We start from the raw sequence: 72,089 nt of genomic DNA, 5'->3' as shown, positions 1-72,089 counted from the left end.
CGCATAAACAGTACCGCGGTACCAGCCAGAGTGACTGTCACTTTAGTGCATTTTGACAATATTCCCGAGTTAAGGAATATGACTTTAATACCCCCAAAACAAAGGACGGTAATTGAATTTATTCACTGTTTTCTGTTTGGATGGTGGAAAATTAGGCATTATATACCGAATATTGGAGGCAAATCTGAATGTGATTGGCTTAACTGCAGCACGGCCTTGGAATACATCATAGAAGACAAGTGAGTCATTTCACATACAAAAGCAGGGTATTACATCTTGAATGAATAATCTATAAACTCAAAAAACAGCAGCTGCTTTTGCTGCACTGTCCACCATTGGTTCGTCGTAATTAGCGGGACATCCTGGGATGGGTTCACAGGAACAAGGTGAACATTTGAACGAGGTTGGTTGTTTTGCAAAACTCAGCGTGTTATGGGAAACATTAGACAAGCTCTGCAGTCCCCAACACTATGCCTCTGTAAGAGTTGCCCAATGTCGCCGTTGGTCCGAAGTCACTGAAAAAAAAAAAACAATAAAACCGCATGATTAATGATGAAAAGGCTCATGATATCAAATAAGACCATTAAGACTACGCACACATAACTTTGATAAGCTCGAGCTTATGGCAAATTTAGGTTTTATTTTTTTCCCCCTTGATCAGACTACTAGGGTGCAAATCTGCACTTCATACTGATTTTTCAGTAAGGTCTCTTCAATTCAGCATGCATGATTACTGAACAAATGCCCAGAGGGTTTAATCAGGGCAATATGTGTGTTGTCCACTGCTGTACCAAATATATACCTGATCACATATTTTTGTCTGCATACGTAAAAAAAAACATAATAATAATAAAACAATAAACAAATAAACTTTAATAAATTGAATAGGCAAAATAAATAAATAAAAGAACAAATACGGTTTGATTTCTGCTGCCTGTATGGACCCAAGCCTTAAAGAATACTCATTGACTTTTTAATATGGGTCCTTCTTCAAAGTCCTCTAGCTCACGTGATATCCAGATTTTTAATTGAAGTATGGTTGGTGTATATTTTTGCTAAAGGAAGGTGGTCTGGACCAGCACTATTGTAACCTTGGATACATTTTGCAGTTGCAATTAAATGCAAAAGTGAACAAAACTAGGATATAATTTTCATTCTTTGCCACCTACCTATTCATGACTTGATTATTCTTATGATCAATGCATTCCAAAAACAAACATACAGACCAATACAACAATAAAAAAGTTAAGGGAACCATATTTTCCTCCTGTCTGCCATGTTTTGAGTCCACATAATTTCAACCACAATCGAATGCCATTAGATGAGCACAAATATTGCTATGTTGGATTTCTTAAACCGAGCCATGAAAAATGTCCACAAAGTCATTTTTCTGGGGACTCACAGATGACTCGTTTTATGTGTTCCAGTTGACCAGTATTTTAGATACATTGTAAGCAGTTGTTATAATTTTTCCGGGGGGAGATTTGCCTAAAAAAAGAAAACAGCAAATGTTGATGACCCTTCACTGCCCTTCAGAAGCAGGTGAGATGTTTCTGCTGAGGCCCAATAGAGATCGTGAGCTAACATCAGCAGCCGCAGGGGGAAGTAGTTGAAGCTAAAGGAATGCAAGGCCAGGCTATCTGACAGCTGAACGTTACGAGATCAAACATCCATGCCCAAGCCCCCACTTCAGTATCCTCTTCTGACAGCACTTGCAGAGAATTTTATGGATACAACTGAATGGGTTTTTAGTCCACTTCATGCATGTCGTACATTCTGATTGAAGTTGTAATAGTCTTATAGATGCATTTACTTCCTCTGAAACACCCAATTCCAAGGGGGCCATAGTGAGAACTGCGTTCTGACAGACTGCTGTCAGCTGACAGAAATGGGAACCAGGACACTTGAAATACAGCACTGCGTAATGAGAACTCTAGTGTGGAGACAAGTAACAGAATGGCAGTGGGATGGCAAGGCCTAACAAGCTGTGCAAAGTTCCCCACAATGTAAAAACCCTCAGAAGAAGTAGTAATGGGAAAAATCTCAATCATCAAACAAGCAGGTTGCAGAGGACAAGATAAAGCAGGGAGAGAACTAAATAGAGTGGCATCTGCTCACATACCCACAGTGCCTGACATGACTTTTACAGCTGTCAAACCCAATATGTTCGAACTGTTTTATTCCGGCATATGCTGGGGGGACCCAAACCCTGTGACTCTGTTTGAGCTGATGATCTGAACGAGTGGTAAAAAACACAAACAAAAAACACATAGGACAAACACTGCCAACTTAAATCAAATACTGCCACCTGTTGAGCTTTGCTGGAGAGAAGCCTGGACATGTGAATGGTCTTCAGTGGTTGGGCAGAGTATCATTAATGTTTGCTTATGAAAGAGGTAGAATGGTGGTCCTATACTTATTTTATGTATGAGTTGGTAGTACAGAACAAGCTGGATGGAAAATTACAATGAACCCTTAGCTAAAACCTGCTCCCAAATGTTACTAAGTCTGACAAGGCCCTAAGGCTCAGAATGGACTTGCTCTTCATCTTTCGGATACAGCACAGTAAAATCAAAAACCCTACTGCTACAGTGGCAATAAATTAGTATGCTAATCGAGTATTACGTTTTGCATAAAGTAATAATTGCAACCGCTAAAAAATTTTTTTTTTTTTTTTTTTTTCTTTGTTTTTTTTTTTATTTTTTTTTTTATGTTCTGAATAGCAGGGGAGAGTGGTAGGTAAGTTGACACCATTGGTAAGTTGATCCACCCCCCTTGTGTTCTCGTGCAAACGGCACTTTTTTATACTGTCGATGTGCACTATATATTTGAAAATTCACGCACTCATTTCTGCCAGATGTTAAAAGGAGAAGGAAACACAACTGGGGAGGAAATAGTGGCTGGTGACCCAGTTACTGTTAAAAACTGTTTTTGGCTTGGCCAAGTGTGATAAATTTGTAGCAAAACAATGATGAAGTATAATGGCGTTACATCAAAGCAAAATGCATCTTTTTTTATTTATATTATGATTGGGTGGCATATAGGGTGATTTAGACAAATAATATAAAACCATGCGAATCATTTAGCTAATGGGGTAAGCTACTGTAGTTATTTTTAATTTTTTTATTTTTCAAAATGCCCATGGGGCCAAAGTGAGCAAATGCTGTGATGTGGGGTAAGTGTGGAGCAGCAACTTTTTAACTTGCCCCACCAGAAGACACTGAAGTTAAGTTTAAATCTTTGAAACTACAAACTGTTGATATTACACAAACTGGTTTAGTGATCATATGACTTAGGCCGTCAACATTGCAGAAAAGCTACCATGCAAAGTATCTTTTGACTAAAACTTTATTCGTTTCAGGACAGTTATTCTCATTCGAATTCAGTTTTTTTTAATTTAACGAACTCCTGATCTAGTCTGTTTTTGGGCAGGTTAAAACAAATGTGGTGTTCAACATCATTGTTTCAGAATGCAACCAATAAAGATTGAAAAATGTCACTTAATTTGATGATTTATTGGTTTAAGTTAGTTTCAAGAAAAGAAATTTGCTGTTCGTAAATTAAATTTGATTGGACGTTATTTTTGGAACGAGGTCCTTATCTTTGACATGGGCTTAATCAGATTCAGTCGGATGGTCAGTTTCACCAGATTGTATGCATCTTGTACCCCACTGACTCGGCGTCAGCCTTACCCCTAACCTGGGGCAAAGTGAGCACCAGGAAACACTTTTTTTTTAAGAAGAAGCCATATTTTTCTAGAACCCTTTGCCAGGAACATTATGATCATTTAACAAGGATAGCAAACCTCAAATTACTTATACCATTGTAACTTCTGCCTCATATGTTAGACAAGAATGATCCTACGCGATTGAGGTGTTCTTTGTGGATGTAAAAGGAACATAGCCGTGTCATTTAATCTGACCTCGGAGTCGGAAGAGCCGTGGATTACAATGTTTCTGATCTTCTGAATGTGCCCCGATCTACCTAAAGGTCTCTGTTTGTGCAAATCATTTGTGATCGAGCTTCATCAACCCCACAGAAGAGAGGTGAGTGTAAAGGTTTTTTAATCAATCTTTGCAAATCGCCTTTCCCAATAATGTGCTATATTAGCAAGTTTCCACAATGAATTTGCGGCATAAAGTAAACAGTCCCTCAGCAGAGTTGCTTTTTTGCAGAGAAGGGGCGGGTGGTCAGTCCGAGCTCGTTAAACATTTAAAGGAAGGAAATGCTACAAAAAAACAGTCTTGCTCTGAAAACACCTGTTTTCGACAGGGTTAAAAAGGGTGTGGTTTTAACACTACCATTGAGAAATTTTTACCAAACTAATGTTACAGAACTTTTCATTAGAAACCATTAAGAATTCATATCAAATTTTTTTTAGCAATCACCTAAATTGGAAAACAGCCTTTTTTCATAGAACCACTAATATAAATATTTATCTTGTTAATGATAAACATGGTTTTGACCAGAAGCACTGTTTTCCCTTGCTTCAGGGGTTCATTTAAAATAGTTGAATTTAGTAGCCCTACTTAGGAAAAAGGGTTTTTGTCACAGAAAAAGTTTTTTATTTGACAACCTGAGTTGAAAATCTCTTTGGCAGCTCCAAACATTCCAGAGCATATGGATCTCCTTCACAGCTGACAAAGGCATTTCCCTCAGAAGAACCAGCTTGTTTTATTATTTAAAGCCCCTTCACAATATTCCCGTCTGTGTTAACACTACACACTTACAAAAAAGATCAAGAATCTAGTTTTGAAATGTTACAGCTATTATGAAACAGTGCTTGCTAGTCTAAGGGCAATGCTGACCACAACAAGTCCTGCGTTAAGGTTGACATTCCCACTGAAATAGGAAGTTGTGAAGAATAATATTGTGTAAACATGTTAAAGTCATTCCCAAACTCTGCTAATAACCTAACAGACTAGTGTTCACATAGTACACTAAAGCAGGGTATCAAAACATATCCTTAAAGATATACAGGGGATGTGGCGGGTGGGGGTAAGCTCTGCCACTGTTTAAAGCTGTCCTCTATATTGCAAAGAAAATTTTTTCAAAACAAACAGCTTGACAATTAGAAGGAAGTGCTAATAACAACAGGGCACTTACGAAACATTACTGATCCAGTGACCACGACTCTTACCCACATTAGGGGTAAAATTTTTTAATGTTTTTCTTGAAATAAATATTATATTATATACTTTGCATTAAAAATACAACAAAAGGCAGCAATATTGTGAAATAGTATTACAGTTTCAAGGAACTGTTTTTCTATTTTTACTAAAATTGTAAAATGTAATTTTATTCCTGGGATGGCTTTGAATTTTTCAGCAGCCAGTTATTCCCGTCGTTCAGTGGGTCCCGATGAATCCTTCAGAAATCATTGTAATATGTGATGTTACTAAAAAAAATTATCACATTTAATGGTGCTCAATTATTATAATGGTTCTATTTACAGTTTTACTTATTCAAAGTTGAACGTTAATATTATAATATACTTTCCCCAAACTTTTAAATGCAGCTAGGTAAGAAATGTTTCTTGAGCACAAAAAGCATGCTATTTATGAGGATCATGTGGCAGAAATGTACTGAGTGCAGCCTGCGTAATAAAATTCACGAATCAATTACATTTTAGAATATATGAATAGGAAAAACTTGTTTTTTTAACTGTAATAATATTTCACAATATTACTGTTTTTACATCATTTTTTGCTTTGAATAAACACAGCCTTGTTGGGCATATGAGACTATAATAAACATAAAAAATACACATTATTCACATTATTCCCCATTTGACTAGTAGTGTATTTTTTTCACCCAAACTACATTTGATCTGACAAAAATTTACCTGTGTGTAAAAAAAAAAAAGGAAAAAGAACAAAAACAAGAGTAACCAAACCTACACTTAAATCCTCAGTGGAAGCACAACACATCTAGAGGAAAAAGTAAAAACAATCAGTGAAAGGGAACTCTGGGTTTTTGTTTGGAAGCTGAGCGGTGAACGAATGGTGTGTGGACACGTGTCACTCTGAGTGTGGTTCACCAAGCAGGAAGGCCAGACCGCAACACTTTGGGAAAAACATGCCCTGTGTAAAGGGTGTGTTTGTATGTTTAGCCCCTAAATCAATGCAAAAGAGAGAGAGAGAGGCTGAGAGATGGAGAGAGAGAGGGGAGAGAGAGAAAGAGAGAGAGTTGGAGAGTGGTAGTGCTGATTATTTTTTTGGAGGCGAGGCAGTACATATAACTTCAACGGGGGTTCTAACTGACCTATAAAAGGCGTCTGCTAAATAGACTGTGTTGGAAATTAGACACTAGTAAGACCTGAAGCACATACTGTAAGCCTGCCATGAGTCCTCCTTCTTATCGGGGTATACTTATATAGCGAGAGACGTGTCTAGCTTAAAACTAAAATTAAGTACAGAAAAGTAAAACGCGAACTATATTGGTCGACTCAGAGGTTAATTTCATTCAGTCTCCATTTAACTTTGATGTAGAAAAAATACACTAAAATAAAACTGAGAATAAAACATTTATAGAAGTAGATATGAATTTACAGTTTTTTTAATCAAAAACGAAAGCAAAAAAAATTACTTTAAAATATTATCTAAAAAAAACTAAAGTGAAAAACAATAATTTTTGTGCCCGTTTGTGTTAATGGTCATCTAAAGTGGTTTGATGTAAAGTATGCTACAGAAACGTAATGATATAAACCAGATTTGCCTGTCGACATTTAACAGAGACATTTAATCATGAAGTGCTCTCAGAACAGAAAGAACACACAATACAAGTGGTGTAATTCCAACCATTTATACCAATATTCAGTCGAAATGTATTGATTTGCAGCAACACCCCCATCTGTGATAATATTGAAAACGTGAAAAATGTACCTAAATAATGACACTTGATAAGGTCACTGAAATTTACTGAGGAACAGAAGGCCTCATATTACAAACCCTATATATATATAATATATATATATATATATATATATATATTTATGATTTGGCATGAACGCAGAGACCTAGTTTGTTACCATTGAGATTTTTCTTTTTGTGCATTGTGACATTACAATAATTCAGGAGAACGTTACTTAGTAAATTTACAATAATTACATAAATACTTCTCAACCCTCTCTGTCAGGATGCAATGACTGATTTAATTACCAATTGTTGTTTCACATTACGGTAAATGAGAACTGAATTCCATTTCCTTTTTTTTTTTTTTTTGTGAGGATAAAATACGATTTCTGGGACCATTACTCGACAGTTTTGGCAGGATTCAACCATTAAAGATTCTGTAAAATATACAGTAAATTCTAACATCAATAAAAGCACTGAACAAAATGGACACAGTCAAAAATATAGAATCTACAAATCAATAATAAACGCGCAGACTAGCTAAAGAATTTAAATACACTAATGAGTTATGTCCCTGCTGTTTCCAATGATTTTAACAACACAATCCTATAGATTGTTTTGTTGTTTGATTGTAACAGGCCTTAAAAAAATAAATAAAAATATGGATTTTTAAAATGCACAACGAAAATGTGACTTTCAAATTCAAAGAATGAAATTCTTCCAGGGACATCGGCCTAAACTTTAAAAAACGTGTAGGTATCGATACAGTATCGTAAACATCCTGTAATTTACAGGGTTGTTATGAGCATTACACAAGGAACTCTGGGACTCCAGCAGCAGGAGTGATTTGAGCTAAAAGGCTATTTCTAACAATTGAAGTTCCTCTGAACATTAATTGTGTGTCGCTTCTGTTAGAAAACTCATACATCCTTTCCCAGGCCGACCTGAAGTTCACGCAGAGCCTATAATTGGAAACAGGCCCATCCCAACAATGGTATGGATATGTAAAACATGAGGCACACACAGACGTTGATAGAGTCCTGGAGGATTCTGGGTGTTTTGAAGCCGGTAACTAGGTTGACGGTGGCGTGTGTCGCGACCGCCGGGGCAGGCATTAGGTCACCAGGACGAAGGATGCAGGCTGAGGATGTTGTTGTAGTTGAGCTAGTAGCTCTTCCGTCGCTCTGGAACAGACTTATGCATCAGGCTCTCTGTAAGAGAGAAGCCAGCTCGGCAAAAGAAACAGAAAATATAAAAACAAAACTAGATATTTAAACAACCCAAACGGATTACCATTCTTCTCCATATCTCGTAAACGGTTACAGTTACACCAAAATGAACTTCTGTCATCATTTTATCACTTTCCACTTGTTCAAAATCTGTAAGGGTTTATTTCTTTGTGATATTTTGTAGGAATGTTGGAAACCAATCAGTTGACAGACAGAAGTATTGATTTCCATAGGGATGCTTTTTGTTTTTTTACTATGGGAGGTCAACTGGCTACCGTCAACTGTTGTAGTTGCCAAACATTCTTCTTCGGGCTTGTTTAGAGGTAAAAGCACTTGCATTTAATCAGAAATAAAGTTCCCCTGGGTACCCCGTCAACATGAAGGAAAGACTAATAACATTATTTAATACATCAGGACAAAAGATTTTTACTAGTTAACGCTGTAAATATTTGATTGGCTTTTATTTAACCACGTCTATTATCAAATCAGCAAATATCCCCAATCTGTAACCCATATTTTTTAAATGTATTTACAAATTGGTTTTTCCTAAATCAATTTCTTTAAGAAATAATTATTTATAAAAACATGTATTTTCATATTAAAAAAAACAGGGTAACTGCAAGGGGTCTACGTCATTGGAATCGGTACCACAAAAACCCATTTAATTGAGTACAATATTCTGATTATTATAGATTTGTATATTGATTATTCTGTGCAGGTTGTAATACAAAAGTCTTTAATGTGACTTTTAAAAATTCGGCAGATTACCCTGGTTATGATATATATATATATAACGTCATATATATATATAATATACTCTATATATAATATATATCTATAATATAATCATATATATATATCCTATTTATTTACTTTCTTATTATTATTTTTTTTGCCATATCCCTCACCCCTAGTTTTTGCCACATGATTGCTACAGGGAAATCATTCCAAGACCAACAAAGGCTGTTGCTTCCAGGCCAAATGACAGAAATAAACTACATAGCAGAAAAAATACAAATTAGAAATGAAAACTTTGTACTCGATCTAAGGACGTGATCAACCGCAGGACAAAACCACACCGCATTCCACTAAATTCCACTCCTGACCCTTCCCTTCCGTAATCAGAGAGGAATGTGAAGGGAAAGCTGTGCGGAAAGGAGCAGAACGCTGCCTGAAATACTGGGAAGAGGAGCCTCGGGCAAATTCATGGCAAGTATAAGAGCTCAGGTGTACTTGCTTATGTGCAAAAAAAAAAACAAAAAAATACATCCACATTATATAAAGACTATAATCATGACAGGGCTATAGGGAACTGCAAAAAAATACAATTATAAGATAAAGTTTTTGTATTAACTTGGTTAAACATGTCCATGACATGGTCCTTCACCATTTCATGCATGCTTCCTGTTCTCTACAAAAAACTATTTTTTTCTTGTCACATCACTTTAATCCGGCTCAACCCCGTGAGATTCACAAATAAATGTGTACTGACTCTGGACCAAAACGCGCATTACACTCAATGAGTTACTGAATTCTGAATTAAAGGTTAAATTTTTGTATAGGATGTAGTTCTCCACTATTAAACTAGTTTGGTTATTAGCATTGCCTATTATTAAACATATTGACTGTAGAATACTTAGAAAGTACTATCTGCTGCACTTTAATCCTACCCCCCAAAACCTAACACTTAACAACGACCTACTAACTTTTAGATAATACTGAGGCAAAAGTGATAGTTAATGGTTTCTTATTAGCGAGCATTGGACCTTAAAATAAAGTGTGACTATTAACAAACTCATTGTCAAACCTCCGTTAAGGGTTTAATTTATTTCAGCACCCATTTCACTGAATTATCACCCACTGTCAGGACTAACATTCGGATGTAACTTGATGTTCAACAAAATAATTAATCTGTTATTTTTCTTGAAACAGCTGTATTGATCATAATCTATTGATTTTGTCTCACGGTTTCACTTTTTAAAGTGGAAAAAATTTAGCTATTTTTACGAACTAATGGTTGTTTTCTGTTTTCTTTCCCATGTCTATGGAATCATTATGAAGACCTTTGAAGGCTTTTCATACCTAAAAATAAGCCCTGTACAGTGGAGATTTGATAGGCAATTCTCTCCACATCCTTCAACAGAAGCGCATACTGCGAGTCCCACTTATAGGTTGAAATCTAAACAAAGGGGGGAAAAAAAAGGTTAACCAGCATGGCTAGACAGAACAAATGTATTGCCCTGCACAAGAAAAGGCAGAATGTATGATTCAGATACAATACAGGTAATGCTAAACTCAACAGATGTGATATGGTTATTAGTATCTAAGGTTAGGGGTTAGTATGGTTTCAGTGTTGTAAGGCAAAACACTGTCACGAAGGACCAATGAAATCTTACAATCAGCTTCGGGACAGGGTGTGTGTTTAAACTGTTTGGGAAAAAAGTCATGCTATTGATCATTGTTCGTAGTATCAGATTCAGTATAACAAATAGACTAAAAAAAAAAAAAAAGAATGTTAATATATATAATATATATATATGATACTACTATATTATATATATATATTAGGGGCTACGTGTCAAAAAGATACGTAATCACGATTAATCACATTACAGCAAACAATCTACATACCTCCAAAATGAGGGCCACAAACAGGTTGACCCACATGACTGAAGATGTCAACCACCAGGCCACAAAGTACACCAAGGACCACCTGACATGGAAGAATTATGGGTACACATTTACAAAACCCTGTTCAGTAAAAGCACACATGTTAAAGGGTGTGTGTGTGTGTGTGTGTGTGTGTGTGTGTGTGTGTGTGTGTGTAGAGCGTCTAGCTTACTCTGTAGTGTATCTGGTGTATGCATCTGTGAAAACATGCCAGTTATTCACCACCATGATGTTATAGAGAAGAACCAGAGAGGACTGGAAAAATATGACAGGAAAAATACAGTTACATTTATTTTTTATTTAATAGTTCAATCATCTACATTCACTTGCGAGACTTTTCCTTAATTTTATGTAAACTTAAACCTAAAATATAGGTTTCACTTTTGAAAGTAAAATAGTATTAAAATAAAAACAATTTTAAAAACACAATTTAATACTATAAACCTAGCAAATCTGGTGAAATCCTCTGACTACTTACTCCTCATACGTGCTTATTACGGCATTCTGGGAACTTGTTAAAAACCAAGTTCCCAGAGGCCTCCGTGCAACTTACAGCAAAATCATCAAAGTTGTTTGGCCAGTACTCCAGCTGTTCAAAAGTGCCACAGTCCATGCTGAAGGGACCATCCGTTTTGTTCTCAACATTGGCATTGAAGATTAGACTGACAGGAGAGCACATAGAGAGAGAAGAGGCTCTGATGTATAATCGATCAAAATAATAAGACATTTTTCTTGAGCATAATTAGTATATTACAATGATTTCTGATGGATCATGTGACACTGAAGACTATAGTAATGGCTGCTGAAAATTTAGCCATCACAGTAATAAATTACAACTTCAAATACAATAAAAAACATTTTTTTTAATTGAAATATTTTGCAATATTAAATTTTTTACTGTATTTTTATGTTTCCTGTTAAATGTGCAGTTGATGAACAATACCTTGTGTTTGATGGAGGGGTTATAGCTCCCTGGAAAAGCCAGATACCAAGGACGGCAAACATATAGTACACTACCTGCATCAGAGAAATGCACAAGTGAAGAGACCATCAGTACGATCAATCACCATCAATTAAAATACTGCCAGTAAAAAGAGTCTGTTCACTCACCAATAGAATGCCAGCAAATGCCCGTAAGTTTTTCACCAGGTCCACAAGAGTGCTGGCCACCACGGCCATCAACTAAAGTAAGCACAAACAAATCTTTACACATTCATTAAGCATTTATTACATTTTAAAGGTGCTGTACGTATGTAAGATTGGCACCGAGTGGTTGAACTAGGTATTGCAGTCCAAATTCAAAATATTGGAGGGTTTTTTTTTTTTTCATGGGGCCCATCCTCCTCAGACTTGATGCACACGCAGGTTGCCAGATTGATGACACAAACAGGAAAGAACACACTTGACGATGAATGAAATGAAATACGCTGTGTTTTCCACCAACTGGCAACCCGGGGTGCCGAAATACAATTGGGTAAACTGGCAGTGGGCGGGTTTCACAAACCAAAACAAAGATCGACATTCAGGCCCGGAACGCTCATTTTCAAAGGAGAATAACTGACTGTAGCATTGTTTTTCAAATAAACAAGTATGTTAACTTACCGTGTTTATTAAATATCTGCAAACATATTATGGTATTTGTATGCTTTAGTAGAGTCAAAATCTTACATACAGCACCTTCAAGCATTTATTAATGCTCTTTTAATGTCAGATGGATGGTATGACCCATTGTGCCAATTATATGAAAAATACTGGCTCCTGTGAACTGTCTTCAAATATGTAAGGAATAATGTACAGTCTATCTATCTAGTATTTTTTAAGCTTTTCATTTTGGTGCACTGAAAACCTCTTAACTTTACTGGTGACCGGCAAAAAACTATTTGAAAAAAGAAATGCAGTGATGCCGGTATGTTTTGCACAGTTGTAGTATAATTTCTCCTTGTGTCCATTTAGAACCAATGTGATTCATGTTAGAAGCCAGCCACCAACCTTGATTTCTGGAATTATTCGGAGGAAACGGAAGACAATCAACATGTTGACCAGTCGCACCATCTCCCACAAAGCCATCACATGTCCTGGAACCGGATCTCTGTTAACATACGAGTAAAACATCACATTAAAGCATTTGGAGAAGAGATCAGGAGATTTGTTCTTTAAATTGAGCACACTTACACTTTTTCATAGGGAATCCTGTATGTGATGAATATGGCAATCTGAATTGCCTGTTGAGAATAAAAGTAAAACACAATGTGTCTCCAGTGATTGCCTTCACCATGTAAACAGCTGTATTTCGCAGAATTCCTAATGATAATTTTAAATCACAAAAAAATGACACAGGAAATGTGTTACCAGAAGAAGAACAGTGAGGAATCCATCAAAGATGTTATTCCTGTAAGACAGGTAACCTCTCCAACCAAAAGCCACTATTTTCAGCAGCATCTCTATTAAATAGTACAGGATGAAAATACAGTTGAGGATCTAAAAGACAGAAAATATATTTACATTAATGTTTATAGGACCACACTTAAAAATTCAGAAAAACATATATCTTAGCTTTTATTGAAAAAATATTGCTGGGCATTTTTTTTTTTTTTTAAATCTAGCCAAAGGACTTTGACAAAACAACCCAACTACCATTATTTCTATATGAAATTATATTATTACAGCTATAAAGACATAAATTGTTTTTGATGCATGAAACAGTCACCTACATATGAGACCGCATATTTTTCTCTGAGGCAGATTTTCTCCATGAATCGATGTCAGAACCAAGACAGTCTGCAGAAAAACAGTAACAGATATCAAGGATGAACTCTCCAAGAGTCAAAGATTCAAAACGTAATGTGTTTTTTTTTGTTTTTTGGGGGGGGGGGGGGGGGGGGGTGTTGTTGTTGTTTTGTTTTTTTTTGCATATGCTTTCCCACAAGATGGGCACCTTACGTTTGGCAATAAAACTAGAAAAATGCTTTCTCTATGACTTGCAAATCTATTTTTGTTGCTAGCTAACAAAAAAACAAAATTATTCAAATAATTTCGGGATTTGATTTCCTCAGCCAATGCTCTTCTGCTTTTTATATATATAAAAAATAATATAGAAACAATTATATAAAACTTGTAAAAATCTGTACAGAAGTTTCTTAATGGTATGAGCTCCCTTTTTAGGGCATCCTTCCAGGATTTCACTGCCTTGTACAAAGATAATCCGTGGTCAGCAAGTTTCAAATCTAAATTTACATTTAATGACTTGTTTGCATTACAGCAGCTTGATTACATACATCACTCACACATATTTCAAACTCGAATTCCTATTTAATTCTGGTACTTCTCTCTCTCAAGAGCCCTCGGTGCATAGCTGCCATCATGGAACTACTTCAGGTGGAAAGAACGGGGCAACGCCACCTTAGGAAAAACCCTGTTTTAATCTTAGCGTCCGACACTTCTGGCGAAATGTATGAGCGGAGGTGTAAGGGTGTCTTGTCAAGTGCAGGGTGATGTATGTGATAATCAAACGCAAGTTCAAAGGAAAAGGCTGTTTCTGTAACACACAAATACAGATGACATTTCCAAAGAAGGCGGATTCAACGCTCCCGTCAAAGTAGTAACAACATAAAAAAAGTGACTGCATGGGGTGCATATACTGGATGTGCTGCAGGGACACAGATAACTGTACTCAGCTCTTAAGTGGATGCGTGGGCAGGTGGAAGGACGAGGTAACAAGAAATGTGTCAATATGTGTGCTGTTTCTCAGCACCTGCTCAACCCCTTCAATTTGAAATCAAAAAAAATGCAAAATTTTAGTCTCCAAAGAAAGTGCTGTCTGCTGAAGGAGGTGGTCTGTTTAGATATTAAAACTTCCATTTGTCTTAAGATGAACTACATATTAAATGTACTTTCTTTCTATTTTATTGTCACTAAAACATGGGCTATTCGGCGCTCTCAAAAACATACTAGAGTATGTAAAAGTATCTCAATGTTTATTCATCACAGCAAGAATTTTGCTTACACAATTTTATATTATTTAACACTATACGTGTATTTATATCTCAACATAACTGTAAAATAAAATGCAAACAAAATATTCTATCAATTCATTGCATTAGCGTATGCACATTATACATTACTTCTTTTATTTGTGTTAAATACACCCAACTAATCGAAATGGGACCCATAAAGTGCTGGAAGAAGCACATTAAATTTAGGAAAAAGTTTTTATTTTTCACACAAAACCTTCAATGCCTCTATTACCTGTTGCATATTGATTTAAAAAAGGAGCTTAAACACAAAAATGGGGCAGCAAACTTCCAAGATGTCAAAACTTTAAACCGTTACCTTGATTCCCTGCATTGCCTGTTTTGTTGTTGTAATCAAGTCCTATTTTGTCGCGGCTGTGTTAAGAGTTTGACTGTGACACTGGTTGGCCATACAGGCTAATCCTCTCTGCTGGCATTCTGATTCAAATCTATACTTCAATAAAATATGAAAATGGAACCAAAGACTCAAATCTCTAGCTCCCAACCCCAACTATGTGCACCATATTCTAATAATATCCAAACTAATATCTATTTTTAATGCATTCCGACTTCTACAAAGTGCTCAAAAAAAGAGTGACTTCCTGAATTGAGACTGTAATATAAACTGAGCCACAAAGGCAGATGATCAAACCGCTCATAAACAAATCCTTATCCAGCCTCTGCCAATAAAAAGCCTCCGGGAAGGCCTCACCATGAAATGCTTAGCCTCGGGAACGGCTGGAAGCATCCGTGGAGAAACAAAGACAGGAACCAATCAACATGCACCCACTAGTTGCCGAAGAGAACATCGGGCAATCTGACTGACCTGAATGATAGCCTGTCTGCAGTGAGACTTCAATTGAGCAAGTAACGCCAGAAACCTGAAGACACATGTTGACGTATTTTCACGCCAATAGTTTTGCGCTTTCTTTGCCTGGGCATTACCCGGGAAGCGTCATTCAACCGTAACGCACCGTCACTGAACGATATGGAGTACAGCTGTGCCGAACCGATACAAAGGAAAGACAAGGCAGCTTCAAGGTTCGGTAGCGAAGAGCTGTCAACAGCTTCCCAAGCCGTGTGTGCCTCCACTGGGTTGGGCAGGTGGTTCTCCCGTCGGGACAGCACAGGACCTCGAGGCAGCCCGGAATACCCAGACGCCGCCTGATTAAATAGACGGCGGAAACCGACAGCGAAAACACACACATGAAAACATCCATGGAAGGAACAGGTACCTAAAAAGCAAAATGGACGGACCCTTGGTTGGTCACGACATGTATGACGCACAACACAAGAGGAAGTGTGAAAGAATGGGCGGGGACTCTGTGCCAGCAAGAAAAAAGGGATGTCTGCCGGAAGACGTGAAAAACAGGCAGCATAGGAATCTACAAACAGTAGGGTTTTTTTGGTTTTTTTGTTCTTTTTGGAGCGTGATGGCCTGTTCAGGTTGTGGGGTAGAAACAGAGAAGCGGGGAAATAGAAAAGGCCAGTCGCGCGTGCGCCATGGAGGCAAAAAAACAGTGCATAGGATTGTGGCAATAGAACAGAATTAGCGCGAAATTAGTGCCTTTAGCAAACAAGCACCAAATGCCTAACAAGGCTAATGTAAGCACGTAACTGTCATTCGGCACCAGGACATATCCCGGACGGGGGAGAAAGTAGCTGTCATGAGAATTCCATGAACAAAATACGTTCCGGACAAAAAAAAATAAAACAACAAACTGTCGGGCATGTCAATGCAGGTGGAAAGTTTTGACTGCACAACTAATATTAACTGCAATGTTTGTAATTACACTAGATCAAACATTTTTGAAAAGAAAGGCTCTTATGCTCACCAAAGCTGGCACATAAAAAAATTCAGTAAATATTGTTAAATGGATTTCAAATTGAATGCAAATTTGATGAGCAATTTATTCCTGTAAGAGAAAAGTTGAGTTTTCAGTGTTCTAATGAGACATGCTCTGTTACCGATGCAAATATTGTATTCAAATTCTTTATTCTTTCAAAGTTTTGACCAGTAGTGTTGTATGTATGCATTCATGTTTATGTGTGTTGTGCGGTAACTGCAGTGATCTGCTCATCAAAACTTACCAAAACACACGTACAGAGTATAAAAAGAATATAGAATAGCCACGGTTCAAGAGGAGTATGCTGTAATCATGATCTGTTGAGAGCAGCACGGAACATGTTGTAATGAAACACCAGACTACAAGATACTGGTGGTGGCCATTGTAGGGCAGTTTGTTACATTTTGAAACAACTTCCAGATACCTTTGAAAAGTTTAACCATAAACGTTGTGCCAAAGCACAAGATCAACATGTTCATGTGGTTAATTACCCAGACTCATACCCTCGATTACAATTAGCCAGAAATGTACTGAGAATTGGACACAGCAGAGCCATCATTGTAATTTGGATCATTGACTTTACTGAAGTCATATCATAGATTTGTCACTCTCATGAGAGGACTTTAAACAAAATTTACGCAGTCTGCATAATGATCGACGTATCGTTGTCCAGGGTTATATTGGCTATGTTGTTAGCAGGCACTAAGCATAGACGTACAGGACAGTTGCTATGGTGTTTTGAAGTAGTTTCTCCCATCTTCTCATTCTTCTTAGGGTTCCTACAGAACCACATTCTATGTGCATTCAACTGTTCGCAATTTCATTTGGTGAATTAAAAGTGCCCCCTAAATGATTCAGTGTAAATGTGAAGGGTCGGATTAGATATTGTTTCCTTCCATCAGCCAGATGACTAGATTGTACAGTAAGGGCCAGAATTTACGTGAAACAGCTTTGCACCAGCGCTAAAACCCTCATTTTGGTGATTAAAATCAACTCGTCAGGAAATTCCTAATATTCGAGTGGCGCAGTGAAAATTTAGAAAAAAACAATAATGGGAGAAAGACAATATTCTTTAAATGAATGACTGCAAGTTATGATTTACTAATGGTTTTGCACAGTAGTCCAATTTACTGGTAATTATGTGTCATTATTTATCCACCCCACTATAAGCAAGTGTACCCCTGGTTCTGCAATGTTGAGTGTTTAGGCTTGGCAGGAGGAAAGCAGTACAAGCAGATAAACAGATAAGCACTCTGGTAGAAGAGTAGCTATTTTTTTCCACTTCATATTAATTAAGAATGTGAATGCCAGAGGAAGACACAATCAGATACATATTGCTGCCACGCCACATTAGTTTTAAATGTGCTACTGCGTGTTTGCAAACTTTAAACTTCTTTTCTATCCGCAATTATTTGCTGACCTTATATGCATTGGTCTTATATAAAAAGAGATGTATGATTCTGTGTTCTTTTAAATTACAATATGTCAGTAAATCACCCGCGGAACTTCCACTCCCATTCTTTATAGTGAAATTTTTTGGAATAACTGCATGCTCTCGCAACTAATTGTGCACATTGTGTTAGTAAATCTGGCCTTTACAGTACTAAGGGTTTCGGCAGGTTTTCTTGTATGGTACATTTTACGGACCGTTTTTACGACCAAGTACAAGAAAATGTTGGGACACAAACTAATAGATTTGAAGACAATATAGTCAATATGCTCTTTAATGTAAATGGCTATGAATGCTGCACACAAGGAGGTGTTATTAGATAAACACTTTACTCAAACAACCCACACACACCCACACACACACACACACAAACACACCACACACAACACACACCACAGCACACTTATGGCTTGAATAGCTCTACCTTCCAACCCTACTAGTTATGGAGAGAAATATAAAAAGAAGCAGTTGAACTGTATATGTCCTTTTTGTGATCACACTTCAAAAAAAAAGGTGATATTTTCTTCAACCGTATTTTGTGTAAAAAAGTCAAAAGACTCTTACAGTTCAAGATATCATTACTAAAGAGGAGCAACAACACATTCATTAAGATAACCCCTAAGTAAACCTGATCTAAAATGAAGTGATTGATTTGTATTTGTAATTAACACTCTACCGAACAATATCTGCCCAAAAGGGACTCAGGAAAAAATAATTCTACTTAATTCAAAGGGAAACAATGTTATTTCTCGTTACCCCACTGACAGATATTTGTTATTGTTTTATAGTATAAACTCACTCAATTTTGTATACATATTTCGACAATCTTGATTTTGAGGTGATGTTTAGATATTGTGCATATTGGAAAACAAATTAACTGAGGAAGATATTCACTTTTGCAATGCATGATAAACATTGTAATGCCCTAGGACTTTATCGATTGTTAGACTTTCATGTCTCTTCTTAAGAATTCAATTGTGGCAGAAATCAAGACTTTGGAAAATACCCATACCAACCCTGATTAATATATATGTATATAGTATAATGCTATATACATATTATATATATATAGTAGTATCTAATATATTTAATATATATATATATATATAATATATTATATATATGCTATATATATAATATATAGATATTTAAATCCTAAGTTTTGCTTGCCCATGCAAAACATCAGTGAGCAGCAATGCTAGAGAGCTGTAGGCATGGAATTGGATGCTGGTGGCCTGCTCGAGTGTATTAAGAAATAGTTAACTCTAGTGGTTGCAAAACTGTGGTTAATAACTAGGGTGATTTGCTATGGTTTGCTATGTGCCTCTTTATAACTGTCCCATGTCACAAGAGATCCACTACACCCAAGACTTCTATATGGTGGTCTGTAGGATATGACTCAGGTTTCCTCCTTAACACAAGGTCTTTAGGAGTCTATACCCCAAAATTTCCCCATGTGTCGGTACCAGTGAATATCTAAGTCTATATTGCGTAGAAAAATTATACAGCAAAACTGTAATGAGGTATTATTCATGTCCAAGAGCCCAAATTCTAGGGATGAGTTATGTGATCAAAATCGTAGTACTTGGGGAGTAAGGGGTTTTTTTTTTTTAACTCAAAAGTGGGGCCCATATAAAGCCACGTCGATGGAAATTATATATAGAGAGATTTGATCACTTCTTACATCTGATTGGAAAAAGATACAGCCTTCCAATCATGGTGAATAAGCAGAGGTTGTACCGCCAAACAAAAGCAGGAATACACTGAACACAGATAGAAAAAGGAGGAAATAATAGAGAACACGTCTGGTCAATGTTTATGGTACATATGTAAATTATAATTATTAGAATGGAGGCAAGCTGCACACAACATTTGTGGAAGTGAAAAAATAAGGAATGCAATTGCACCGACTGTTACGGGCGGAAACCCCCTTTGTCTACAGAGCTTACTGTTATTACCTTGACTTATTTCTGGAAGAGTCCTTTTGATACATTTTAGAGTTTTCTTCATAAGGGAGGGAGTTTTGCCCATGAGGCGAAATATATGGTTCGAATTAGTCTCTGACTCTAAAATTCACTGTGGGACAGAATGACGAGGCAACATTACAGTCAACGGACCTGACGGTGATATTGGATGTGCCTAGTGGCAAAAGAGATTGCGTGGCTAATGGAGGCCAAGATTTAAAAATACAACTTAACATTTTGGTATTTTCATATCAAAAGGAGGGAAGGTACAATTATGATGTTTCATACAATGGGTTAACTATGCCTTTGTAAGTATGTATGGAAGACTGTAAGAGTAAATTAAACATAAAAGACATGAAAATCAATTATTCAATGGATCGAGGCAAAGATAAAAAATGGAATTAAATCACACAACAAGGCTGATAATATATTTAATGGAAATGTGTGTGTGTGGTGATGTATTAATCATGTTTAAATGTGTAGTTAAAACAAAAAAAATTACAAATATTTAACTGCACTTTAATAAAGTTATATGTTACATTTTTATGTTGGGCAGATCACAATGTGGGGCTCGAATTTTTGAATTTTCACGAAACTATCAATAAATGAAAGGTATTATTCATAGAAGAAGGGTTGCCTTATTTATTACTTTAATTGTCACTATTTCAATCTTCAGTTTAAGTGATGGCATTACTTGCCATTTCTTTGTAATTGTGAAATTTACCGTAGCAACGTTCTCAGTTGGAAAAACTGGTCTCCACCATTTGGTATATGTGTTACATCTTTGTTAATAGTGTACAGTGTGCACAATAAAGAAGCAGATCATGTCATACAGTTTTCATAGAACTCACCTCATTTGCAACACACCATGCTCCCACTCAACATCCAATCAATAACTGAATGCTGCAATCAATACTATATAAACCACAATCTAGCCATTTGTTCATACGAAACTGCATCCCATTCCTATCAGAAACCTCTGCAACCAAAAACATGTTAATATCCAATTTATTTCTTAATAATATAATAGTTAAGCAACCTTTAAACATTACACAAAACAATACGGTAACTGTTAACGGTAAGAGGTTCAGTTTAAAATGTTAAAGGGATAGTTCACCAAAAATGGAACCAAAGAACAGCGGGCGACATTGTATTCCACACAAGAAAGGAAAGTACATACAGGTTCTGAATGACAAATAATGACAGATATGTCTTTTTTATGTGCGAAAGAGTAGATGGTTTAATTGCCATCCAAACAGTCAACTGTAACATAAAAACATAGTTTATATTCATACCTTCACAGTGAAATCTAGTGATTGATAAGATACAACAAGGCAGACTCATCTCAATCCCCTCCGTCCACAGCCACAGGGTGGCTACCATTGGGTTTGGGTTTGAAAACGACATGTTCCGAAGGTGTACAGGCAGAGAGAGGGTTGTAAGTCTCACCTGAAAGCCTAGTGCCAGTACAACCCGCCAATTAAGTGAACCCCAGAGACCCTTCAAGAAAAGAGAGTGTGGGAAAGCAGATCAAATAACCAATCTGTGTAGTAACTGATAGTGTACAGAGAGAAAACAAGCCACACAGAGCTAGCTAGAGGCTATACGCAAGTCAATATAATTACAGGAATTGTTGTCTGTCCAGGGTCCAGGTGTAATATCATATATGTATCATATGCTGTCAAGAAAATAACTGTCACAATACATGGACGTGGGTCTTGATCATGAAACAACAATAAAGTACAAGTAAACACAAGTTTAGATTCTGCATGCCTACATACAAACACACAGGGGGTGTAAATGAACTTTTTCACTCACTATGTTATTGGCCATTTAGAAGCATATATTGCACAGAAACTGGAGATATCAAAACTCTGTGTGACCAGGCATTTAATTTCCAAAATACAGCTTAACTCCAAACATTCAATGTTAAATGTTAACCACACTGAAGATTAGCGGACAGGATGTCATTTCAGAAAACTGATCAAGGTTATCTTTCTCACAGATAAGCTATCAAAGACCTTTCTTCCATTGATCTCCATAAAAAAAAAAATGGCAACCCATGTTTTCACTCCCAAGGCATCTGGAAATTATTTAACAACTGTCAAAATTAGTAGCAAGTATATTGATGACAAATGTTTTTAAATTAAACCATCTATGGCGCATTGAAAAAACACGCTTTGGCTTGTCACTTATTTATATACAGAACACACAAAAATCTGGCCATGTGGCAGTTATCGGACCCTAGGAAGTGATGGAGAGAGAAAGGGTTGAAACAAGTGGCCCTCATGTCTCCCCAAGGTGCTCCGTAAGGAAGTTAAAAACTGCTCACAACAAAGGGCTACATGGAAAAGAGGAACAGGGTTTCTCGGATATATATAATTATCAGATGAAAGACATTTTTCAAGAACAAAAAAAAATAAAAAAATGTAATGTAATTCAATGGGAATTCTACAGGTATGTGAGTGGCTCACTGTCACTGCAGGATGTCTGGTCTCATCAGTTCCGTGTGCAACCCTCTCTTTCACTTTGTTTTTGATAGTATTGGAGGCTGCTTTTTATGCTTTGAAGGGTCAGGTTTGATAATGATAGCATGTAAAATGTAAAATAGAAAGTTGATATGCGTTATAACCCAGCATGAGTGATTTTCAACCCACATTTGGCAGGTTTTTTTTGGTTTTTTTTTTTTACCCGGCAAGGATACCAGAAAAGGGACATGATTACCACTGTTACGTACTGTTTACATTTCAAACAACAGGAAACTATTCTGGTAATGCATAATTAACTGTAGCAGTTCTTCTGCCTAGAAAACAGTAATCACACCACACAAGGATGACATGGACAAATTCTTAACAGCTCCAAAAACAAACCTTTTTTTAATAAAAATGAATACAAACACAAGGAACTACTTCTGCGTTTAAACCCTCTAGAATGTAAATTTTTTTAGATTGACAAATTAAAGAGACACCAAGTCTAACCGTTCTGTATATATATAGATATATATGGTTGTCAGACCATCTGTCCACAACCTAAACAGATATAGTTTTTCACCAGTTAAAAACAACCATGAAATACAGTATAGATGTAGTACAGTATACACCCAGCAGCAGTAACAGGACAGATCATAATTTAAGGGCCTTGATTTTCAGTCATTACTCAATTACGCAATATTAAAAAGGAAAAAACAAAGTAACTACCTGTACACATTTTGTCAAAATTGCGTAATGACTGAAATCAAGGCTCTTAAACTATGATTTGTCCTGCTACTGTTGGGTTTGATCAACAATACTAAGATTTAGAAAAAAAAATATTGATATCAAACCACTGAAAATTCACATTACAAATATCTACACAAATCTATGAAGCATTTTTTGCATAATTCCAGTGGTGTGCCGTAGTTACTGTGTTTTGGCTTTTGTCAGAGCCGTTCGAAGTAACCAGAGTTGCGACACAATTTGGCACGTGATTCATGGAGCTCTCAATAGTTCCAAAACAACTCTGCGCTGTCAATATGTTTGAATGGGTTTAAGTATGATGGACAGCAGTTTCACTATATTTGCAGCAATTTTTAGCGATTATTAACACATCAAGTGCATTGATTGTGTATTGATAACTACGATGACTACGTTTTACAATAGCATTTTATTCTGGGGAGTGATGAAGAGACAGCATTAATATTTATTTCTAATATGCTTTTATTTATATTACAATATAGCGTAGTATTTAGGTTAAAATAGAGAAAATGTTTTTAAATTCCGAGTGCAAAGGAACAAATTAGCAAGGTGGCCAGAAAAAAATATATAATACCAATGTCATGGTATACAATGCCATGGTTTAAAAACCACTAGATGCCCGTATGGCTGTTTAATAAATATAGCCTACATATATTTAGCTCTACTCTAGTTGCTGTAAAGAGTTTTTACCAGTCATAATAGCTTATTTAGTTATTTTATGTTTTGCATTGTAATATTTAGACAATTATCAATCACTCAATGTTTATTAGTTTTGCTCTTTTTTTTTAATGTTGAATTTAAGAGTTTAATTACTCACATCCAAGTATTTATTTTATGACAAATAAGACAATATAAGTGAATGTTAAAAAAGACCAGCAAATACAGAGTTTTAACCAATAAAAAAAAAAATTAATAATGTATAAAATAAAAAACACAAGGCAACCAACTGCATTCAGGGAAACTCTTTCTTGCATTCCTTTAATGGGCAGTCTTCACTGAAACTCATTCAAACTTCCTACAGAGAGAGAAAGATTGCAGCCGGAGACTAAAAACTCTATTAAGGTGTTTCTCATGTTATCCAACTGCAAATATAGAATAACTCCCTATTATCTAAAACTAAACATTAACTATAATGAGTATTAATGCGTTTCATAAAATACTGTACAACCACTGGCCAGATTTCCGAAAGGTAAACTAATGTGTTAAAATGCCAAAAACTGCTGTAATTTCCTTAACTTTCTGGCGAGTGTGCTTGAGAAGCACTGAAATGAATGGGCTTCAATACTTAAACTATTGGTTATTTGGAACTATTGGTTGCTCCATGACATGCTTTACTTCAGCACTGATATCAAACCAACTGAAATTCAATTACAAGTATACTATACAAATCATCATGAAGCACATTGTTCCCGCCACAACTTCCAAGTATTGCCGTAGGTTACTGTGTATTGCTTTTGTTCAGAGCCATTGAGAACAGAGTTGCGACCACTGATCAGTGGTTGTGACACACATTTGGTCTTGCCGCCACAGACGGTCACGTGATTCACTCAATAGTTCCACAACAACTCTGTGCTTTGTCAATATATTTGAATGGATTTATAGTAGGGATAAACAGCAGTTTCACTATATTTGCAGTAGGCATGGGCCGGTATGAGATTGTGACGGTATGATAATCTTAAGCAAAAAATATTACAGTTTAGCACGGTTATCACGGGTATTGTTGTTACAGCTCTGAAATGTGTTATTTTAAATGACTGGGTTAAAACAAAATAATAAAAATCCAGCTGGACACATATATTTTGTTTTTGAGCAACATACAGAATATAAGAAACAGTTAGAATGTTTTTTTTTTCTTGATTTGTTCCTAAAATAAAAAAAAATAAAAACTGCGCATCTTTATTTAACCTAAATAGGTAATACAGCAGTTATTTAAATATTTAGTTATATGTTTCATATACAGATTATTAAATAACATTTACATATCATTAGTTATATAAATAATAATCCTACACATAATTTGATTTAATAATAAACCCAATTTGAAGCAAACAAAAACAGAATGTTCTGACAAGCTTTGTGAAATTCTACCATGTAAACTTTTCAGAAGACAGTCAACCTCCCCTCAGAAAAACATTCATATAAACCCCGCAAATCAATATTGAGGATTTTCTTCCAATAGTTCGTGCATCATGAACAGTGAGTGATCTGCCTGTTTACAGTATTTTTCTCTGTGTGTCCATGTCCATCTTCAGCGTCTCTGGCCTGTGATTAACGGCCGTTAACAGACTTCATATTTTCACAAAATTACATTTTGGATAATGATTGCATTGCAGCGCAGTTTTGTGCAAGGCCAGAATAGAGAGTTGCAATATGGCAAAAAAAATAATGGCCGGAAGGTTGCCGATCGCGTAAAGGGCCAGAGTATATTTCGTCCGTCCGCGCACCGTCTGCATTACGTTATTTTCATCATCAAGAGGGCTCACAGACAGCCACGCACCCTGTGGTACTGCACATGTGTCAAGCTCATCCGTCCGCACTCATCTGCAGAGTATCTTTTGAAAAAGCTGTGCGGACGTGGCTGTGTGCGCGAGACGGAAAGGAAACGTGAATGTGAAGTGTACCCAGACCTTAAGTTTGGCCGTCCTACAACACAACACCTTTTAAGTGACTGACCGCTCGCTTGCACCAACAGGGGAGGAAGGAGGGGGTCAGTGTTACTCTCTACACTGCCACTCAGCCTGAGGGATTCCTACTCTTTTCAGTCGCATGGAGGAGACATGGAGAAAAGCGCATACCGCAGGAACGTATAATGAAAAATATTAGTGGTTTTTTGAAACTGTGACACATTTTTAAAACCGCGGTTATACCTTAAAACCGGTAATCGGCCCATGCCTAATTTGCAGCAATTTTCTAGCGACTATTAACACATCATCATGTGCATGATTGTGTATTGAGTAACTACGCTGACTTACATTTTACAATTATGTAAAACACGATTTACATGACAAGCGCTTTTACTTCAGCACTCCTCAGTTTCCGTATGGAAGCCTATGTGAGTATCGAACCTCTTGTTCCTCAATGGCTCTGGTCTTTTGTATAGGCACATGGCTAAAAAAAAAAAGTCCTTAATAAAAAGCATAAATTCTGCTGGCCGTACTCTTACCACTGACATATTTTGGGACTAATCCATCTATATAGCCGTAATGGACCCAGAATCAACCCTGTGATTGATGGATCGATACTGTGGGAAAGGGCACAAACAGGGAAATTAGATATTCATTGAATCAATATAAAAATACAGAAATTGTTTAAAAAAAAAATAACCTGAAATGCAATCTTCAATAAATACAACTGCCTGCTGGATATAGAGGTCTGCGTCTTGCATCTGTGTCAAAATGAAACAAAAAGATAAACAATATACTTTTTTTGTTGTGGGAATTTTGTCATGAGTTTTACTTTCCAAATGTTTTAATTTTAATTTTGCAAAAAGGTCCTAAAAGATTTTGCATGGGAAGGATCGCCTAATAATATTTAAACAATCGTTTTTAAACTATTACTATTCGCGGTAATCTAAACCCAAAAATCTAGTGAAGGTATTTTTTTTTTTTATGTGCCACATAAATAAACCAATACTCATATCTGCACCTTTATTCGTTTTTTCTTTCTTTGTATTTAACACTCGAGAGCAAAAGCTGGTTGCAAAAATTTACTGGAGCATTCGATCGGACCTCTGTAACCTTACTGGGATGTATAAAATCTGTGTGCAAGGCATATAGTTTCCAGGCCTCCAGACAGGCAGCAAAATTTTTAGAAGTGTTAACAGAGATATTCAGGGAGTATTGCCTAAAACCTAAACGTCACATACATGGGATTATGTTAGTCCAGCACAATCCAAACCATTCTTGAAGTTGATAAAGTGTAGAAGAAACAAAGAAGCCACTGTGAAACTTTCACATTTGACCTAGTACTGGAGATATAAAAATACAATGAATATATTTTACCATATGACTTTATATAATAATAAAAATAACAGCAACATACCTTCACAGCATTTATTCCCCGTTATTGGAGTGGTTTAAATTGTTAAAAAAAAATGATGTTCATGTAAGTTCACAGTGATCGTGTTTTCATAAAAATGTTTCGATGATAATGAACTAAGCTGTATAAAAATGTGGGTAGAAGTAGTTGTAATTGTTAGTTAATGATAACTAAGTTAGATAACTAATGGTAACATTTTTTTTCTTTCTAGATCTGCCCAAAGTTCACAGACTCAACACATAAAAAGTTAATCCAATTAACATTTCACATTCCCTGGACATAATGTTTTCAATACTGTAATTTTGGTATTTTTATTATACCAAGTATGGGACAAGATTGTCCTGGGTGCGCACGATTTTCACCAAGTTACAACACATGTTCCTGGAAAACAGCCAATCCTAGTCCCATCCACAATAAGCAAGACTTAGAGGGATAACTTTTCAGCGACATTATCGTGTTTTAGTGTTACACATCATCGGGTAGGTGATTTCCACACCCTTATTAATCAGCTATCTTACTCGGTTTGGTTTTAGGATTTAAAAAATTATGTGAGTAGTGGATTAGGTATAGGGGCAAAGGGAGTAGGGACTGGGTAATGGCTATCTTGTGTGCGGCAGTTGTTATGTTGGTTGATCCCTCCAGGGACATGTCGCTTTACTTGGCACAAAAAGTCAAGTAGACACGAAACAACATTTCAGCTGCAGGCACCAAATTTCTGCGAAAATTATGTGAAAAAAAAATATTATTTGGACACTGTATTAATTTTAAGTAGGTAAAAACAATAAAAATAAATTTTCGGTATGTCTATAAATATCGCCACTTGTAATTTTAGATTACCATCAATGCAAGAGAAACCAGTAAACAACAACATGAGCCTATTAAGAAGTTAAGTAGATGACCCTGCCGAGCCAATAATTGACGACACTTGTGTTTGTCGCGCACAGCCAAAAGACAGAAATCTACAAACAGAGGTGAACTATGATACCACAAGAAAGACCTTTGAACAATTTTATTAAAATAAAAGTGAGGAAAAAGAAAACACTACCGGCACAAACTACAATGAGAGCAGAACAAAGTTAATGGAAAAAGTGAAGTCAGGAGGGACACTTGTACTCGTAACAGTCTAGATTACGTACCCTCGTGCACACGATCCGAATCGTTCAAGTTCGCTGGAATAGGACAGTTGGTCTGATCTATCTTCTCGGGTTGATCATGTTGACCATTATCTTATGAATACATAATCACCTGAGACCGTTTAATGTACTGCTTGCTCAGTCAGTAGCGAGCCTCATCTCTTCCATCTAGAACAATGGCTTCAAGTCTGAAAAGATTCCAATAAATTCCAACCAGGTTAGGCGTTTATTATAAACGATATCGGCAGCAGGGAGGGGGCGTATTTTAGGATCATATATCCTTAACACTAGTCTATGCCAATGTTTGTAAATAAGTAGTGGACCAGTTCGCTAATAAACATTTCCAAACCGCACTCAGTACGTGTTACAGGGTTAACATCCGAAATTTTTTTTAAATGTATATTAATTAGTCATTTGTTGTTTAAAAGCTGTGCTGTCAAACGTGGGGTATTGGGGAATGTTCCGGGAGTATTATAGAGCAAGGAGACCATTAATTAAGGAAGTTATGGTAGAATTTTATTTAATGTGGTAGGGTGTAGAAGAGTGAATACACAGAAATGGAGAGTTTCAGATATTTAGAAAAAGCCAGATTAATAAACAAAAGGTCCTGAAGTGGCCTGTGAGTATAGTATTATTATAAAAGGTAAGGTGATTAACAGATTACTAAATTAGCTTAGAGTATGTCAGAGAAAAGTATGTATTTAAAGGTATAGGTGGGGGTGTAAGTAAAACCCAAAGGGTAGCAATGAAGAGAAGGAGTTCTGTTTTACATTAGGGTAGTGATAAAAATGGATGTCGTTTGAGTAGGGCGGGACATAGAGGAAGCATTGATGGAATGTAGTGCACAGTTGTAGGGTGGTTAAGCGCTAAGGATTACGTTGGTTTGGACGTAAGCTACGGTGTTACGGGACAGAATGTATGGGTAGGGGGGGTTAAACAATATGGTGAGCAATGAGGAAGTTATTTTTGTTTGTTTCGTCATGGATTTAAAGATAAGTTTCGACGGCTTGTGTAGATTTTTTTAATGTTAGAGCAGTATTAGTTAGCTTAGTAAGTTGTTAAAGCGTTTCTTTTAAAGGTGGCTTATAGATAGTTTTAGTTAGTATATCTCGATACTCAGAGAGTGATTGTAAATTATGTGGTACACATTATAATCAATACTGAAGGGAGTCGTGTAATTATTAGTATATATTTTTTTCCATTTAACTGAGTTAGTTGCGGTTTTTATGGATAAGTCACGCGTGTGACTTTTGAAATCAATGGTTGTTTGTAGAACTTATGTATAGTACACATTTCATTGAGAGACATACAGTGCTCGTAAGTGTTATTCAGGAGCAGTCAACTCTGCTAAACTGTTCCAGTATCCTCCACTTCAACTGTACTAGGTAAGAGTTTTCCGACGTATGTACTTACTGTCTACGGTTAAGTATCGGTTTGGGCGAATCGGTTCGATTATGATTCTTAATGAACCAGTTCGCTTCTTCAAAAATTCACAAATCGACACACACGAGTCATCATCAAGAGTCCGCCAAAAATACGTTTTAGTTAAATTCTGATTATGTTTACTCATTTTTTAAAGACTTATACATGATTTCGTCACAGGACGAAGATTTGTTTTTTTGATGCAAGTGGTGTTTAAAACACTAATGCGAATCGGATTCAAAAGAATCACTCAAAAAGTAACTCATTCGAAAAGAATAGACGAGATGCCAATATCCATATGCTCAAGGTGTCATCTAGCAGGTCGTTCAAAAATAGACCCGTCTTGTTTTTTGTAACGATAGGTCATTTTATTAATGAACTATGGTGAAATGGTGGAGAATTATGAGCCTAGTGTTCCAGTGTTGCTCTAAAATTTACCTTCGAGTTCATTTGCGATCAATGAGCTCGCAAACGGATTGAGGAAGCGTGAGCGAATTTACTGGCGACACGTCTTAAGTACGGGTTCTTATTAACAGTTAAATAATAGATTAATGAATCGCCCTGAAAGAAGCTATTTTTCTGTTCTTTTCATTATGCTTACTTAAAACTTATGTGCGCGCGCGCGCGCGCGTGTATGATAGTGGAGGCATCCAACGTGTGTGTGTGTGTGTGTGTGTGTGATTGTTGTGTGATGTGTGTGTGTGTGTGTGAAGTGTGTGTTGTGTCCCGAAGACCGTTTCCACCATAGAATGAAGGAAGTCCGTTCTCTAACACCCAACTCTGTCCACAGTTCGCCCTCGGGTGCCTGTCTTCTGCCTTGTAGAATCTCCTTTCAAAGAATTGTTTGCCCTATAGGCTATATTGAATAAAAATATGAAAAATTGGCGCACTGCGTAAATTTTTTTTATTTGTACTCTAATAGCCTTTGTTTTTGTCCTCAACATTTTGCATTCTCCTTTTCAGTCTTTTGAAACTATTAATTTAAACAAAAAGCACTTCCATGAATCATGCTCCGGGAGAGTCCTTGGATATTACAGTGGCATGTTTGCGCGGGATAAAGAACCAATAAATACCCAGCAGCTGTTGCAATAACACACTGAACACACAGTAGCATGCTATTAGCAAAGAAACTTAAGTCTTTAAACTATTTTTTCTTGATAGATTTGCTGCATTAAGTTGGTTTGTCTCGCTTTAAAACCGTTCCATTCTGTTTTTTTTTCGCTTCATTAAAGCATTTTTTTTTTAATTATTTCTGATAATTTTCAAACAATTCCACCCTCAAGTGAGAGAAGCACAGTTCATCCTATTGTTCTGAAAATCCCGAAGTTGCTAATTTGGCATTTAAATCACGTCTCACTGGTCATTCCAAGAAACCAATTGCTTGTTCTTACATTCTTCATTACTTCTGTGGCCACAGTAGTAAAAAAAAAAAAAAAAAAAACAAAAAAAGAGAAGAGAGAGAGAGAGAGAGAGAGAGATAGAGGCGAGATTATTTTCCAGAGACCACCACCTCATATATTTGCTAAAGAAAGTCCTATGGTAACTAACAAGCAAGTTTGGTTACCCGAAGATCTTTTAAAACAAAAATATGTCAATCGTGGGTATTCAGTTGTGCCTACCACAGAAGAAAGAAAATTCATACAGGTTTGGAACATAAATAAATAGATTTTTCATTTTGGGGTGAAACACTATCCATTCCTGTTTTCTTGTGACTTGGCAGATTATCAATAAAGTACTATTTAGAAAACCTTAAGTGCCATATTAAGTTGTCTGTAGAAATATTAATTATAATACAGAGTTTGCAAAGAACGATACTGCAAAGGATTCTTTTTTTAATGGCCCAGTAATCCAACCGTTATTGCATTGGGCATGCCTGTGTTCTACATGATAAAAATGCTTGCAAGTTCATTTCATTAGTTTGCTGGGGTTATAGAGTCATTTATTCAGTACACACTTAAGCCTGATCTTGGACTAATATTGGTTGTGTTCTTGGCAAATTCTTCAATAAAGCTTTCTAATAAAGGTGCGATAGTTTACAGTTACAGGGATATCTGACACTAAGATTTATTCATATATGTTTACGTTTATTCCATTTCACACGCACATTTTCATATGGTATTGTGTTATTTGCAAACAACCAGTACCATACAGTATATTAAGAATAATCATAAGATCTGGAATATTTGGGGGGGGGGCCAATGATATAATGTGAATAACATAACTTGAAGACATTGTTTTAGTGATTGATAGACATTCCTAATTAAAAACAAGAAAGTATTAGTAAGTGGAACACAAGTTGGCAGTGCATGTGCAGTTGTAGAGAACTGCATTGAAGCGACTTAATATCTACATCAGCGGCCGAGACGAATCTGTGGATGCTAGAGGATCACTTTGGCTTCTGAGGTAACAGCGTGATTACAGCCTTCCATATCACTCCCATCATAGCCCACCTGAATACAACGTAGAGAATACCTATGAACAGAATTTCATTACAAATAGAAAAATAAATTATACAGACATCTTCTCAAACAAAATTTACACATACCTATATAAATACATTTTAACTGGCACACAATGTTGAGCATACAGCTATACATTTTAAAGCATTTTTCATCTACTAGTATCAGATTTATGATGGTACAGAAACCAAGCCGGTCGAAAAAGTTTTGTAATATTAAATTACTTGGGTTTTTAGCACGAGCATTTTAATGAAAGACAAGGAAGGGTTTCTTCTTGCTTCATTCAAGCGTTGGCAGTTATTTGATCAAAAAATACAAGAAAAAAAATGTTAATATTGTGATAATTATTACAATTTAAAATAATTGTTTTTGTAAAATAATATATACTTTAAAATTATCATTATATTTCTGTGATGGCAAAGCTGAATTTTAGGCTCATTATCATTCTGATCCTTGAGAGAAACCTTCCTAAATATGATGATTCATTATCAAAGTTTGTGATATAACATGTCTGCCTGCTTAATATTTTTTCAGAAACAGTGATACTTTTTTAGGATACTTTGAGAATAAAGAATCGAGTAAAAAAGAAGAAAGAAATAATGAAGAAGAGAAGGTGAATGTCGCCCGTTGTTTTTAAAAGTATTGAGAACAAAATGACTTCGTGTAATAACAATATACCCTATGGTCCGTAAATTGGGGGTCAGTTATTTTTTTTCTTTCTTTTTTTAACTATAAAAACATACTTTCTATTCAGCAAGGATGGTGTTTTAAATTGATTTTAAAAAGTGAGAGTACAGAAAAATATATTATTAGAATATATATATTATAATTTTTTTTTATTTTGCATAAAATGCAGTTCGTTTTAACTTTTATGCCTCAAATATATGACAGCATAACTGTTTCCAAACCACATAATAATCACATATTAGAATGATTTCTAAATGATAATGTGATAGATGATGTACCCATTTTTTTTTTTTTTTTTGTGACATGAAGGCTGGAGTAATGATGCGAAAATTAGCTTTGCAAGTCACACAGAGATAGGGAACTCCCCATAAATTATTTTTTTAACGTATGATTCACATAGAACACTATTATTTTAAGTTGTAATAATAATTATTGATAATTATAATCATTATTTTGGATCAAAATAAACAAAAATGCGGATGATGAGCAGAAGAAAACTTCTTCAAAAAGCCTTAAAAAGAAGCGAGCAATGTTTCCCAAAAACTTTGTTGACCTTTACGGTATATATATATATTTATATACTATTATATATATATATATATATCTAAATATCTATAATACGATATATTATATAATATATTTTTTTTTTTTTTTTTTTTTTTTTTCTGCATGTGTAAAGTTTCAATCTTAAAAAGGTGTATACTACAGCCGAAATAACATGGTTTCTGTAGAAACTGTGACCTCATTGTGAGCAGCGGGAATTTGCCAGGCCCATGTGTGTTGTAAAGGAAAGGAGGAGGTCCAAAGACAGCGAGTGTCATACAGGGACTGTAGGTTATTCCAGCATGTACCGAGGAAAGGGTGTTATGTGCTATCTTATGCTGATTGATTGAGTACACTCCTAATCGAAATGTTTCACACTAGTAAAGACACCTGCAAAACCCCAAAAACTGTGCATTTGCACCAAAGCATGGCGACAAAGTTGACCCTACTGGTCATAAAATAATGGTGCTGTCAAAATATTAGTATTTTTACCGGTCCTTTTAAAAGTATCAGGTACTAGTGAGATACTGAAAATTTTAGGGGCAGGTTTGACCTGTGAGGGAGAGAGGGTCTCTTTCATGAATTACAGTGAATTGTAGTTTCTTAGCCAGAAACCTGCTGTATGGCCAACAACTTGGAGAATCTTTCGTGAGTTCAAGCAAATCACAGGACAGCTCTGAGTAGGTTCATTCCCATGTTCAGCTCAGGGAGGGGGGGCACAGAGGAAACACGTGCATGTAGGTCTCAGCGCTGTAAAAATCTGTCTCCATGCACAAAGTGATGGAAAAAGTATGCAAGGGCATCAGCCGCAACGAAACCATGCCCTATAAAATTAAATACGATCTACTTCACGTACCACAATACATATTTAACGCTTTGTTAGAAAGAAAAAAAGACTAAAGAAAGGGAAAGGTAGACAATGAAAAATTGAATGTCTAAATAGCATTTTAAAACATAATTGTGCACAGTATCTTTGCAAAACCTATAAGACATTCAAATAGGTTCTCATTCACTCAGTTACAATACACACGGTCTTATTTACACAGATTAAGTATACCCTTATATGGTAATAGCGCTAATCTATGTTATCAATTAACGTGGTGATCAAGACCCCTATTTTCATTCCCACACCCTAAAAACGTGAAATATGTTGGGAAATGCATACATTGTATATGTAATAGCCTCGATGCAGGCAAGCATGGATGGTGTCTAGTAACGTTACGAGTTATTGCCTTAGTTTATATATATGTGGCTGCTGCGTTGAAGGTCAAGCTCTGATGCTGCTAAATGAATGATATTCAGAAGCATTCGTTTGTGGGATTTGCAGCTTGTGTAAAGATAGACAACGTATAGTAGTATGCCGTCTGTGGTATTTGTGTGCAGGTAATAAGGGCTGAAGAAACTCGACACCAACCGACAACTATATTTTACTAAACATACTGTACCATTCGTAGTTTCTCCATCTGACAGCTCAGCGCCTTCTGAACGCACCTCGACTACGTCTGTCGACTTTTGTCCCAATGGCGTTCACTTCGCTCGCAGCGAAACTGAATTAGACGGTGTGTCTTGGGTGAAATAGTGACATGCATATCCAGCGCAGTTGAATGACATGTGGGGACCTGGATCGGACACGAGAGGCCCTCATGGCCGTTATGACGGAACATCGTTAAGACGCGGTATCTTAACATTAATCATGGTAGATTGCCGCCCTTGCGCCGAGCCTTGAGAAGGACAAGAGAGGCCAACGAGACCACAGAAAACTAATAACCCATTATAAACGTGATATAAAAATAAAAAAATATAATTGATGTGGTTTTCTTTATGGAAATGGTCAAAAAAAAACTAAGACAAAAAAAGTAGTTGCGTTCATCTCAGAACGGTCTGAAGCCATCACACACCGCGGCCTGGAGTGAAGCCAGCAAAGAGTCTAAGAAGGGGTGGCTCCCGGTGCCTGGTAGCCCTTTCCTTCACACGGTGAAGTGGGGGTACAATATGGCAAACATGCCCGAGTTGGCCGCAATACACACGAAGCAGTGACATATCGGTGGAATTGTAACTGCTCAGGCAACCACTTCTATGGAAATCAGACCCAGGCCATGCCGATAGCTGAAGGGATATAGTCCTTCTTTGGTTTGAGGCGCCAACAACGGGCTGTCACGCTCTTCATACCGTGATAAACAATATCCGACATGGCACAAGCCGGCGGGGCAATCAACAATATACTACAACGAGAATAAATGGTACGCCCATTCTGTGGCTACTACCATGAAACATCTGAAGGGTAGGCATTATGCATAAATTGTTTAGCCATACATACTGAGCGGATATGTGATGCGAAACTGGCAGATATACGGGCAATATCACACAAACTCACAAAATGTCAAACATCTTTTTTGTGTGGAGCAGTGTTAGAACGAGTTTCGGGGGGGGGGGAGGCGGTGTCATGTAAAAGGGTGACCGCAGTAGCATGTCAATGAAATTTCATTAAGCAAGTTATCTATGTTGGATGATTGTGCGGCGACTTAAGTTCTTATGCAAACGGTCAGCAGATCTTCTTTAATTCACCACGAGCTTTTGTAACACTCACAAGACTCAAAGGATAATTGACAAATCGCAGCATAGGACACCCTTTAAATTATTTAGACGTTACCCGTACAAACCACTGGCACACAGGTTGTCACATTGTGCGTCACTGCTTCCAGATCACAAATGACTTGTAAATGCACAAGTAGTATTCAAGGACCTTGCATTTTTATCACACTAGAATGAGGTTGACGCTATGATTTACATCATCAGTCTGGACTAACCTTGCTGCCATCAGTCAGTGGCTCAAGCTCTGCAGTACGGGTGGATGCATGTCCCAAAATGCTTTGTACAGAAGATGGGGAATGCAAGTGACAGCATATAACAAAAGAGATTTATGAAGGATCATGTGACACTGAGGACTGGGAGTGAATGGCTACTGACAAATCAGTGTTCCAGTCCATCACAAAATAAATAGCAATGTGTAATAACTGTATACACATAGAAAACGTTATTTCAAATTATAATATGTTTGAAACTTTCTCCAGTGAAATTTTTCTATGAGTGGTGTGTCCACCCCCTAAACGTTGTACCACTCTGTGTAAATTTCAACTCCAATGTAGCTTTGTTATTTGGCCTAAAACAATCAAAGATTATGTAACTACACAGGTGTATTCTGATCAACAATAGTGTTTCACTACAAAAGGAAAGGCTACACACACTATGAGGGCAGTGAAGCTGGAAGCCTTTTTAACACCCAGTACTGCAAAAAACGACTTATAGTTCCCATCTTACTAACACACTCCAATGGGCATTGATAATCAGCACTGAGAGCAGGTTCGTTACTTTAGTGAAGTATCCAGTCAAAGCCTGGGAAAAGACAAAATGATACTTTCTTGTACGCACCTCTATTATACATTGACGAGTTGGATACTAAGAAAGAAAAAATACAGCATTAAAGACACACCTCTCATCCACGTTTGCTGAACCAAGAGAACTAAGAGAACCACCAGGTTTTCCCTGAGCCCACAGACACACAGCTCGGGCCACAGAGAGCGATAGGCCAAAAATCATCTGATACGAGCCTGTATGGAGAAAACTAAAAGCACATCATGCATTGCACATACATTAGCAACTTGCGACGACTTCCCATATCAAAAGGATTCTCATTTGTTGACATTAGTTAAGTGCATACTACTACTACAATGAACTACAGTCGTTATTTATTAAGCATTTTATTAACCTTTATTAATGTTTAGTCACAAAAAATTATAATGTTCATATGTAGGTCACAATGCATAACATAATTTTAGTTTTAATTGTTCATGTTAACTAATGTAGAAAACGTTATGTTGACAAATTAAAACGAGTAGTTAGCACATATTCTACAGTATAGAGTGTTTAGTATCAAACTGGAGTTTGCCAAGGGATGCGTTCAGGTGAAGTCCAGCAAAAAGAATTTTTGGTGGAGAAAAAAAAAAAGATAATGTATTATTTAAAACAAAAATCGTAATGTCTTGTCAAAAATTTTTTAATCATGTTAAGATTATATAAAATGTTTATATGTTCAATTTTTAATACCCCTTATAACATTTTATAATTATTATCCATTTTCATTTTGCTTTATAAAGACAAGTTGGAAATTCCCAAGGACTAAACATGATTATTTGGTTCTTTTGATTTGGTGCCTAGTTATAAAATAAAATAAAAATAAAATAAAAATAAAAACAAAAGATATGCACATTAATTTGAGGGATCCTTTTTTTTTTTAGTTGCCCCTAGTTTCTGCTTACCACCTGTCTTAGCGGCAATTATGCTGTTAAGGAACCAATTATACAGTATTTGCTGTGTGAATAAAGCACTTCTATCGAAAATAAATTGGGTTCTCCCTTCTGGTGTGGTGTTACATTATCATAGTCAGTCAAAATGCTATTTACTTTTAAGTGATTTGTCATTACATTTCAAGAGTTACACACACTTAATATTAGGCTAACTTTCAAAGATCTGGGATGTTTTGCTAATTAGTGTCTGTAATACTCAATCCATAACAGTGAGCTAATCGTTCTAAAAAACAGGTTTCTACTTCAAGCAATACGATGTTGCCAATGCTCAAGCAAACAAGATGCATTTCCCTGAAAAGAGTTGGAACTAATGTTAACTATGTTAGTTATGTTTAAGAAATAGGGAACCCCATTAACTAGGAAACGGAGTAAGATTTATACCCAGCTGAAACTCCAGCAAAATTGAAGTCGGTGGTTTTGCCGATTTGGGGGGATCTCTAACTGCCAAATATTTTTCTGTGAAAAAATCGTGGGTGGGTTGTGTTACAGTGCAAGCAAATGCCTGCATATTAAACGTCAGCCAAATGGATCACTTCGACAGATACTGCTTAGTCAGGCCCGCCGCTTTTGTTGAGTTTCATGGATCATATAAGAGCCATCTATAAAACACACGTCATATAAAATTTTTGCTTGAAAAATTTTAACTATGTATTCTCGGCAGAAAAAACTATGCGACGAGTCACTAATAAAAAATCATACCTTTCTTCATAGCAATCAGTTGTCGATGATGGGTGCTTGTACCTGGAAGTCTTGCAGTGCCAGGTTCTCTCTGGCACTTTCCCCATTAGCATCAGACGAAACTGAGGCCACTTCCCGGGACAATAGAGAAAATTCCCGCATGCTGTACTGCATGTCAATTTGATATTAAGGTGATTGAAGAGAACAGATAAAATTTTTTATTAAAAGTTGTTTTTTAATATATATTTATACTTTATTAATAATAAAAAATACTGTTAAACTTAGTACAAGTCATTATAATTGGAATAAGTATATTATAATTATAATCTTATTAATGTGTTGGCCAAAACTGAATTTCCGCAGCCATTATCCAGTCTTCAGTGAACATGATTCATAGAAATCATTCTAATATGCTGATTTGGTGCTCAGTTATCAATTATTGGTGCGCACTATTTAATAATGGTTCTTATTATAACAGGTTGTAACAGTTTTTGCGGCTTAATATCTTTGTTGGAAAAACGTTGAGAAATCTTTGCAGGATTCGTTGATGAACAGTTCAAAAGAAAACATTTATTTGAAACAGAAATCTTTTGTGATATTATAAATGTCTTTAATATCACGTTTAATGAATCCTTGCTGAACAGAAGTATTCATTTCATTTTTTAATCCAAATTTTTGAATGGTAGTATACGGATATAACATGTTTCCACAAGAACATTAAGCAAGCAAAAATTTTTCAGCATAATAAGAAGAACGTGTCTGTGCACCCAAATAGCTATTAGAATTATTGCTGAAAGGAGCATGTGACACTGAATGATAGATTAATGATGCTAAAAATTAAGTTTTGCCATGCACAGAAGTAAATTACATTAAAATATATATAATATATCATTACACTTACTAAAGGATATTAGGAACACCTGCTAATTTCATTAATGCAATTATCTACTCAAACCAATCAATGGCAGTTGCGTCAATGCCTTAGGGTGTGGTCCTGGTCAAGACAATCTCCTGAACTCCAAACTGAATGTCAGAATGTGGGAAAGAGAAAAAGAACGGTGATTAAGCAATTTTGAGCGTGTGCATGGTGTTGGTGACAGACGGGCCGGTCTGAGTATTTACCATCTGCCTCAGTACTGGGATTTCACGCGACAACCCATTTCTAGTTTACAAGACTGGTGGTGAAAAGGGAGAAAAAATCCAGTAGCAGCAGTCCCTGTGGTGCGAAAATGTTGTTGATGCTAGATGGTCAGAGGGAGAATGGGCCCCGACTGATTCAAGCTGATAGAAGAGCAACTTTGACTGAAATGAACCATGTTACAACCGAGGAGCAGGCAAAGCATTTGTTGAAGCCACAAAACCGCAAACCTTGAGGCGGATGGGCTACAACAGAAGAACGGAAGACCCCACCGGGTACCCATCAATCTCCAACTACAAATAGGAAAAAGAGGTACAATTTGCAGAGACCTCCACCACAAAATGGACAGTTGAGACTGGGAAAAAGGTGCCTGGTGATGAGTCTCGAGTATATATATATATAAGCTGCTCTTTTGAACTGCAATACAATATTACTCTTTTTACTGTAATTTCCATCAAATAAATACAGCCTTGGTGAGCTACCAAGAGACTTAAAGACAAATTTTAAACTAATCTTAATTGACTTTTGACTAGAATAGCATGTCAAACCACCATGACCTGCCGATCTGTGGCAGCAAGATCTTTAGCAGCTCTGTTGCTGGGTCGTCCTCAGATTGAGGATTTTTCACTAGCCATGTTTAGCATGTGGTATTAAAGAGGTGTCCACACAGCTCACGTGGGTCCCTCAGGCCTATAGGATGCAATGTCGTTGACACGACGTGCACATCCTCCAGCACCTGACAGAATCTGAGAAGGACATGGGGAAACATGTTTTAGAGGCATAAGCTTTAAATACGCTGGTTCTTATGTTCTGAAGAGCTGGTTGTGTGTGTGTGTGTTGTGTGTGATGATGATGATATTGTTGTGTGTTGTGTGTGTGTGTGCGTTCAGCTGCAGCACCTTGCGGTTGGACCTTACTTCCATCTTTGATAGACTTGGCAGATTTGCACACACATGGAGTACAACAATGCAGGCAGTGGATGAACTGTCCACACCACCACTTTAAGAGGAAGGAAGGACACGCCAGCCTCTTGGGAAAACCAAACCCCAAACACCCCCACCACCCCCCCCAAAAAAAAAAAAAAAACCACTACCCACACACAAAACAAGTTTTTCTCTATTAGCCCGCTACTAAAGGATAGGTCCTATATCTTTCACATTCATGACCATAAGCACATAAAACAATGCAAAACAAAGATATTAAGCTAAGAAGACTGGTAAGAGAAAACAAGCACCAAGAGGTATCGAGTTTTTTTTTTTTTAGTTTTGTTAAATTGCATACATTTGGCACAACATATAATACACACTGATATTTACATGCAAAATAGAATAGAATAACAAAAAACACACCTATCCACTCCTCCTTAGAAGTGATCCATACAACCAACAGGCAGGACCAAGACTGAAAGAACACCCAGAAATTTAAACATGTAATAACTGATTTTATAAATGCATGCACCAAATTTAAAATATAATTTTTCAATACCAATATTTGCAGACTGGTTTACTGTAATTTGAGATTTTTATATATAGGTTTTGGCAGTTTGTTTTTGTTTTAAAGAAAACTATTTTGTGGGGAGTTTTGATAACATTTTACGCTTTTTTTCCCTTCTTACACAGTTTCTCCTCTCCTTACGTCCAGAATATTTTATTCTCAGTCAAACAGATGAATGATCAGGGTCCCCAGGAAAAATAAATTAGTGCCACAATTCAGGTTTAGTTATAAACCTATAAAGTAACAAACATAGTTCTCACTGGACCAGAACACTAATTTGGCATGTTGCAATGAAAAGATTGAAATCACTTGGTTTTAATAAGCTGGTCTCTCTGCTCTTAAGTCATAATTATGGGTTTATGGGATTGGGATGTAACTACATGTTTACACCAAACTACGGGCGTTTGAGGTGTGTATTACTGTAAACAGCTCCATTAGAGAAGCAGCAAAACATGTCTGTTAAGCTTCAATATGAAAATAAAGAGTCATCCACAAGTGAAAAACATGCTTTTTTTTATTTAAAAACGTAATTGTTATTAAAAATATATATATTTTCAAAAACTAATTAGCAAATTATATTATTTGCATAACAATTTGAAGAAAAGCAAATGTGAAATTGAAATTAAAAATATTGCTCAAGTATTAATAGAGTCTTAAAAAAATCTTCTTTTTATATCTATATATTATAAATGTTTTAAAGCATTAAAAAATCATTAAACGTTCCTGTTTATATCTGGGGGGATTTTAAATCACTTCCTCACCAATTTACACACTCCAATGAAATCGAACATAAATAATAATATTCATCAGAACAGATTTGGAGAAATTTAGCATTACATCACTTGCTCACCAATGGATACTCTGCAGTGAATGGGTGCCGTCAGAATGAGAGTCCATACAGCTTTTTTAATTGTAACAGACTTTTTTAATTGGAGGAAGTGTTATCATGGAGTCGGTTTAAAGTTAAAATGGTTGAAAGTTAAAACGCCTTAATGGTGGATTTGTTTATTACAAACATGCAGCTTTTCTCTTCATAAGATATTAAATGATGGACTGGAGTGGTGATGATTACTTGTGGATTATTGTGATGTTGTTATCAGCTGTTTGGACTCTCATTCTGACGGCACCCATTCACTGCAGAGGATCCATTGCTGAGCAAGTGATGTAATGCTACATTTCTTCAAATTTGTTCCAATGAAGAAACAAACTCATCTACATCTTGGATGTCCTGAGGGAGAGTAACTTGTCAACAAATTTGTATTTTTGGGTGAACTATTCCTTTAAATGTATACATTTAAGTTACCTGATCTCTTCTTCTGGCGTGTGGAAAATCCACTCCACAGGCTGGTGTGTGGGCAGACACCTGTCATCACAGTCAGACAGAGAGAAGTCCGTTTTGATCCTTGTATAAGGTTTGTGCTCATATTCCTGTGCAGTCAGAAAAATACTTAAAGCATGTTTTGTCACTTTAGAGTCTGGTGTCTTTTAATGTTGCTCACCATGTGTGGGTGACACCTCTCTCCTCGATAGCTGCGAACATCTTCCAGATCAAGAGTGGCTGTGACAACCTCCTGCAAGTCAGAAGAAACCTGACTGATCAAACTGAAATCGTCAGCATGTTAATCACAGTCACTGGGGTGAGTTTCATTATTCAGATAAGTGTGAACTGGCACATACTACATCCTCAAGTGAGAACTGCGCTCCCTCTGGCAACAATATTCTCCATTGATGGCAATCATAGCACACCCATCATAGTACAGACGGTCTCCATCACAGCCCTTCTGATTGGCAAATAGATAGATCCCTCCACTCTGAAACAAACATATTCTATATATATAAGGCTCATTGTCAACACTATCTTTCCAAAGGCCACTTATAATTGGATTCATTAATATGTACTGAAGTTGTTGAAATATTTTTTTGAAAAAAGTCTCTTATTCTCACCAAGGCTGTAGCCTATTTATTTGATCACAAATACAGTGCTTACAGTGATATTGTAAAATGTTATCACAATTTAAAATAACGGTTTCCTATTTCTATTTTAAATATATTAATATAATGTATATACCTTAGTGGTGGCAGATTTGATCAAAGTTCACCCTGTGGTCAGCCTTACGTAGCTCATGGTAGCTTGCAGAGGAATTGGTAAAGATCTCAATACCATCTAAACCCATGTCAACATGTGGACTAAAGAGAGAAGTAAAAGTTAGTTACATTTTTCAAAGACAAGCAATTATGGAACTATTTTCATGTTTTATTTTACCAGATTATAACATAACATAAAAAAACATGTCTAAATGTTCTCTGCAGGAGATTAGGAAAGGATTTAAGGAAACAGATAGTAAAACAAAAACAATAATTTGACATTCGTACAGTACAGATGAGATCATTGGTTGCAAGAGAGCTTTACCTCCTGGGGTTCCACAGCTCAGCACAAATCTCACTCACCTAAGCCGGTGTCCTTGGGACAGCACCCCTTTCTCCAAACGGCACTCTGGTCTATCATGAGACAGCTGCCGATTATAGTATTTTTCATGCCAAATGATGTGTCATTGCAATATACAATATAGAATAGAATAATTAAGATATATTTATTTTTGTACTTAAGTATTAATACTGCTTCCTTTTTTTATCATGTTGAAACAGTTTTGTGGCTGTAATATTTCTGGATTCTTTCTCTGTCGGATTCTTTCATGAACAGAACGTCAAAATAACAAAATTGATATGGAATAGAACTCGTTTCTAACAGTATAAATGTCTTTACTGTTACTTTTGATCAATTAAAATGCATCCTTTGTTTGAAATTACGTAGTCCATTTATTTAACAATTATTATGATTATTATTTATTTTATCGTCATTGTATACCAAACTTTTGAATGGCAGTAAGGGGTCATGGTTGGGGTTTCCACCAAAATATTAGTGGTTTATTTTTTTTATTTTTTTTTTGTGGAAATCGTTTTTGAGCTGGGGCTTCATGAGTACCAAATCAGGCAAGAGTTAAATAATGAGAACCATTATTAATTAATTAAATACCACTAATAATTGAGCTTAATAATAGATAATGCCAAGATAATACAAGATATAGTTATTTTTACCTGCCCTGTCAGATCTTGTATCATCCTTGAGGTAAAAAGTACTCCTCAACATATCGCAACGCAGTTTATTTCTTTATTATGTGATCTTATCAGTTATCACTGAACTATTAACAGACTTTCTAGGCACATGACCCCAAGTAAAATTTTACCAATATATCGTGTAATATACCTGGGTCCGACTCCAAGGTGAAAACCATCGAAATTCCCCTGTTGTTGGCCAATAAATTAGCCAAAGCATTTTAGGACGAATTAAAAGTATCTTTCTGTCAAATATAAAAAATAGACATACTATTAGATGTATTATTGATTATATACATACATACATACATACATACATACATACATACATATATATATAAAATATTCATTAGTTGTGAATTTATCTTATCATTAGCAGTAATTGGCTGCCAAAAATGCTTTTTTAAATGCTGTACTACAGTAATATTCTTACTTGTTCAAGAAAATGACTCTCAGTTGTATCGAACATTGTGAATGCATAACAGGCCTGTGGAAAGAGCAAATTTAAGTAAAGTTAAATGCATTTAGAAACCATATACTTTTTTAAATTTTTTTTCTATTTCCCTAATGTGTTTCACAATATCACCACATTCCCACATCACAGATGATGTCTTGGGTCAAAGGAGATTCCATGAGCGACTTCAGAACCTGGAAAACAATGGAGCTAGGGTGTCGGAACTCGTATAAATGGTCCGCACAGCCGTACCCACAGATGGATCGAAAGATTTGTCAAAGGACTCCACAGAATACAGTAGTCCTCAGTTTTCTCATTTTACAAACATATACACACACACACAACACACACCACACAACACAACACACACCACACACACACACCACACACTGCTGGATTCTCACTGTCAATGGAAATGCATCTCCATATTCGTTTTTGTAAATTATCTAGTCTGTGAGTGACAATATTCCCATAGTAACGCAGATTTCTAGCTCTGGTCCCATGTCTGTGTACTGTTGTGCTCCGATCTCTGTTGGGCCAATTCTCATTGCCTGTTGTTGGAGAATAAAGTAGAACTAAAATTATAACGAGTCCACTTTAAGATCAGGAGACCTTTAGTAATGTTTAGTTACTACTACTATTGTTAGAACTTACTTTTAAGTTATTTCTTGTCCAATTTGCCTTCAAAATCCAGTGCCCACCGATATCAAGCTGCAAGTCGCTAATGTAACCTTGCGACCCCATTTGGCACAGCTACAAATGAATTTCAAATTGTATGCAAAACCGCTCCAGTAAGTGACACAGACTTTTATTTACTGTAGTTTCATTTCCGGTCTGTACAAATCTGCACTTCAAAGTAAAAGTACTAGTTTTAGCGTAAGGAAACTAGTTTAAACTCCGAATATACCTGTAGTTGAAAACAGATTTTGCATGTAAACTAATAGCAAAGGCGGTACTTTTTGGAACAAATATTGAGGTTAAACATTCTTTGACAAACGAACGTGCAATCTGTTCTATTTCCCGACTCCCATATTATTCAACTAATCTCCCAACACCCTAAAACGATTTTTTGTCCACAAAACAGATTTAAAATTGTAACAATTTTGAGTCGACCGGTATTACATAATAAATGGTAGAACTCAATTTCTTCATAAGATGTGATTTTCTTTAATTGTTGTGGCTGGCTATTATTCACGGCTTATATTAGCTTTGTAAACAAAAGTGCGATGTGTTATCTACAAATTTGCATGTTGACTAAGTAAATGGTAGTTTGTCGTGTGTGTTTAGAAACAGTGTTTGAAATGTTTCCTTCCAATTACTTATTTTTATAAATTCGTGTGCTGTTTCTGGCGATTTATCGTGCACTTTTTTTAATTTCTGATGCTCTGAATGAACTGTCGTAATAATGGGTGCCAAGATGGATGGTCTCGTTTACGCAGATCCGTGGGATGACGCATCGCGCTCACACAAATGGAGGCTTCAGGTCCTCGGTCAACCAATCACTGACACGATAGGTATTTCCCTCTGTCTCTGATTGGATGTATGGTCATTACGTCGTTCCTTGGTGGTGTCGCAACTCGGCCATAGACTCCCCTTTGCTCTTTACAACAATCACTGTGCAACATCTAGGCAGCGTGAAGTGGCGCAGCATCAGCCCCTATAACTGTAAGCCGTTTTGTGATATTTCACTTTTTACTCAGTTTGCTTTTTATGCCTTAGGTTTTGCCCACTTATTAGATTTATTTTTTAAGTCAATATTTTGCCATTATACATTGCATGTACAGCTTATTAAAATCTATGGTTTATTATGCAGCCCTTCCGCTTTCTAATCCAACTACAAATGCAACTTTATCAACAGAATACAATGATGAATTTTACGTGGTGGCATGACTGCAATTGTAAACTATAACGTTTTTTTTTTCCTTTGCGAGCACTGTATGTACACACACCTTTTCAAAATACTTTTTAGTGTCTGCATGCTTAATGAAGCGTATTTCATTACAACTGTCACACTGGGAATGGCAATGGATATGACTATAATCTTACACACTCCAGGAAATAATGTTTACGACTAGGAGTCCATATTTTCGCTTTAAAAACTGGTTTAGTCGCATTTTGAGTTCAATGTGGCACATTACTTTTTGGCAGAAGAATGACGCATACCAGGTTGTCACGTACACCTGACGTTATATCAGCGTGACATCATGAGTGGTGGGTTTTGGACACTTTTTTTTGTTCAAACAATGTATTTGTTTTTATTAATGATGATGATGCATATCTCGTAGATATCTATGACATAACTAACTAGCATTTAATGTACCTAAATACACTCAGCGTCAGTAATATATTTATTGATTTGATAAAATTTCAGAGCTTGATTGTAATGAGTACAAATAATATTTGCTTGCCTTCTATTTCATCTCAACATGTCTTTAGTGAAATGTTGTCCTCTGGTAACATGCACATGTTTTTACAAAGAAACATAGGGCACTTTGTCTTAGTGTAGTGGAAATGATGCCGTAACTGAAAAGTATTTTTTTAGATTTCAGAATCAGCATGTTTAGTGATTGTTCTATGCACCGTATTACTGATGCTGTTATTTACTGTATGCTCTTTTTGTTGCATAAAATTATGCTATTGCATATTTTAACCCATATAACGCTGAGTGGAGCATTTCTCTTGGTGTTATTTCATATGCATATTTGTTAATGTGCCCTATAATCCAAAAGACAAGAAGAGTTTTCAGTGAGACTGGAATGGTCCATAAACTGAAAAATAAATTCATGCGAGCATCTGTCTTTGCTTGCATTACATAACGCACACATTAAAAACCTCATATCAGTTGGAAAGTTAACATTACCATGTCAACACGAACTAAAGGAAATAACCCTGGCCTGGTTCTGAGATTATATGTGATAAGTTATGTTATAATCATTTATTTAAACCCTTTGAACTTTATCATATTTAGCACATACATAACACCCTGATCTTCTGTTTGTTATCTGTTATCTCCAGTGCACTTTGTTCTCCTCTTATACGCTAATGCTAGAAAACTCCGAGGTATTTTTATTTTTATGCTCTTTTTCTCTTTCTCTGTGCTTTTTTAAATCTCACTCCCTCAGACATCGATGACGGACAAGCCGACGCTGTGAGAACCAGCGCCATAAGGGCAGCTCCAGTGGAGCCCAGGCAGGGGTGAAAGACCGTGCGAGGAGCCGGTACAGTGGGGAAAGAGCATGGTAATTACACTGCTCTGACTGTACAGTCCACTAACAATAATTTTGATACATACATTCAGAATCTGTTTATAATATAACCACTGTTGTTATTTTTGACCACATCTGAAATGGGTCATGCTGACGACATTTTAAAATAAAGGTGATGTACAACATCCAGCAAGAAGCCCCCACTCCAACCACTCTGCTTGCAGTAAAAAAAAAAAATAAAAAAAATAAATTAAATATATATATATATAGATCTATATATTATATATATATATATAGATAAAAAGAAAGAATAAGTAGTTGAAGGTAGAAAGTAGTCCATATGACATTATTCCAAGTCGTCTAAAGCTATACGAATAGCTTTGTGTGATGAATATAACAGAAAACTAAGACAGTATTCACGAAAAAATCTTTGACTGACGCTCGTTCGCATCATGTCATTGGTTATTGTATCTACAAAAAAGCTCCTTGGAAATTTGGCTGACTATAAATACATCCTTTTGTGTTGCAAGAGGGACAAAGTTGTACAGATTTTAAATGACATTTGTAAATTATTATTATTTTTTTTTTTTTAGGCGCTATTGCTAAACAGACCAGACACACATGAACCTGTAGATTCAAATACAAAATTATATTGAAATCAACATTTCAGGACAAATTATATTATAAAGTAATTAATTAAACTGTATAATCATGTGTAAACTAATGAATAGTGCAAGAATATTTGTTAATTGTATTTATAAATGGTGTTTCTAATTTTTTATTTATTTATCAGTAATGTTGTAATAATTAAAAAACAGAAATAATATGCATAAATTATGTTACAAAGTTGTGTGGAATAATGACATTTAGACTGACAACAGTCATTTGCGTTCTAAAATCCAGAAACTTCAACCATATCCTATTCTGACTCATATTACCAATCTGCCGATCTCTGTAGGGAGGTGGATGGTTCTCTCTATCAGGTGTGATCCTGTCTGCTGTGCTTTGCCCCCTTCATCGTCTTTTTCTTCATCAGGGCATGTGATCAGTACCAGTGCTCCATCAGCCATCCGTTACTGGACCTCTACAACGGCGACGCCACCCTGCTCACCATCTGGAACCTTGCCCCTTCCTTCACCTGGGCTGCAAGAGATATCTCCGCAATCTGGGTCACATTTCAGTGTGCAGAACTACATAAGAATAAATACGAAATGACATTTGTAGTGAGAAATATTTGAATGAAGTTTTGGCATAGAATTGTGAGATTTGTTGTGTCTACACTAGGTGGTGCTGTACCATGTGCGTTCCAGATTTCATGCATAAGATTCTTCCAGGTTACGTGGGAGGAGTGCAGGAGGGTGGCACGAACACCAAGCAGGTATGCATATTACTTATGTCCCCTTTGTACACTCATTTGAATCGCTTCGCTGTTGGTTTGTGTTGTAAAATGTACCATATTAAATTCATCTACTATAAACGTGTTGCTTTCTCTCAGGTCTTATTAATAAGTATGAAGTCAACGGTCTGCAGTGCTGGATAATCAATTCATGTTTTATGGGTGGGCTAATGCTCAGTACTTCCACTGGTTTTCACCAACCATCATCATTGAAAACTGGAATCCCTCTCTTATGGTGCACCAACATCCTTGGCTATGCTGTGTCCACTTTGGCTTTTTATTAAGGCTTATCTTTTCCCTACCAACCCAGAGGACTGGTACGAAAACATATTTTTATTATTTACTGTGCATATGGTTATAAAAAACGTCTACACATCTCTGTTAAGCTGAAGCTTTTGAGATCTAATATTGCATGTAATACTGAAACCAACAGAATTCAAGTAAGAACAACACACATATCCTTTGTAAGCTCTTTGCAGCCATGGCTTCAGCAAAACAAAATGTGATCAAGAGATGTTAAGAAAATTCACAGAAACAGTATTTTTTATTCAGGGTTGAATCAGCCATCACTTAAATGATGACCACAGGATTACAATTACTTTACAGTAAGAGTTTGAATGTGATTGGTTAATTCAAAACAGAGTACCATGCCCCATGAACACTTTGCAACCAGGTAATTTTAGGTTTTTATTTTCTTTTTCTTTTTTCCCTTACAAGTTTTTCATCTGTTTATTACAGTATTTTTTTTCTGGTTTTCAATGTTACATTTAAAGTGAAAAATATATGAACGATTTACTAAAAAAGAATATAAATTAATTTTTTTTACATCTCAAAATGCTTTAATTGTAATAGGAGTAATGTTGACTTTATATACCCACTGTATTAACAACAGTTGATTAGTCCCATTAAATTTACGTGCTGAAACTTGGTTGTTGAATCATGAAGGAGGTGTGTTTTAAAAAACTATAAATGAAATTGTAAACTGTCGTGCTTTAATTGCAACATTGTAAATGCTAATATACTAAGTAATGTAAAATGAATAATAACGAAACAAACACAATACGTATCATAATTATTTTTAGTAATATGAATCACTTAATTATGTTTACTTTAAATTTTTACCGTTTTGTTCTTGTCTGTCATCAATCACAGACTGTGTGTGTGTGTGTGTGTGTGTGTGTGTGTGTGTGTGGTGTGTGTGTGTGTGTGTGTGTTGGGTGTGTGTGTGTGTGTGTGTGTGTGGTGTGTGTGTTCTTAGTGTTTCCCATTGGTCACAGAACAGGCATGTACATTTACCAAACAAAAACAGGTACACACTAAATAGGTTCTGTCTTGCTCTGGTTGAATTTGCAGCACAATTCACAGGCAACCTCCTCTACAACTACATGATGGGGAATTGAGTTGTCAAACCTCGTATAGGAAAAATGGTTTTGAATCTTCAGCTTGTCTTCAATGGCCGGGCCGGGTATCGTGGCGTGGGACGTTGATTAACTAATCCTACGCTGCTAAACAGCAGGAGCTGGTATGTTTATGTGACAACTTCTATGAATCTGGTCAATGTTTTGCAAGTGAGTCATGTAGTCCACTGAGGGTGGCACTATAAAACATGTTAGTAGTGGCATCTGCTCATACGGGCTAGATTCAACACATAGTTTCTTTCTGTATTGATCATATAGTGTTTTTTTCATTTCATTCATATTATTACCATCCCAACCTCTAGAGTTCACAACTTGACCTGTTTCTTCCTCTAAGGCATCTATGTGTTAGAAACTTCTTCTGGAACGAAGCCTGGTACATCAAGACTATTGACATCTGCCATGATCACTTTTGGGTACCGGACCTGGGCTGGGAGGAGAGACTGCGTCGTGTGGCTTCCTTCCTCTCTACACACTACAGGTGTGTATTCTGAGCAGTATTTCCTGGGCTCTTGATTTGTGTTGGATATTAGGCGCCCCGACGTTTACAATACTGGACTCACTATTTTACCTCATACACAGCTGGTTTCAGTCGGTTGATTTCAGTAGTAGTAGTGTTTTTTATGTCATGTATCATGGTTCTTGTTCTTCTTAGGGACTTTACCTGGTCTACACAACCATCCAGCTCTCTACACCCCATGCGCACAGGTGTCCTCATCTTGGGCCTGGTGGGATAACTACATTTTTTCGCTCAACCAACCACCAGAAAGACCTTTTCCGTCGCACTGAGGGTAACTGCAAAACTCTGGGGTAAGAACGCCCACCTTCATCGAGTGTTCATACCCGATCGGGAGGCCGATGGCGGGATTCACAAGAGCAAACTGCAATGACCCACTCTGGTTTGCGCTGGGGGGTGGCTCGTCATAATGAACTAACCGGGCGACCTGATGGGGCTCACCTTCTCACTGGCGTACTGCTTGGCCTGTGGTGGCAAGCACTTGCTGCCTTATTTTTACATCGTCTACATGACTATCCTACTGGTGGCACCGCTGCATTCGTGATGAGCACCGCTGTAGCAACAAGTACAGCAAGGACGGTAGAGCGCTACACTGCGGCGGATGCCCCTAACCGTTTGTGCTACCGCTAACATCTTTCTAGAGCTTTCCACCATATTCCAGATTCAAACCATTATATAGAAAAGGCAGTTTAGCTTGATTATTTTGTGGATGCTGCTCTTACATATTTTTAAACAATTGGCTTTTTAATCTTTTATGGGTGTGTGAAATGGCAGAATTACAAAAGATTATCTTGCCCGTTTAGGCTGAGTGTGAGAGTGGAAGAGATTATCAAGGTGACACAGTGTACAGCATTACCAGAATGACATTAAAAAAAAAGCTAAGATCCTGTGATGAACTCAAGTCTTAATGTTTGCCTGCCTTTTATCTGTTTGTCTGTTTGTTTGTTTTTTTTTTTAAAAAGGCAGGAAAACTTATTGTATAGAGAATATCATTCATTATTGTTCAGGATGTAAACAGACAAAAGTCAACAGTCCTATAAAAATCCAGAAATTGCTAACGACTACAAGGTTATCATATTTCTATTGATATTTTTTCTACCAGCCAAACCACTGAATTAAAAGTTTCCCAGTTTGTCTTGCTTGTTTTCCTGGTGATATTAATGAATGTAAAGCTGAAAATCGTTAAAATATTTTGTAGTGCAAGAAAAAACTTTTTTTGTGGTTTAAAGGCAGTTTAAAAAAAAAAAAAAAATAAATAAAAAGCTCTTTTTTGGACATTAATTTCACGTAAAAATAAATAATAACTTTATAATATAATTCAACGTGAATTATTAATTATGAAGGAAAATGTGTTTTTTTTTTTTCTTTCTTTTTTTTTTTTTTTTTTTTTTTTTCCGAAGTAATACTGGTGTGTTAAAGTAACACATCCTCAGTTTAAGCTTAAGTTTAAGGATAATGATACACCACTAGCAGCAGTGTGGAAAGTCAGAGTTTTTTTCATAGAACAGCAACAAGGCCTAGCACAAAAGAACACACAAAGACACAAGTATTTAATTGGTCTTGCATATTGTTGCTACATAAAGCTTTCCTCTCTTTCAATTAAGAACAGTGTGAGCAGTACAGCCACAGTTACTCTAATAATGTCCATATAAACATTGAAATACATGTTAATGTCCTAATGTATATGTGACAAGAAAATCACATAGGCTGGGCATATCCAAATACTGAGCTGTGGTACATTTCATAAATTTCAATGTTTAAATGTTCACTTGTGGAATATATAAAAGGTCTAAACCACATAATGAGATTCTTCCACTGACTATATGGACATAACCAAGTTATAGTAAATCAGATTTGCATTGATTTCCACTTTTTTTCTTACAAAGCTAATGCAGAACAATAAAGAAGCCATTACAGTATGCAAAATGGCTGTCCAGAGGTTAATGAATGGGCTTTGGAGAGAAGGGAAGACAGAAACTGTCAGTGAAGTAGATCTTAATGGTTTGTATTGCTTGTGGTGATTGCTAAATGTCTTTAATGAGCAGGGACATTAGTGTACATGGAACCAAAAACACACTCACTGAGCACTGAGTGGTGCTGTCTAATGAAAGCTTCATCTTTAAGGATTTGAACAACTTCGAAACCTTCTTTGACAGATGCCCTATTACCTTTGAAGGAGGTTCCCCGATTCATAGAGTCCAGAATATTATAAGAACTTGGCTTTTTGGACCTGAGCCATAAAACAAACAACCCACCCAAACAAAAAACACTTTAAAACAACCACATAGCACACACAATAAGAAAAACTTAGCCTTATTAACTGCATAGCTAACGTATTGGCAAACACCCACAACACATTATCAACTACATAACATTCATTTATCCAAACCATCCATCCACTTTGCAAACACTTGCAGAGATTCTGGCAGCCTATCCCATCCTCTTGGGCCATAGGCAACTGCATAGCAAAACACTACAAAATCCACTTTTAACACCTTGTTTACGTATATAGCAACACCCTGAAGAAACAACAACCCAAACAACCCACACAACATCCAACTACAATAGCAACACACAGAAAACCCACTTAGAAAAGGAACAACTTAGTAACTCCACAGCAATGCCTTGTCAACCAGCACCACAACACATAACAAACCCCGTGTATCTGGATTCTGGAATTGTACTTGACTACCATAGACATTTCTGATGAAATGCAATAAATATACAACTGACCAATGAGAATGCAGTTTACCATCAATACTACTACAGAAGGTTCAAAGTCCTCAGCTGTTGTTTTTTTTTTTACACCTTTATTTTCCTTGTTTTTATCTGACCTACAAATAACTTTGGCAAAGTTATCGTTTTAGAAAGCAAATAAAAGAAAAGGGAGAAACTAGGGTTGGGTTTTCGGTGTGTTTTACTTTACATTATACTGGCCTAACTTTCAATTTCAGAGACAAATAGAAGAGAGAAGTGTGATCAAATAAAATAGTTTGCGTGTACAAGCTTTAGAAATTTTTCCCACACAGATATAGCTGGTGTTATATACAGATATATATATTGTGTGGTTGCTTTTATGTAACCTTGAGATGTCAACACATCACTGAATATACATAAACCCCCCTGAATCCACTGAATATACACAAAAATTTCACCTTTGCAGTATTCATGTGTGACAAAGCCTTACTCGAAGGCTGAAAAGTGGCCATTTAGATGCTCCCACTTTTCCATCATGCTTTGTCCTCCCTCTCGCTCTGTGCTTTTGTCAGGTGCGGGTTCTGTGTCTGTCTCTTGAGGGATGATCAGAAAAAAGGCAGACTAAACAAACAACCCTGACACCCTGACCCCCATGGTCACCAGACTAGCTCCCTGTGTTAACAATAACACATGAGAATGAGACCCTACAGGCCTTATGGACAGCAGTGGACTGTTTCTCATTGAATAATATATGAAATTAAAGATACTAAAGTCTGGCATCATAGATCAGATATTTTAATATGAACTCAAACATACCTCATCAAATTGTTTGATTTCTATTTTATTCTTTTATTTTTTTTTTTTTATTATACAATTATAAAAAAAGACCTCTAACACTAGCTTGCTCTATTCTTTTTCTATTCTATCTCGTTTTCTTTTTGATTAATATTATTTAAAAGCCCGGGCTACGTTATACTGCGTTTAGGCTAACTGAGACTTGTTATAGCACCTATATATCATTGCTCTTTTGTTGTTTGATTGGCTTCCATTGTCCTCATTTGTTAAGTCGCTTGGGATAAAAGTTGTCTGCTAAACTGATAAATGGAAAATGTAAAATAAATTTTACATTGCTTAATGCACATTTTCATGACATTTTCAATTGAACTGTCCAGTGCAGTGGTCATTAAAGTATTTTCACTTTCAACTGAAACAGATGAAACTTGAATCTTGCAACATTTATTACATGAGTTTGTACTGTATGTCGCCACAGGCATTGTACTGGTCTCTAAGCTGGCCCTAAGCAACTAGCTCTAGCTCTAAATCTATCTCTTATACTAGTTTCCTCTGAAATTATAGTTCCCCATAGTTCCCATCACTGTTGTGATGATGAGTGGAGCTTTTGGGTAGAGTGAGGGACTTGTATTGCAGGTGGTTGGAGGACTGGTGGTTTTGCTGCTATACTTAGGGAGCAGGGGGACTTCGCGTTTAGCATGCTAATACGGTATGTACTGTTGCCACTAACAGTTTGTTAGCTAGTATTATATTCAGCGATGTGACAAAACATATACAAAATTTAATGAATTAAAATCCTGGGATCCGGGCAAAAAATCACTTTGAGGGCTACTTAATTTGGTTTAAAGCCAAAATAATCTTAATTATGCGGTGATGCTGAAGTTATGTGAACAAATTATGTTGTGTACTAAATTGATTCATATGGAACCTGCAGTACAAGTGCAATTATGTACCAGTGTGAGCTACTGAGCAAGTTATATGGAGCTGGTTATGTGAAGTACATCAAAATGCATTAGTCTAAAAATATTATACTCACTCCCCCCCTATGGTAAAAGTATTTATCAGAGGACCATGAAATTGTATATTTATTTCAATGTATGGAACAACATGGGGCATTTTATATTTGTTTTGTCATGCTACCAGTTCTACATATGTAGTAGGACATTCTTATAAAATTTGGATTTCGGTTGGTTACTATATGTACATTATGATATCTTGAGTGCTCATTCAATCTGGTGCTTCCAAAGAATAGGAGGAGTCCTTCCGAGACACGAGTTATGTGTAATGAGCGAGGCTCTTAAGCCCACGAGTTGCTCCAGGCAGACTGTCCCTCAATTAAGTGCACTGAAAAACCATTCTTGCGTGGAAAAAGCATCTGACTAGATCGGCCGTAACTAGTCAAGTGTTTCTTGTCTGAGATGTAGGACAAGCGTAACTTTTAAGCATGGTGAAATGACTGTTCCTATGGGTCAGTACAACTAGAGCAGGCTATATGATCCGAGGAGCTAATATAGATGGTATACGCGTGGAGGACTGTTGAATGTGTTGAGCAGGCCTTGGATTAAGACCTGCTGCCTCTATCAAGGAGTGTTCAAGGATTACAAGTGGATCACCACTAGCTGTCAGCGACGCGCACTGTTCCACGCTTTTCTTTGGAAAAATAAATAGTGCCAAACAGGTGCGCTTAAGCTTTCTGTCAAACCTGGTTTGCAGAAAACAGCAATAGTTGTTCCGGCAGGCTTTAGGTTACCAACATTCTTTCAAAATATTGTTTTTTAGCGTAAGAACTAAATTCACGTTCGTGGATGAGTAATTGATGACCAACAATTTTTAGTTTTTGGGTGAACTATCACTTTAAGCAGCACAACAAAACACTAATCTATTATAAAAAATAAATAAATAAATAAATAAAAATTACTTCCATAGGGCTATCATAATAACAAATAAATACATATGTTGAGGGTAGTATTTTTTATTTATTGTTGTAGTTATTCAACAAATAATACTATAGTTATAACATCATGGGTTCCTGTCCAAACTGGTATTACCATGGTTAGTTTATGTGTCCTAAAAAACAATAATGTGGTACATATTGTAATGACATTTACACCACACACATTCCATAAACATACATGTATGTTCAATATAAAATGTTCCCTCTGTAAACCATTTGTAAATAGCACATTCAAGCACAGGGACTGATTCTCATATGGAAATATATGGAGGGATGTCGTGGATATGGAGGAGGATGACTCTTTACATTAATTTTTGCATTGACAGAGGGTCACGTTTAGGTGGTGCGGTCAGTTGGGAGTTGGAGAGTATTTTCCCTGTCTTTTTTCCAGTACCGCCACACAACTTTAATCACTCCTTTCTATATCTCACCCGCTCCTTCCATCGCTCTTTCTCTCTTTGATGGGAACAGGTGGAGAGATGTCCTGAGGGACATCGAACTGGCAGTTGCGAGGGGGAATGATAGACATGGTTTGCACAGGAATGAAAGGGGCTGTTGGGATGGGTTGTGTGTGGTGTAATGGTCAGTGTGTCCCGACATGGGCTGGTGAGAGAAATGTAGCTCAGACTGAGGCCAACCGCTTGTCGAGGTTGGCAAGGGACAGCAGGCAGAAAGGGCAGTTGGGCTTGTCTTACACCTCACATCCCAGAATAGCAAACTTTGGCTGTTGATTCCAAAACTGTGTGCGTAGGAAAACAGAGCATTCATAATAGTGTTAACAACGCATAGCATATAAAAGGGAAGGTTCTCTGATGTCTCTGTTCTGGACTCTTTCAAATTTCAGTTGAATCAGAATATTTAGTGATGTTGTGATCATATGGAAAGCCTAGTGGTAAAAGTAAACTTCGAAATCACTTGAAATGCCCTTGCAACCATTTGTTTTAATTAACTGAAACAAACCAACTCACAGAGGAAGTCACTAGTTTTTTATTCACTAAAAAGAGTCCAAATGACACCAAATGACACTCCAGTCATAAGAATCATTTATTCTGGTCATGTTGTACTATAACAGTGTTCTGAGTATTTTAATAGGAGATGTTCTGTCAGCAAATAATTTTGGTTTTTTAAGAAACGAAGAAACATGCCAAAAACCAAGTAACAACCAAAACTTAACTTTTTCTTCCTGATAAGACCTATTCCCAACCAGGAGGTAAAGTCCACCAGAGGCAATATAAAGAAACAAGTGCATAAAACATAAACGGAATCCACAGTTAACACTATCAAATAAACTTAAATGCACCGCAGAGAAAGATTTGCAACCATCAGCTTCAATATTTGCAAAAAATAATCATGTCTGCCCATTAGCCAGAGAGTACTATAAGAGAAAAATGTTGTTTATTTGCTCAACGCTCTTTCATGCTGTAAAGTCCCATTTGCTCAACGCTCTTTGACTTGAGCCAAAAACCATTAAAACCTTACATGCTAGGCGCCCTTTACAAATCTATAACCCAGGACTAAACCCTTCATCCCACCCCAGCGTTATTCTCCGGACTCAGCCTTCTCTGTGCATACACAAACCTTCCTCACCATTGTCATCATCACCGTCAAGTCGTCATCAGTGCTTTTACAGGTCTGGAATCCTTGATTCAATTGCAATGGTGACTCTTAACTGAGTGAGACTCAGGTACCTATTCTGAGGCCTTTTTTGTATCCACTCTTCCTACGGGAGTGAGTGAGTGGAGTAAAACTGTGAGAGACCCGGTCATCCTGGGAGAGCTGGGTTTACATTTTGAGTGAGGGAGGGAAAATAAACTGAGGGAAAAGTAGTTAGAGGATCTAAATAGACTGCCTGAGCAAAGATAGATGGAGAGGCAGGGGAGCAGTATACTAATAAACTGAGAAGAAACGGGGAAGTAATGGGATAAAAATTTACTTAAGTTACTTGCAAATTGATACAGCTTAATTATTCTGTATGAATATATTTAAGAGATAACAAACAGTACAATCAGTTTATTATTGCAAAAAAAAGTTTTGTACTGTACATTATGATTATTATACAGCTAAGATTCCATTTTGTGAAATAGAAAGAGAATGTCTATTGGTTGTTGTCAGTGAAATCAAGAAATACGAAAGAAAAGAGCTGTGTAAAACGTGCTGATCATGTAAGTTTATTTTGTCTTCATTTGGCAGGTATTTTCACTTATGTAAAGAATAAAAAAAAAAAACGTTGTTTTTAGATATTTTTGCTGGAAAATAAGAAACTCTATGTACTAAACTGTCATAAATAATATGTAAAATAGAATTGTGGTCACATACAAAAGTATGTCAAAGTTCCTGGGTGATACTGTTTTCATTCAAGCATGTTAATATTGCCCACAACTTGCTATGGAAAAGCCCTTGTGAGTATGCATTTTAGCATACTTTTTAAAAGAGTACTTAATATATAATTAATATACTTAAGTCCAAACTGAATGTAATGTTTTCAGACTCTTAATTCCATGTTAATTGAAATTAAATGAAAACTAAATGAAAATATGTTGTAGTTTAAATGTGTAGTAAATGCAATTAGCTGAAATTTAGAGTGATTTTTTAAATACACTTTAATGGGGCTTAAGAACATCTTTAAATGTGATTTCCATAATCACTTATCTTATCTTTGAAATAATGGTTAAAGGGTTAGTTCACCCCAGAATGAAAATGATGTCCATTAATTACTCACCCTCATGCCGTTCCAAACCCATAAGACCTTATGTTCATCTTTTGTAATACAAATTAAGATATTTTTGATGAAATCAGAGAACTATCTGACCCTTAATAGATAGCAACGCAACTGAAATGTTCCCAGGTCCAGAAACGTATTAAATACATCAGTAAAACAGTCCATGTGACATCAGTAGCTCAACTCAGTTTTGCAATGCTACGAGAATACTTTTTTTTTTTTTGCGTAAACTAAAATAACATAATTTTGCTCAGCCATTCTTCTCCCACCGAGTTATATCTTCCATCATTTTAAAGAGTACCCAAGAACGTATTGGACATTATCAGCGTTGATTACGTTCAGAGGGAAAGCGTGCACATGAACGTAATTTGCGTAATAAGCATTTTTTTTTGCTTAGGAGAAAGAGAAGCATGGCATATGCATTGTAATACTCTCTCTAAATGGTGGAAGATGATGTAACTTGGTGGAGGAGGAAATGGTGTGGAAATTATGTTATTTTTGTTTTCTTTGCGCAAAGAAAGTATTCTCGTAGCATCACAAAACTGAAGTTGAGCCACTGATGTCACATGTACTGTTTTACTGATGTATTATACTACGTTTCTGGACATGGGAACATTTAGATGTGTTGCTGTCTATGGAGGGTCAGATGGCCTCTCCGATTTCATCAGTAATATCTTAATTTGTCTTCTGAAGATGAACCGGAGGTCTTCTTACAGGTTTGGAAACCACATGAGGGTGAGTAATTAATGATGTTATTTTATTTTTGGGGTGAACCAACCCTTTAAATTGTACTACCCAAATATACTGAAAAAGCATTTATTTAAAAGTATTACAACCATTGTCATGATGAATTTCGCAATTTAGTACATTTAAAAAAAAAGTTTAGACATTTAAATGCAATATTGAATAACACCTAACTACAGTTAAAATTATAGTCAAGTACGCTTTAGTATGTTAGTCCACACATATAAAAATGTACAGATACTTCCTATGTACAACAAAAATTATTAAAACAATTAATTTAAATGTACTTTAAAGTAAAATTTTTAATTTTGACATTATTACAAAGGCACTTTTTAAAAGTGTACTTAAGTGTTAAGAAACATAATTATGAAAGTGTACTCTCTTTAAGTACTTAAGTGGCCTTTTGCAGTATTTCATTGATATTATATTATCTGCAAATACAGTTTTTAAAAATATACTTTTTAATACTGTCATGCTGTTTTAATAAATACAGTTTTAGTGCATTTTTAGTACAACTTGGGATGCAGTCAAACTGATTAATATATATATTTTTTAATCTATATATATTATGTATCTCCAAGATATTTTGCACATGATGCATCTTATGAGTAAACAGCATGTAAAATGTTTTTGATATACTGCACTCTGTCTTCATATTGCTGTAGAGCAGCAGTAAAACCACATAATACTTAGAGAGATGCTCATAACATCAGGAAAAAGGGAAATCCCATCCACAACACAGAGCTTGGCTTTGTAAGTATTCCAGACTGGCTCCGTCTGTAAAGGTCTTCTGAAGGACAGCCAGAGAAAGGATGTACTGAAGATTTATTCAGTGTCAGACAGAACAGTATAACATCCTCCAGCTGGTGACGCATCACACCAATCAGTCCAGGCTGTGATTGGTGCAGGATGTGGACGGGGGAGGGGTTTGGCAAAAGTGAGCCCATTCTAATACATAATCATTCAGATATGACACTGCCAGTGCTCTTTACAATTCTTGCTGTTTTTGGACGCTCTGAATAGCCAGTGGCTTTGAGATGGCTGCCAAGTGCCAGCCGCAGCTTTGAATGACGCGCACAAGCCAGAACAGCCAGCACAATACCACAACGACTCTATCTAATAATGGCTAATAATGAAATGTTTGCTGTATAACAAGTGACGCCACTTTAAAGGTACACGAAGTAATTTTTTGATGGTTAAAGAAAACTGTGGGTCCTGGAGTTTTTACACTGATACCTACAGAACGTGGATGCAGCGTCACACAAAAAGCAAACCTTTTGGCTGTGGGAAGCCATGGCATAAATAGCCTACTCTTTTCTATTGATATACTTCACCGCCACTATTTATTTTAATCGTTAAACCAAAATGTTTTGGCCAACAGGGGATAAAGTGAATGGTTTTCAGTTGGTCCATGTGATTCTCCTCAATATGGCCAATTACATGAGAGGGACACATTCTTTATGTCTAGTATAGCACATGGTGTAAGTTGTTGAATATGTAAAATGTAGAGCATGGTAATCAAGACACAAAATGTTTTGCATGTGGTTTGCACTCTGGTTTACTATGGTTGAAATGCATAATGTGGCGCTCTAAATATGATGGTGGTGTGTCCATTTTTTCATATAAGGCCCGCTTCCTGCAGGCTTTCTCTCTCAGGGTCTGCACATCCCCAGGCCTCAGGAAAAGTAACCTTCAGGTCATCCTGTGCCCTGTAACATAGCAACGTATAAACATTCTGTGTTGTTTTCAGAATTGGTTCCCAGTACTTGTTAAAAAAAAAATCAGCATACTTCAGCGTACTTCTTATGGAAATAACATACTCTAAATAAGTTTGAAATGAATGAATGTAGTTTGGGGCACTTAATTACATATTAACTGAAATAAAAATTAATATGTATCAGTTTAAATTTATATTGAACACAAATAGCTAAATTTTAGACCAATTTAAGCGGAACCTAAGTACGTTTCATATTTACTTCTATCTGTAAGTGTACTGATGAATGTACCAACAAACGTTTATGTCAAACTAAAATATAAACTTTCATGTATTTAAATATGCCATTTATTTAAATAAATTTGTACGTTCATATAGGTAATGATGAAGTTTTGTACTTTTAAAGTATATTAACTTTAATATACTTAGGTAATATTGAATTACAAACTACAGTTAAAATGTGTATGTGTGTGTATATATATATCTCTTTATATGTACATTAGTGTGTTAGTCAAACCAAAATAAGCGAACTTCTCTAAAGTACAACAAAAGATTACAAAAAGTGAAAACTTTTAATTTGATAGTATTACAGTATTTTCTTAAGTGTGTTAAGAAACAGAGTCATGAAAGTGTACTCTAAGTAGATTTAAGTGTCCTTTTCTATTTTTTTTATATATACTCTACATGATTTTTTTTTTTTCCAATATACTTTTAAGATTTAAAGTACACTACATGTGCACATTCAATACAATTAGGTGCACTTCTTTTTCACAAGGTATGTATTTTGTATGTATCTTACTGACAATGTCAACGGTCTGTTAATACTATTAAGATGCCTTGATGTGGGTTAAAATGAGTTTCTGCTAACACATATGCTACATAATATTATTCATATTTGGAGTTCTTCATTCAAACACTATGTGAGCACTCAAGGGAGCCACACATGATATATAGTGAGTTTTTTTTTCTTGAGAGAATTTTAAGATCATGGAGGAGAGTCCAGCTTCACAGCAGTTAACAAGTATTCAAACCATGTGCCAGATGAGAATCTCAGTGACACATGAAAGGTGTGGCCCCCATAAAGAATATACGCTTTGTTGGACCCCTGAGACCCCATATAGTTCTCCTTTAAGTGGAAGCATTAATGTGGATTCAGGGACCACGCCTCAATACCTCTTACGCTCTCGGCTTGTGTATGATGTGGAACACTGATGTGAGCTTGGTTTATGAATGGAATTACTGACACCAGAAACTGAGGATTTACAACACTCACTTGTAGATGTGTTTGCTGGTGTTCATCACATTATGACGCAGTCAAAAATACTGGCTTAGTAGTCTCACTCCTTACTCTGGTTTGGATCAACAGTAATAAATGCTTAGAATCCTCTAAAGTTAAAATTATATAATAATTTCACAGATAAAAAAAGTGACCAATAAAAGTTAGATTCATTCAGAATGTGCAGATGGAAAATAAAAAGAGGTTAAGGAAAGTAACTATTTATATTAGAGGTGTAAATATTTGCTGTGATGATTCTGATTATGTCTTAATCATGTATACTGAAATGTAAATTTTACAGTACAAATTAATTCGATCATTTTGGTACAAAAACCAAAAATGACTGTCAGTTGTCAACAACTGAAAAATAAAGGTGAATGTTCTGATCTAATTGTTGCCTTTCTACACCCGTAGTAATCACCATAGAAACTACAGAAAATATCCTATAGAAAAAAAGGCTATATATAGGGCTTTTCACATTTCAATAAGTTAAACGTGAGTCGTACAGAATCCTGGGTGATCTTGATTAAATTTTTACACTCTTCTTAATTAACCGGGGTTATCATTCTTATTTGCATATTTGTAGTGTCCGTGACACTGATTGGACGAACACAGTATGCAACCTGTTTACATAACAGTTCTAGCATTGCATATCACCGTATTATAGACTACATGTATATTGCATATTGTACTATCAAGTTTTTTTTCTGAATGAGTTTTCTGTGGACTATAAGGTTAAGAAGAAGTCTCTTTTTCACTCCAGTTCAAATGTTTCCATTACCATTTGACATATTTAAAATGCTGAAACAATTGTTTTTACAACACTCATTGTTTCTGTGACTGTCCAGATCACGTGAATACAGTGTGAGGCACACGACTGGCTGTCAGTTGCCAAGTATCTAACCCCAGCTAAAAAGCGGTGCTACCCCACCAATGAACTACAAGTGTGAAACATACCTTTAGCAGCCAGCTTTAAAAGGCGAGGCTTAGAGTGATGTTTAACCCTTATGTGTTGTTGGGGACGTTTTCGTCCACTAGGGAGTAAAGTTGAGAGTCTTATTTCGGCCACAACGTTCTCTGTGTTTCAGCTAATGGAATGATTTTTGGTGACAAATCTTATTTTGACACATATTTTGGGAAAATGCTTTGAAAAATTTTCAAAAACTTAACAATACACTGTGGGCAAATTCACTACCCTTTCGTTATGTTCGTGGATGAAAAACATCCACTAAATTAAACTGCTGTAAAAAATGTATCAGATAAAAGTATTTTTTTTTTTTTTTTTGCATAAAATCTATTAATCAACCTCAGTCCTGATCAAACATACCAAATGTTTAACAACAATCAACGATTTTAATCTTTAATTACCAAGTTAAAGTGATTGTGGACTGGATATTTTAAAAAAAAAACACACAAAATGACATATTTTCAATATAAAAAGTGATTGTGGGCTGGATATTTTTTTTACCTTTTATCACAGTCTGGGACATGTCAAAGATTAGTAACAACTTTGGCTTTGATGCATTGTTAGTTTTTGTGCAGCATTAGATTTTAATTTTTTCTCTCCTCATTTGTTGTTCGTGGCTGTTTTGCCCCAGTGACCTTCCATTATAATGACATTTTTTGATTGCAAAGCCATGCAACCATATAATCATGCATACTGATTTGTTTGTGGTTTTCCCTTTTGGTAAGAGGTAAAATTTGTTATTTTTACAGTTGATCACTAGGTGGGACCTTAACCCTTTAGATAGGCCTGTGCAAAAAAAGGCTTAGTTTCTGGCTTGTATCATGGAGTTATATGGAGTATAACAGCAAATTATAGTGTTTGTGTGTGTGTGAGATTCTGATTGTTGGTTTTCCCTGTTTTATTTTTGGTTTCCCGTTGGGACGAGGTAACATTTGTTATTTTTTTACAGTTGATCACTAGGTGGGACCATTAACCCTTTAGATAGGCCTGTGCAAAAAAGGCTTAGTTTCTGGCTTGTATATGGAGTTATATGGAGTATAACAACAAATTATAGGGATAGTTCACCCAAAAACATGAAAATTTGATGTTTATCTGCTTACCCCCAGGGCATCAAATGTAATTGACTTTGTTTTTCTTCAGTAGAACACCAAACAAAAAAAACAAACACAAAACATACCATACTTCAAAACATACAAACAAAAGCATGGAAAAAACAAAAAAAAAAAACAATCAAAAAAAAACAAACAAACAAAAAAAACAAACATACACAAACAAAACCAAATTAAAGCCTGCGGCTTGTGACGATACATGGATATCATAGATATCCATGTATAGCATACATAGTAATCTCTTGAGTGCATTCTTCTGAGTGTGTTCCCCTGAGTGTGTCCTCCTGAACGCGTTCTCAGCAGCAGGCATGTGAGGCGTCTTTCTTCTTGCTTTATGGCGGATCACAGAACCTTATAGTGCACTTAAAAGTGCATTACCGGCACTTATCTCTCAAGTGGACCATTGTGACGCTCCTAATTGAGATTGTAGATAGTGTCAGTGGTCCACTTGAAAGAGATAGGTGTATGTATTCTTTGTACGTTTTTAGCCCGTGATTACCATCCACATCCGTTATAAGACTGACAGACCACAATGGGTTGTGTTAAAAATATTTGTTTGTGTTTCTACAGAAGAAACAAAAATCACCTACATCTTGGATGCCCTGGAGGTAAAGCAGATAAACATAAAAATTTTAATTTGTGGGTGAACTATCCCTTTTAGCTGTGGTTAAGTGCAGTGTTAAAAGCCCTTATGTGTGTATGGAGCTAAAAGCTCTGGGATGATGTCCTAACCTCGGGAAAGTTTTAGAATAACTTTTTTCCTTTCCCCATCCGCTCATCACTGCTTATGAGAGACAGGCAGTGTGGGAGCTATAAGTTTTATGTTCCATCACTCTGACTTCCAATGGAGTATTTTTATTGCTGTAAAATGTGATCCGCGTGAGGCTCTGACAGTTGCTATTGTGGCATCTCTCAGTCTGTTTACTAGTTACCGCTATTAACAACAATAAGCCATGCAGGGAGGATAGGGAGGTGTGGATGTGTCTTTGTGTTAGGCCTATGTTTAGCTATAATTTGCACAAAATTCAAGGACATCCTCATTTGGAAAAACAAATCTTATTTTTCCCCCCTTTTAGCCTATAGAAATTACATATTACAATATAATAGCTTTGCCCTTGTTAAAAAAAGTTTACTTAATTGTATTGAATGTGCACTTATAGTGTACTTCAAATCTTATAAGATATATACTGTACATGCAGATAAACCCTTTAAGTGAAGTTACTTTTTATAGCAGAATAATAGAAACAAAAAACTGAAATAAAAAGGCCACTTAAGTGAAGTTTAAAGTAAATTTTAAATAATTGTTTTAACAATATTTTGTAATGCTTTAAATAAGTACACTTATTTTGATGTGTGGACTAAAATACTAAAGGCGCACGTGTAAGCACTAAAATTATGATTTTAACTATAGTATGTTATCTGATATTACATTTAAAGTTAATATATTTTAAGTGTACTAAATTGTAATTGCAAATATATTTAAATATATGACATACAAGTTTAAATATAAAAAATATAAAAAATAATGTTTAAAGTATATTTAGTTGAATACGCTGTAAATGCTTGTCAACACATTAAGAAGTACACTTTAACCATATTTCAAAGACAATAAAATAATTAAATTGCATTTAAAATAATGAAGGATGCACTTAAGACCTACTTATGTAAGTCAAAAAAGCACTCTTAAGTTCAGCTTTTTGAATCTAATATAATTCAAACTATAAGACAGTGCATTGCAATTAAATGCTATTATGCATCTGAAAACCATTACATTCCGTTCACACTTTCGCAATTCACATTCATCATTTCCCTAATAACTACTCTTAGTCTATACTAAAGTGTACTTCTTTTTTGCAAGGGTATATAAAACAATAAAAATCGATGTATGATTAGGTACAGTATATCCTAGACAGAATTCTAGGACATTTCATGAGCAAAGCATATGATATGCTAAGCAACTGTCTGTGTGCTGCTTAGTTTGCTCAAATCCTGGCAGCAAGTTTGCTGTGACCAGGGCAGATTGTTACCAGGGTCACTCACATCCTAACAAACACATCTGTGCCATAATGACCAGTGAAGAGGCTCTTAAGACTCTCAGGCACAAAAAGGCAATGGACTGCAGGGTGGAGATACAGTTGGATGTTGCTCTGGTAACAAGCAGCAGGGGAGTCTGTCTGTCTGTCACCTCTGTGTGGCCGGCGTTCACTTTCTTCTCCATGTTGATTTTGTGTTCTCCTCATTGTATATAATCTTTGTAAAGCATGGCTCACTCAGCTCTTTCCACATAATCTTAAACAGTGGGTTTAATTCCATAAGACCAACAAGAAATTATTTCAAGGTGTGTGTAAAATCTGAGTATGATTTGGTCACTCCAAAATGTCAGGGACAGCGGAAGGTCATTTTGATTGTGGTTTCAATGAAACTGTACATGTTAGTGGTGCTGTATCCAAAAATGGCACTGAGTAGTTTTGGCAATTTTTGGAATATACGGAAAAATTTGAACAGCGGAAGGTCAAAAGGTTTTTTTTTTTTTGTTTTCCACACATATTTGTCATAGCCTAGATACAGTAAAGATTGCAAAATTTCATGCAAGAACTGCAGAAATTGTCAGGTACAAAGTGTAGACCAAGGAAGGAAACCAAAATAAGATACACATTCTTGTGAGTTGAGAGACTCTGATGCTAAAGAGGAAAACTGAAACCTGAAACAACAGCATAAAGCTGTTCAACGAGATGTCCTTAATTCACAGTTTAATTTGCAGTTGCTTAATTTGCAGTTGCTCAAATTTCACCACATCTTTTTACCATGTGATTGTGAAAGTACAGAAGTAGAGAAGATTTGTGTATCAAATACAATGAATCAAATGCAATGAATAATATGAATCATACATATTCTACACCAATACACCAAATGTGAAATAGCTATGGTTTCTTGTGAGACTTGTTTGTTTTCTTTAAATTGTGTTGGATAAATTAACTCCAAAAGCTCATGTAACACAGTGTTTCCCTTTTATTATTTTGTTTTTGGAATACTAATACTATCATTCTAAAGCAATTCTGTTAATTAACAGTCTAATGTTAATTAATGGACTGGAGTGGTGTGGATTACTAGGTTATTGTAATGTAATCTTTTAAATATCAGCTGTTTGGAGTCTGATGGCACCCATTCACTTCAGTGGATCCATAAGTGAGCAAGTGATGTAACACTACATTTCAGCAAATCTGTTTTGATATATAAACAAACCCATTGTGACGAGTCAGCTGCCTCCTCCCTGATAATCACCGGCACCCCGTCCTAAATCGCCGCCCTTCACCAGGCTCCCGATAGGAGTGGGTGTGGGAGAGAGGAGGGGCGCTTGGACGAGTCAGGCTGGCGGGCGGAGTGTGTGATGGGGCACACCTGAAGGAATTGGAGCCTCATCACCGCCGCTGTTAAAAGCCAACGCGCCTCTCCATCGGGGAGACCGGTCTCTTTGCCCCGTGCATTGCACACTGGTGTCCTCGTTGGGTCCAGGAAGGGTGTGCGTTGAGGGGACTTCCCCGCGCCACCAGAGACGTGAGCTGCCGGAACCCGCGGTCTCGGTCGAGGAACCAAGCACCGCCGTCTACACGGCCGTCGGGCCAAGAGATGCCGGGCCGTCGAGTCATCCCCTGCAAGCGCCGCGGCCAGCGAGGAGGATGAAGCCGCTAGACCGAGCGCCGCCGCCCCTCGCGCCCCCGGACCCAAAGAGGGGAGCGCGTGCGGGTCGCACCGGATCTCCGTCCCTTACCTGGACCCTTCCCTCCGGTGAAACACTGGCCAGGACCCCCCACGAAATCCCCGCAAGCACGACGAGGACAACCAGATTCCCTGTTGTTTATGGGTGACACTCTTCCCCTTTTGGACACTTGTATTTCCCTCTCTTTTTGGTTTTTGTGTTAAATAAAAACCTCTCCGAGGCCTGACGCCACGCCCACTGTGTCTGTCGTTGGCTCGTCCCGCCACACCATCTAAATCTTGGGTGGCCTAAGGATAAGTAAAAATTTTTTTATAAATATTTTATTTATGGGTTAACTATTACACTGTTATCTAAGGTTCTTCATAGAACCAGATAGCAATAAAGAACCTTTATTTTTAAGAGTGAATGTTTTGACCTGGTAGCTTTTGGTAGATTGGTAGTCTGCTGCCGATTTCAGTGCCTTAAAAAAATGTGTTTATGGGAAACATTAATGTCCCACACAAGGTCCTGGGCCTGGAAGCAGAGGGAACCATATGTATAAATTCTTAAGAGTTGCATGCACCAGCCAAGCAACTGGCCATTGAGAGATGAATTGGGAAGCTGCCTAACGGGGATGGAATTCATGTATGGCCATCTCATAACTACGATCAGTCTGGGCATCGTGGGCAGCAGTATGATAATTCACATACTATAATTCATACTATGCACAGTATACTGTACTAGTATACTAAACAGAGTAGTATGGTACTACATGCTTATGAACACATTGCCATTGTGTGTGATTATTCTCAGCTTACTCTCTCCATCCCTCTCTGTTTCTGGCATTAGTTTGATAAGTTTGCAGAGAGTAAAGGCTGATAAATGTGATGGATTCCCACAATCATGCACTGGGAGCTAGTAGAGTGAGGTGGAGAGAAGGGGGAGGGGAAGGTGCTCAGACCCCCATGACTCCATTAGCCTGAGGCCTTATTTTAAATTAGCTAAGGCAGTCTATAGATACCTCCTCTTCCACCAGGACACAAAGAGAGAGGGAGATAGTGAGTGAGAGAGAGAGAGAGAGAGCAGCTCACTCAATCACATTAGAGTCCTTATTTCATTTGCGAAAGCAGATGGGGAGGGTCAGTCCACTATGAGCAAGAAAAAACAAGGTCTCATAAATAGGGACATATAGAGGAGATGAAGAAAACACTGAAGGGGTAGAAGGGACGGGTGGCAAGGACGGCAATTTATCGCCATGTGGCAAAGCGACAGCATGCTACAGTTTGCTGCCTGCCAAAAGGAATTTCTAAATTAGATGAATTCATTCTGAACTCCATATTGTTGTCAGCAGGTGTGAGCTGTGAGTTTGGCTATGTGCAGAATAGCACACTAACATGTTGCAGTACATGGTATGTATACTGTGTGTATTATGCACATTTTCTATATTCATAAAATATCTGAAAGACCTATTATTTGCTACAATGCACTGGGTATTTTATCCCACAATGCAATACACATACTCAACCTTCCATTATCAGTAATTACATAACATTTATAGCCGGAATTTTTTGTTTGTTTGTTTGTTTTTTTACTCTGACTTCCAAATGTTAAGACATTTTTTTTTTTTTATAAAAGTGGATTTAAAAAAGTATAATAAAAAAAAAAATCAAAACAATCTTTAATGGCTGAATCTTTCAATGCTGAATAATGCCTGTTGCCTACTGTTTCATTTAGCATTTTTACATAAAAGTACAGTTTAAAACATTCCATAAATTAGGGTTGAATATACTGTGTTAATTTTAAATAATTTTCCGTACTGATTTTTTTACAGTTGTTTAGTGCTGCAGGCATGATATATTTTTGTAGGGGAAAAAAAAGGAATTAGCATTTAGCATTTCCAATTCCATTGTCCTGAAGTCAATGTTAAATGACATTATGATGTACAGTCAGTCTACTCACTATTCACTTTCACAGCCTTATTGTCTTTATTCCCATGTCCATGTAAGCTATTCTAACTCAAACTTTTAAGGAAAGGAACATTTTTAAATAAATACTGAAAAGGTTGCCTTAAGCGTAACTTCATCCTACCATGTATAAACTACATTATATACTACACGTCTTGCTGTTGGACGTCTTGCAATTGGATTTACACTTCAAAATTAATCTGTGTTCATTTGTTAAGATTTTCATGATGACCAAAATGTGTAAGAATCATAAACCTCGGTCACGGAGCTTATTTTCCTTAATAATACAAAAGCCAATGGAAAAATCCTGTTGGGTTGTTTGGCTGATGCAAACTTCGAGGTTGTCCTACAAAAATATGTCTTCACTTCAACACTTCATTGAGTTGTGTTTTAGGATCCCTAAAATTAACAAAAATTGGTTCTGGCAGAAAATTAACAGGTACCTTTTCCATTCTTCTACAGATTTTATTTTTATTTTTTCCTACTATGTAGGCAAAAGAGGTCCAATATGCAGATAGCCTACAGTAAACTATTATTTCAATTCCACTGCGCAACTGAATGTGCAAGAAGAAATCTGAGAGTGGGCTGCTTTTATGAGACCCCTTTCATACTCATGCATGCACAGATACTCAGCAATGCTTTTAAGAACCACCACACCGCAGTCCACTTATTTATATGTGCCATTTTGTAAAGAGATTCTCAACTGGGAAAACCAATATAATGAACATTTTGTAAACAGAGAGCAAGAAAAAAGGAGAAACAGTTAATCTGAGAGAAAATAGTTGGCTCAGACACAAGGACTCTGAAATGTGGAAGAGGCTACTTCATGTAAATCAGGACATTTTTTGACAAGAATTTACCCTATTGTTATAAGGCTGTGTAATTCAGGAGAATTAAGTGAGTCTGCATGTCAGACCTGTTTTGGATGACACTATTCCTTTATCATCAGACAACAAAGCAGCAGCAGGAAGAATAACATCAGACCCTCGCTCACGGACAGCTGATGTTGGTGTCTGTGGTCCATATATATATAGAAAATAAAAATAAAAAATGCACTTGCATATAATATAATATAAATGTGGACTTTGCAATGATGTCAAATTAAACATACTTTAAAATACATTTTATATAATTGTTTTAT

General features: G+C 36.4%; 1 protein-coding gene, 1 long non-coding RNA gene and 1 pseudogene across 2 annotated transcripts; 1 reads left to right on the top strand and 2 right to left on the bottom strand.

The window, feature by feature from the left end:
• Positions 1-10,287: 10,287 nt before the first annotated feature.
• LOC122143824 (two pore calcium channel protein 2-like) lies at positions 10,288-13,266 on the bottom strand. Its single transcript, XM_042754416.1, has 9 exons — positions 13,103-13,266; positions 12,926-12,975; positions 12,743-12,842; positions 11,864-11,935; positions 11,697-11,770; positions 11,307-11,415; positions 10,926-11,008; positions 10,715-10,796; positions 10,288-10,323 (listed from the first exon to the last, which is right to left on the bottom strand). The coding sequence occupies exons 1-9, from the start codon at positions 13,190-13,192 to the stop codon at positions 10,288-10,290; spliced, it is 696 nt and encodes a 231-aa protein (XP_042610350.1). The 5' UTR covers positions 13,193-13,266.
• Positions 13,267-41,096: 27,830 nt separating this feature from the next.
• LOC122143819 lies at positions 41,097-43,305 on the bottom strand. Its single transcript, XR_006159381.1, has 5 exons — positions 43,282-43,305; positions 42,891-43,024; positions 42,713-42,784; positions 42,517-42,641; positions 41,097-41,120 (listed from the first exon to the last, which is right to left on the bottom strand). It is a non-coding gene; the product is annotated as an uncharacterized LOC122143819 (long non-coding RNA).
• A 4,518-nt stretch (positions 43,306-47,823) lies between these two features.
• On the top strand, positions 47,824-51,926 carry LOC109103439 (annotated as a pseudogene).
• The last annotated feature ends 20,163 nt before the right edge of the window (positions 51,927-72,089 follow it).

The sequence above is a fragment of the Cyprinus carpio genome, unplaced genomic scaffold, assembly GCF_018340385.1.
Source record: "Cyprinus carpio isolate SPL01 unplaced genomic scaffold, ASM1834038v1 S000006513, whole genome shotgun sequence".
In the NCBI taxonomy this organism is placed as follows: Eukaryota; Metazoa; Chordata; class Actinopteri; order Cypriniformes; family Cyprinidae; genus Cyprinus; species Cyprinus carpio.
The sequence above is the reverse complement of the archived record's forward strand: the minus strand, read 5'-3'. Positions and strand labels throughout refer to the sequence as shown.

Coding starts and splice junctions, on each gene's coding strand:
- LOC122143824 (XM_042754416.1), bottom strand. CDS start 13,192: ATGCTGCTGAAAATAGTGGCTTTTGGTTGGAGAGGTTACCTGTCTTAC. Junction 11,936..12,742: donor GAATAATTCCAGAAATCAAG/GTTGGTGGCTGG, acceptor TGCTTACTTTAG/TTGATGGCCGTGGTGGCCAG. Junction 11,009..11,306: donor ACAACTTTGATGATTTTGCT/GTAAGTTGCACG, acceptor ATATTTTTCCAG/TCCTCTCTGGTTCTTCTCTA.